This window comes from Moschus berezovskii, chromosome 21, assembly GCF_049115385.1.
Source record: "Moschus berezovskii isolate FMDL1 chromosome 21, NW_MosBer_1.0, whole genome shotgun sequence".
NCBI lineage: Eukaryota > Metazoa > Chordata > Mammalia > Artiodactyla > Moschidae > Moschus > Moschus berezovskii.
In genome coordinates, this window is record NC_142480.1 from 1,635,052 (window position 1) to 1,704,050 (window position 68,999).

The following is a 68,999-nucleotide window of genomic DNA, read 5'->3' on the forward strand; positions in this document are numbered from 1 at the left end:
GCTGAGGTCACAGATCAGAGCCGGCGCGGAGACTGAAGGGTCAGCGTCCTCATGCCATCACAGAGGTGACAGACGGGGGGTCAGGGCGCTTTCCGAGGTCACACAGCTGTGTTTGATGATGCACCTGGGACCGGGGCCCACCCTCTAGACACCGCACAGTCTGCTGGGTCAGCCTCTGGGCCTGGCTCAGGGGCAGGGGATGGGGCAGGAGAGGAGGGACCAGGGTTCAGGCAGGGAGCAGCTGGGGCCTCCCTCCCCCAGGACCAGGAGTGGAGAATTCCAAGGTGGCCGCAGCTGAGCGTTAGCACATCGGGCCGAGCTGCCCCAGTCCTGCCCCAGCCCCTCCCGCCAGCTCCACCCGTTCCAGCCTAGAAGCTTCCCTGCCCTCCCCTGAGCCTTCACACAGGCCCACTGGCACCGCCTTTCGGGGGCTCTGGGCCAGGCTGCCCAGGACTCTAGCCTGGGAGGCCAGGGGCCCTGGAGGCCACCACCCTTGCACGGCCAGCTGGGTGCCAGCCCACAGTCAGTGGTGGCCAGTAGAAGCTTCTAAGAGAAAATCCTTGTATGAAACTCAAGGTACAAGGGAAACCAAAGAGCCCGAGGCCCTGAGCCACACCCTCGGATCCCAGACTGCCCTAAATCTGCCCCCCTCAGTTCACAGACCCTGAGACACCTAGAACCTCATGACCCCAACCCCCAGACCCCTGTAACCCCTGATCCCCCTTCATCCAGGCCGTCAGGCCCCACACCCTGAGCCCCAGGCCTCCAGACCATCACAGGCACAGGTTCCCACGCCCAGAGGCAGAAGTTCTCATTCCTACAGGTCAGAGCTCAGGCTCCACTGGGGAGCAGCTGGGATAGAGTTGGCAGTTTGAACAGAGCTCAGGCTGAAGGCCTGGAGTAGATGAAAAGCTTCTAGAAGCTTCCATCACCCACCTGAAGGAATGACCCCCTCATCTACACCTCCCTCCCTGCGAGGCAGCCTGTCCTGACCCCAGCACTGGGTCTGGGGACACGGGGGTCTGCCAGTCAGGGGTGCGAGACCCTCCCCTGCTGCCTGAGGCCCTGTTCCAGGAGGGGTTCTGCTGGGGGTTGAGAGGGAGGCAGGGAGGCCAGAGAGCAGGGCGAGAGGAGGCTGGCTCCACGGGAGGCCGGGAGGGAAGCGGCCCAAGCCAGAGCCATCCCCCACCCCACCCATGGCCCCCTCCTCCCCAGCCCCATTCCCAGAGCCCAAGGACAGATGGGGGGCCTCCCGGGGAGCAGAAGCACCACCCTGTGCTCAAATGCCAGGACCCATCCTCACTCACGGCACCCACGGAGGGCCGGCCCGGGGCTGGGCAGGTGACCACTCCTTGGGGCAGGTGACCACCCTCAGTCAGGGCCAGAGAAGGGGGTCGAGCAGCAGCCAGAGAGGGCTGGGGGCCAGGCAGGACGGATAAGGGAGGGGACAGAGACCCGGGGCCCGGGGGCCAGTCCTGACCCCTCTAACTGCCTGGGCAACCCCGGCCCCCCATGCCCCCACTCCCTGGCCTCAGTTGCCCTCCCCTTGCTGGAGGAGGTGACCAGACTCTGCCGTTCTGAGCTGACCCCCAGCCCCCCAGCCGCCACCAGCCCCTGGGGAAGGAGCAGGAACTGCAGAAACCTGGGGAGGGTGGGTAATGGGGAGTCCTCCCTGGAGGCGGGCCCCTCTGTGCCCATGGAGCCACAGCCGTTCCGGAGACAAACTCTTCTGGAGAAACCAGCCTGGATAGAGGATGGAGGCATGTTCGTGTTTTAAAAGGTGCACGCCTCCCAGACAGCACCGACTCAGCCGGCCGGGCACGGAGGCCAGAACACCGTCTCCTGCAGCCTCCCTGACCCCTGCTCCTCCCAGCCATGGGCCCCCAGCCCCCGGGGCTCCAGAGAGGAAGGGTGCAGGGCTGGCCTGGCGATCCAGTGGTCCCCCGGGAGAGGCAGGGGTGGGAACTAGGGGGACGGAAGTTTCCCCTGCAGAGCTTCCTCACCTCAGCTTTGGCTGCCAGGAGCCTGGACCCCCGCCCACCCCCCCGGGAGAGGGAAACAGGGCTTCTCATCCAAGCCGGCCCAGGATGGCTTGGCTGCAGTCAGCCGGCAAGGCTCACCGGGGAGACCCTTACTGTGTACTACGTCTCTGAGTCGTGTTCGACTCTGAGCAGCCCCATGGATTTTGGCCTGCCAGGCTCCTCTGTCCGTGGGATTCTTCAGGCAAGAATACTGGAGTGGGTTGCCGTGCCCTCCTCCAGGGGATCTTCCCGACCCAGGAATGGAACCCGTGTCTCATGTCTCCTGCATTGGCAGGCGGGTTCTTTACAACTAGTGCCATCTACACTTAAAGACCCCTGTGAGATCCAGTGGGGAGGCTGGTGAGGGGGAAACCCAAGGTGCCCACCGGGCCCTGCTTCCCCACCCACCCCCCTGCAGCATGGAACCCCACCCCAGCCCCCTTCTCCACCAGCAGCTCAGGGGTCCTCCTGTTACCCAGTTGCCCCAGACCCTGGATGGACCCTTCATCCTACAGCCCCAGCCATCCAGCCACGCCAAGTTTGGGACCCTCAGTCCACCCACCCTCTGCCCCAGGGCCGCATGTTCACTGATCGGAGGTCATCGCGGAGCCCCTGAGCAGCCGGCCAGCTGACCCCCCAGGACCAGGGCAGGAGAGGAAAGAGGCCAGAGCTCCTGGTGGGGATTCCAAGAGCCCTGAGCACAGAGCTCAGGGGCGGAAACTCCACACGCGTGTGCATGCGTGTGTGTGCCGCGCATACCAAGTAATGCATCTGTCCTTCCGGGGGAGGCGTGCTTCCCACCAGCTATTCCCTTTCCAGCTTATTAACAAATTGCATGGCCTGACACGCATTTCCCCCGGGACTAAATCTCCCCATCAGAACAGCATAATGGGAACTAAGTAAACACTGGGATGCTCCGGCTATGCTCGGCCAGCGGCCACCTCCCTGCCCAGCCACCCCCCGACCCCCATCCCGGGTCCCTGGCCCCCCCACCCCAGGGCCCTGCCACAGGACTGGCTGAGTCTGGGCCCTCCCCCCAGGGCTCAGAACCTTCCTCATTCCCAGCCCACACTGCCTGCCGAGGCCCATGGGGGGAGCCTGGGACCCCTGGAACTGTCCCCCAGATACCCTAGTTCTTGGGAACCTGTGCCCACCCATCCCCCTGCATGAAGCTAACTGAGGGTCTTCAGAGCAGGCCCTTGGAGTCACTGTGGCATCTGCGGGGAGGCAATGAAGTGCGTGTGGAAGGGCCCAGCCTCAGCTCTCACAAGGGTCCCTGGGCTGGAGCGTGAGGCCGGCCTTGCCCTCCCAGGCCTGGCAGGGGCACCAGCCCACCCACACCACGGCCACTGCCTCCCGGACCCCCGATTCCCTTCCGGATGGTGGAGGAGGAGGGGTGGGAGGAGCCCCAAGGCATTGGGAACTCGCAGTGCTCCCAAGGACCTGGGACTCGGAGGAGGGGCACCTGCAGGACACGCAGTTCACAGCCGTCTGCTCTGCTGCTCCGAAGCCCCAGGATCCAGGGACCAGGAGGCATGATTTCAGGGTCTCCCTCAGGCTGGGGTCTCCAGGGCCAAAGGGCCTGAGGACAGGAGCCCCCAGCTGATGCTCAAGAGGCCCGGAGGGTACCTCAGCACCCCCCGCCCAGCCCATGACACAGCCCAGAACAGTCCAGATCCCAGGCCTCCCGCTGCCCAGTGCCCCACTCCGAGGGGATCTGTTCAGGGTTCGGACGTTTTCAAGATACAGGAACATCTAGGCATACGTTCCTGAAAGGGACAGTCCTGCCTGGCTTCCAGAAAGCCCAGAAACCCCCATAAGGCCCCAGAAACTCCAACCTAGAAGCAGGTGGTGGGGGGGTGGGGCATGGCTGCCTGAGCTCCGCCCTGAAGCCTTGGCAGGGCCCAGAGGTGTCGGCCGGGAAGGTCAGACCCTGGGGGGCCAAGTGCTCCCTGGGGTCCCTCGCTGCCATCCTGAGGGCCAGCCTGCGTATCCTCTTCACTTCCCCAGTGAGCAGGCTGAGGCTCAGACAGGTGAAGTCGCCCCGCGCAGCGCCACATGGCAGGAAGGGCAGGGACCAGGCCAGCCTGGCTCCGTCATGCTCCAGAGTCGGGGGTAGCACTGTGCTCCCTGGCGTGGGAGCGATCCCCGCCAGCGCACGCACAGACCAGCCTTCTGTGACGGGCTCGGGAGGTGAGCGTGCTGGCTGAGCCTGGCTCCCTCCCAAGCAAAGTCTCAGCCTCAGCCAGAAGGAGACCTCCCAGACCACCTCTCGCAGAGGCAAGTGCAGGGTTCCCGCCCCCCATCTGCAGGATCCCAGATATGGGCCACACTGCAGGCAGAGGGTGGTCTCACAGTCAGGGGTGGCCAGCAGGCCTGGGGATAGGGTGGGCGCGGGGCAGGGACCTTCCCTGCAGCCGGTCCAGGCAGATGGCTGGCCAGGTCCCCCGCAGGGCTGAGGTTGTTGTCCAGGGTGAGTGCTAGGGGCTCGGTGGGAGCCCCGGGTGGGGCAGGTGGTATGGAGGCTCAGAGGATTCCAAATGTGTCCTGCTGGAATGTCACTGACGGGCAGTGACCGCAGGGGCCAGTAGGTGACGTCACAGCTGGGAACTAGGGTGTCCTGGGGACAGGCCCCCCAGCAGTTCCCCGTCCCAGGCCTGCCACTCCTCGCCCGCCTGTCAAAGGCAGACACGCGGGACCCACCTCCCTGCCTCTAGCCCCTCCCACAGGCGCCAGGCCCCGCCCACAGGTGCCAGGCCCCGCCCACAGGCGCCAGGCGCCCCGCCCCCACGACTACCCTGCCCCTGCACATCCATGTAGGACTGGCTTCCGGAGCTCAGCGCCTCGTAGAACTGTGTCCACTTCTGGGCAAATCAAATCACCCAAAGGTGAGCCTCCAGAGACGAGCGGGCCCTTTGCTCTGGGAAGGAGGCAGAAGGTTCTCGGGGGAGGGAGCGACATCCGAGTGACACCCCCGGGGGGCAGGGGGGACCCAGCTTTCCAGGAGGCTGCACTCCCTGGGTGGGAGGGTGGGGGGCAGGACCGTGAGTCCAGGACCCCCCCGGGCGCTGGTGCTTGCTGACACACGTGAAGAATTGTGCACATGGAGGCCCCGTGCCTTTGCCGTGGCCACATCTCCCTGTTTTGGAGACAGTGAGACCCCAGGTGCAGAGCTGGGCTTCACACCCAGGCGCTGTGCCAGAGCCCACCTGTGGCGCCGGCGTCCCTGGGAAGCACCGCTCAAGACGCTCTTCTCAGGTCCCCAGGCTCCAGGCCACCCCCACACACAGACCTCTGCTGCCCCAGCACCCAGGAAGCCCGGTTCCCTGCTGCGAGATCTGGGTCTTCAAAATCTGCTCCCCTAGGTTCAGCCGCGGACACACAGCTGGACGCACGGAGCTGGACACACAGGGCTCGGGAAGTCCCCACCAAAGACTGTGTCCCGTGAGAACTCCTTCCTGAAGCCAAATTTCAAGGTCCCTGAAGCAAGCACCAGCCTCTTCTCACCCTCAGTCTGGGGCCCGGATGGCAGCTGATCCGGGCCCGGCTCAGAGGACACAGTGGGGACGGTGAGCTGACGGGCAGGGCCGGCTCAGGCTGTAGATCACCCCTGTCCTGTCCCGAGTTCTCAGCTGAGGCTCATCCCACCTCGTAAAGATGCCAGCAAGCCCCGGGCCAGCACGGGCAGGCCCACAAATCAGCAGCGGGCGCTGGATTTAGAGCATCACCCCTGTGCCGGGCAGATCAGCCTCGGTGGACGGCCACCGAGGCCGCAAGAAATATGGCTGCACGTCTCGGCTGCTGGAGAAACGGGAGAGATTTATTCCAAACCAAGGAGGCTGTGTGTGCTGTCGGGGCAGCTCAGACAAAGCCCGCAGTGGCTCCTCCTTCCACGGGAGGGGAAACCAAGGCAGAGGAGGAGGAGCTGCCGGGACCCACATGCCACGGGGGTCCAGTTCCGGGGGTGCCCTGGTGACTGGCAGCCCCCACGTCGGGAGTTTTCTGTCAGTGGAGTGCCTGGGCCGTCTTCTGAGGACCGCTGAACCAGTCACTCATTTGGACCACGCTTTCCCAAATGACAGAAAAGCGGGAGTCAGCACAGATGGAGGAGGCGGGGCCCGTGGGGCTGCCCTCCTCTCGGCTGCCCTCGAGGTGACTGGGCAGGAACGGCAGTGGAGGACGTGCAGACCGGGTGGCTGATGGCTGCCCGGGGGTGGGTGGCTGACCTCACATTCCCCAAGTGGCGACAGCATGCAGGCAGGTACAGGGTGACCTCACCCCAGAGCCGCCCTGTGAGTGCTCAGGGACGTCACTGTGCCTCCGCCAGCCCCAGGGCCGGGCCGGGCGGCCAGGTCACAGCAGCAATTAGACAGGCATCATCACGGGCGCTGAGGATGCAGCCCCAAGCCCTCCAGCCAGCAGACATCCTCCTGGGTGCCCTACCCGACGGCCAGCCACTGAGTTCCCTGGGAGACCCAGAGCCTGGCATGGGCTATGGCCATATAGGGGATGGGCCCAGCCTCAGACAGGCCCCAGGGACCCCATCACCACTCCCAAGTCTCCTTGGCTGCGCGGGGGTGGGAGGTGGGGGTGGCTGCCTCCCCAGCACAGCCCCTGACCCTGGAAGCTCCCCGGAGAGGGCCTACGTCGACCGCTTCCCCCACCTGGACACTCAGAGATCACAGCCCCCCTTCCCCAGAGCCTCAGAGGCTCCCAGTACCCCAGACCGGGCCCACCGATGGGATGTCAAGTGGGAGGCTGGCGAGGACAGTGTGGCCACCAACATAGTCAGCAGAAAGCCCAGGCTGCATGGAGGGGGTCCAGATTTGCCCCTAGATGGCTGGTGGGCCCCCTGGATCCAGACCGGACCACCCAGGGAGGCCACAGGGGCCTCCAGGCAACCGTCGAGGACCTTAAACATGACTCCAGCCAAACGCAAGGGCTCCCAGGGGCCAAAGATGGGAGGATTTTAGTCACAAAATTAAGTAGTATTGGGGTGCAGCCCAGCGTATAAAACAAATACCCTCAAGTCCATTCCTACAGACGGGAGTGACGGCATAAACCAGCGGGGGAGAAGAGCCCGCCGCCTTGTGCAGGAGAGTCATCTATGGAGGCGCTCTCGTCCTTCCACCCTGTGTCCTGGGCGGGACCCTGGACCAGAAACAGGACGTGAGGGGAAGGAATGATTGTGGTGCACCCCTCTAGCAGAAGATGGCGACGTGGGAGGAAGAGTGTCGGGTGTATGGGAAGCTCTGCTCTAGCTTCCAAATCTGCTATAAACCCAAGACTACGTTTATTTTCTAAGACGATTGTGAAACAAATACAGGGCTGAGGGAGGCTAAGGCTGGGCGCGGCTGGGTGCTAGGCACATAAGAAAGTTCTGCGCTTGCCTCTCTGGGGCTGTTTCTGGTGGTACAGAGAGGGGGCAGGGAAGTGTCCAGGGCCAGCTGCCAGGCCCCCTTTGTTTGGAAGGCTGAGCAGAGCACTGAAGGTGTTCCACCCCTGGGTCAGGACGATCCCCTGGAGGAGGGCATGGCAACCCACTCCTTTATTCTTGCCTGGACAACCCCATGGACAGAGGAGCCTAGCAGGCTACGGTCCCCGGGGTCACAGAGTTGGACACGACGAAGTGACTGAGCACGCACACTCCTGGCCGCCCCAGGTGGAGAGGAGTGCGGAGGGGGTGGCCCTCAGGCAGGGCGGTGGGCCTGGAGGGAGGCCCCGTCCGGGCCCCACCTCACCCAGAGGGCCCTGCCCTGAGACCTCCTGAAGTCCCTGTGAGCCCACCTGCCCCTGGGCCAGGCTGCGCTGGACTCGGGATGGGGAGATGCAATGCCCCTGGGCCCTTTCCCCACCTGATGGGGAAATATTAATAGTCCCTGGGCCTCAGCATCCAGAAACACAAGGTGGGCTGGGACACACGGCCTCCTGGGCACCCGCCCCCGGGGAGGGCCCTCTCTCAACTCGTGGCTGACCCTCCCCCAGCCTGCCCTCTGCAGACCCACAGGAAGCCCAGCTTCTTGGCCAACCCAGGGAATTCCTTCCCGGCCCCCTCCCAGCCTCCCAGGTTTCCTGTGTGGAAACGGGTCTGGATCCTGCCTTGGTAAACACAATGTCAGCAGGGAGAGATCACCCTTTGAGCTTCCTGTTTGCTGGGAGCAGACTCCAGCCCCTGGGGGCTTCCGGGCAGCCCCCTAAGCCGCCGAGACAAACCCTCCCCCACGCAGGGCTGCAGGACCCCCTGGGACCACATGGCCAGGGACCCCACATGAGTGCTATGCACCCCAAGGCTGGCCTGCACCCCTGGGTGGCCCTGCGCAGCGGGAGGCCGGCCAGGTGCTGGTGCTGGGAGGGGGGAACCAGGAGAGAACTGACACCCAGTCATGAACACACAAAGCGTACCAACAGAGGCCCCTGCCCTCCCACCCCAGACCTCAAGAGAGCGCAAGGTGGGGGCAGGCCAGGGGGCACTGGGCCAGGGTCACTGGGCAGGGGGCAGGCTAGGGGGCACTGGGTGGGCACCTCCTGCTGTCTATCTAGGGCCCCAGGTCCCCCAGACCACTGCTGTCAGGCCCAGTGGGAGCCCCACGGAGGCTGCTGCTATGACTTCACCCCCGTTTCCTGGGGGGCCAGGGGCCAGGAGGGGACAAGGCCTCACAGCTGGCCTCACTGGGGCCGGAGCCCAGGAGACAGACGGCCCCACGGGCAGAGGAGACCCCTGCAATCTGGGCTCCAGGAGGTCATCTGCAAGCACGCCACCTCTGACTCTGCCCCACCACCATCCCCAATACTGCACCCCGACCCAGGGCCCCTGTGGGTGAGCACGGCGAGGGGCGTGCTCAGAGGCTCTCTCTCGAAGCTCCGGACTCTTCTCCCAGCCCCTGACCCTGAGCAGGGTCGCCGGGTCCCCTGGTCCAGATAAGACCCAGGAAGGAGGCAGGATGGTCCTGGGGGCTCAGGCCCAGTGCTCAGTTCCTGCCCACCCACCCACCCTCCCTGGCTCTGGCCTGTTCCCAGCCACACACTGGTCCCAGTGAGCCCCGTGCCCCTGTCACCCGGCCCAGCATGACCCCCGCCTGGCTCCTCCTCCCCTTGCAGGTAGGGCGGGCAGAGCAGGCCTGGACTCGCAGGGTGAGTCAGGCGGGCACCTTGCCCGGGGAGCAGGCCTCAGAAGCCGTGAGAGACGCCTCCCTGGGGGGCCCTGGCTCCCAGGCCTGGCTGATCCCTGTCTCCACTGGGAGCGGCCCTCTTCCCAGCCCTGCCTCCCTTCCCAGAAGTGGGGACACCTGGGAAGCCCCGCCCACCCTGGGTCTCGGCTTCCCCAGGTGTTGAATGAGCGGGGTGCCCACAGCCTTCCGGGGGCAGCTGGGTCCAGGCGGCCCCGCCTTCCCATCCATAAAATGGGCGTCTTATCCTCAGCTGCTCCCTGCCTGTAATGACAGGGCTGACGGCTTTGATGACCAGATAAAAGGCTGCCCAGGCTCCCAGGCTGGCCCCAGGATGGGGGGCTCCCCCACTCCAGGAAAGGCAGGCACTGCCTCACAAGCCTCTCCCAGACTGTGGGAAGTGGGCTCCACCAGCCCCGAAGGTAACCTGCCCCAGCCTCGGCCGGCTCCACCCAAGACCCCACCCAGGACGGGTGCTGGGGTAGGGAACTGGGGGGGGGTCTTGGTGGAAAGCAGGCTCTGGGCCCCTCAGTGACTGAGGGTGGGGTGGGGGGAGGAGGGGTTTGTGCAGAAGGAAGGGGCCTAACCAGCAAGGCCCCCACACCACCCTGAGTCCCCCCACGACCCCCAAATTCAGTGATGGAGAAGCAGCTTGGGAGGTGCCTGCCTGGGTCCCTCTGGGAACCAGACCTGACCCCAGAACAGACACCTACAGGGCGTGGAGCGGGGTGGGCGTCCAGAGTCCCCCAACCTCCTGGCCGACGTGTGACCCCGATCCCAGGGGTCCCAGTGCCATCGACAGCAGAGAGTGAGGAGGCAGCCTGGGGCAGGGGCTTGGTACAGGCGCCCCTGCGTTGGATCAGGGCCCACAGGAAGCACCAGTCCCGCTTAATGATGGGGAGGGGCCTGCAGAGTCTGGAGAGCTCGGGGCCGCTGGACCCTCCTCGGGGAGAGGCCGCGATCAACCACCGGCTCCTGCGTCTGTTCAGCTTGTGCCCCGAGGCCCACGGGGCACAGCCCTGCACCTGATGAGGGGAGCAACAGTGAGTCACCCACCACGCCCCCGGGGGCCCCCACGACGCTGGGAGACAGGCGGAGAGCGCACACAGGACGCCCCGGGTGGGGGCTGCACCGGGACAGCAAGGCCGCGGAGCAGTGGGCCCCACACTGGCTGTTTGCGGGGGCTGGATCCCGGGCATAGTGTCTGCGAGGGGCCCGGCGGGCTGGGAGGGGCCTCCAGGTGCCCGCGTGGGTGCGTGGGGTGGGGGCACCCAGACGGGATGGGCGCAGCCGCCAGGGAGCACCCAGGGCGGCGGGGCACAGGAGAGGCATGGAGAGCAGGGAGCGAGGGGCTCCTGCCGGTCGGGGGTCCTGGACCCTGACCCCATGCAGTGTCCGGGTGTCTGTATTCTGGAAAGGCAGGTGGGGTGCGGAGGCAGGGGGCAAAGGAAGGAGCTTGGGTGTCCCCGAGGGGCTCCTCCTCGCCACTGCCAGGGTTCCCAGTTAACACAGCCTCTGGGAAGAGGCCAGGGACCCCCTAGAAAGTGCTGTTTCTTGTCGGCCCAGGCTCCACCCCCGGCTCCCTGAGAGACAAAGGGGCTGGGAGCAGGGACAGTGCAGGTAGGGGCTGGAGCCCCGGGCTTGCAGCAGGACCTCCTCCCCATCAGCGCCCTCTTGCCTATGGCTGGCCCCTCACTGTGGGGTTTGCGGATGAGAGGGGCCCCCCACAGCCTCCTCGCCCCACCTCGCCCCGGGACCCTTGGAGGACGGCGCACCAGATGGACTCAGGAGCCTCATGAACAAGGGACGCATCTTTTATTCACAAATAAGAGCTGCAGTGAGCTGTTATCTACACATTTGTACAAAGATTCGGACGACCCTAGAAAACCCACAACGGTCAGAAAAAAGAACCCGTTGTGATGGGAACATCCTGCTCCTGTTAGCAGGCTCAACCCGGTGTGCAAGGGCCTCCCAAGGACGCTTGCCCCCCGGAAAGAGCCTGGCCACGGTGCCACCTTCCATAGAAAACCATAAAAACATAGGTGATTTGTCTTCAAGTCCCCACTGCAAATCCCGCACTTGCAGGCAAAATGATACAAAAATACGAACCTAACGAAACCTTCACAAACCCTCATCCCCCAATTTCTGTGTGTGTGTTGGTCCGTTTTGTTTTTTTGCTTGTGGTTTTGGTAAGAATTCCTGCCGTGGAAGAAGGCGCCAGGTGCCTTCAGTTCAGCCCTTGGACGCTGCCCTCCTGGCAACATCAGGACAGGGCAGGTCCCGGGGAGTGAGAGTCAGCCACCCCCGCCCGGAAGACCTACCCGCTCCAGGCTCGACCCGAGATCAGCAGAGAGAACACACAGGGGTCTGCAGACCCATAAGGCCGGCTCTGTCGAGAGCAAACAGCTATGAAGGACAAGTAACCCTGAAGCTAAAGCAGAGCCTGGCGAGGCCAGGGCAGCTCTGCAGCACAGAATCGCTCAGCTGTACACAAGGCGTGGTCCGAGCCGACAGCCGGCCCAGCGGCCCCGGACGGCCACAGGCACCGCCCAGGGGCGCGCTGTATGCTGGTGTCTCGAGTCCTTAGCACCAAACGCAGAAAAGAGAGAAACCCAGTCCAAGAGTAAAAGGCACTTGCGTCACAGTCCTCCCGTGTCCTACACACTTGCTCCTCCGCCCGCGGGCTCGGCCGGCCCCTCCCGTCCCTCACTCTCCCTGGCCTCCAAGACCCCCCTGCCCAGCTCCGTCCCCCAAGGGACCCTTCACATCCTCATCCCTCCGACCACCAGCACATCCTGGCTCCATCCCATGTCCGGTCCTCGAGCCCCTGAGGCCCCGTCCCCTCCCCCGGGGGCCGTGGCCCAGCCTCAGACGTCCACCTCCTGGGGCCCCGGGGCGGCAGCGGGGGCGGCCGCGCTGATGTCAAAGCAGGTGACCATCATGACGTGGGCCTTGCACAGGTTCACGCACTGCTCCAGGGCGGCCGTGGCGCGCTCCAGGGCCACCAGGTACTCGGCCGACTCAGGCTCCAGCCCCGGGTCCACCTCGACTGCGGGGGGTGGGGGGGTGGCGACAGCGGACAGCCAGTCAGGCCGGGGTCCCCACAGGGCCGAGGAGACGCCCCTCCCCCTCCCAGCCTCCAGGTCTGCCCCCTGCCCCCCGGGCCCAGGGTGAAGTGGCCAGACCGGGTGCTGGGCGGGGCTGGGGGACTCACACTGCTCCAGCCAGCGGCCTGGCTCCAGCATCAGCCGGCCCTGGGTCTCGGCCAGCTCCCCACGCAACAGCTCCCGCTTGGCCTGCACCTCCTGTAGCCGCTGCAGCCTGCGCTCGGCCAGCCGCAGCCTGGCACTGACACACACTGGACCCTGGGCACGGGGGTGGGGGCGTGGGGGGCTCAGGCACGGATGACGGCCTGCTCCCCAGGGCTCTGGCACCCCAGCCTCGACCCGAGCCCCGCTCCATCCTCCAGGCCTGGACAGGCGCACGGTGGGGCCTCCAAGGTGGGCAGGGGTTAGGCCCTGCCCCTCTCTCACTGCCCCACTCCCCACCTCCGTGGAGCTCAGATCACGGGCCCCCAAGGCCGCCTGTGCCCGCCTGGGACCCAGGCCCAAGATGAGCGCTGTGGCTAGGGGAGGCCCCTCACCCAGCGCAACTCCAGGGCACAAGGGAGGTGGCCACAGGACCCCTCCACTGCCAGGGGCTCAGGCCCAGAGGGGCCGTTCCTACCTTCTCCAAGCTGTGGGAAGGCTGTGGACGAGAGGGGAAGGTGAGGTCGGCGGGCTGCAGGTCGCACTGAGAAGCCCCCTTGCCCTCCCAGCCACACCCCCGCTGCCCCACCTCTGCTGAGCCTTCCCCGGGGGGCAGACGGCGCCGCTGTAGGCGCTCCACGTCGTCAATCTCGTACACCTTGATCTCGAAGGGCTCCTTCAGCGTGCCAGCCAGGGGCGGGGGCAGGTCCACCCACTGCCCCGGGAGGTTGGGCTTGCGGCCCAGGGCGGCGGCATCGGGCAGGGGGGCCGGGATCAGCCGACGCCGCTGCAGACCTGGAACAGACAGCCAGGCGCTGGGCGTGCAGAGGCCAGACCCCCAGCCCCCCAGCCTGGCCGTGGCTCTGACGGGCAGAGCCCCCAGGGGCCCAATCCCGAAATGCTCAGCCTAGTGCTGGCCAGAAACCCTGACCAGCCCTGCCCCATGGAACAGACGGGACTCCAGACGCCCCCCAGCACCTCCCGCCTGGACAGCCACACCAGCCTCCCTGCACGGCATAGCCTCAAGGCCACAACCCTTGACCTCTGGCGGTCACCCTTGAACACCCTAACGGGCCGCACAGCCTCCTAATTCCCAGGCGTCTCTACTCCCACTGCCCCCGGACAGACCCGGAAGCCAGGCCCACACTGGCGCCTCCACGTCTCCCGGGACACCCCTCTCTACCACCCCTGCCAGCCTCTGGCTTTCCCACGCACCTTCGTTCAGAGCCTGCATGCCTCACTCACAACGCCCCAGAAAGCGTCCACCCCAAATCCCCCAGCCACCCTCAGCCTGCAAAACAGCCCACCCTAGCCAGGTCCACAGAGACGGGGGTCCAGGGGATGGATACAGGGCTTTCAGGCTACCAAATCCCCCATCCTCTCCCAGCCCCGCACACCTCAGCAGGGCGACCTCGGGGGGCCCATCCTCGCCAGCTCCAACAGGACGGGGAGCAGCATGGGGGCAGTACGGAGGGGCAGAGAAGGGCACACGTGGGCTGCGCTTACAAACCGCAGAGGGCGGGGCACGCCTATCCCCTCGGCCTGCGTCTGAACCCATCAAGGGTGTGGTGGCCCACGGACGGAAGGGCAGATAAAACCCAGGAGGGTCTGGGAACGCAGGAACCAAAATAGCAGACCCTCATCACCCTTCCCTCCCCAAAGGTGTCACTGTTAATGGAGCAGTATAGCCTGTCTCCTTCCTAGGCCGTAGGGAGAAGGTATCTGCCCTACCCTTCCCCACCCGGTATACACACCTCATCCAATCAGCAATCGACCCGCAAGACCCCCATCCCACTCCCTGTACCCTGGGTATAAAAGCAAACTAAGGACCCCTGTTCAACGTCGGTTCTCCCTTGAGCCCGCCCGCTGTTCTAACAGTGTCTCCCACTCTAATACTTTATTTCCCTCTTTTTCTGACATCTGAAAATTCTTCTCCAACCCATGCCCGGACCATGACAAGGGGGTGCCCGGTGGTAAAAGGGAGCCCGCGGCCGAGACGGACACCCACCTGTGGCCCTCTTCTTGGGGGACTTGAGGGTCCGGGAGCGGGCACCCGGGGAGGCAGCCCCGCTGTCGCTCATGGAGTCTGGGGCTGAGGAGGCGCTGCCCGTGGCCTCGCTGTCCCGCAGGACACTCTCGTAGCCGCTGCTGCCACCGCTGTGGTAGAAGAGCGCCGTGCGGCCCATGGCGGGCGGCAGCTCCCCGCTCAGCACGCTGCTGTTGTCACTGCCGTGGCCGCTGCTGTAGCGCTGCGGCCGCCGGGGCGCTGTCACCTTGCTGTACGGCGAGGGCAGCGCCGGGCCGGCGGGCAGCCGCTCCTCCGACACGTTCACACCACTGTCATTGCCGCTGTCTGAGTCGGCTGAGCCCCAGGAGGGGCCTCCGCGGCTGTGGGCACCCCCGGCCGCCAGCTCGTGCACGCGGCTGTGGGTGGCCCGGAGCGCCTGCTTGGTGCCCATGATGGTGCCCCGGCTGGCCTTGGCCCCGACGCCCGGCGCTGCCCGCGGGGCTGGCCTAGGGCCCATCATGGGGCCACAAGGGGCCCTCCCTGCCGTGGGGGCCAGTGGCTTCGCCGAAGAGCCCAGGGCCCGGGGCCCGCCGGCAGCTAAGCTACGGCCCTTGTTCCCGCTGCTGGGGGCCTTGGGGGCCCCCGCACCCTTTGCGGGGCTACTCCTACAGGCAGGTGCGGGCCCGGGCATGGGGCTGGTGGGTGGCACACCCAGCCGGGGCACAGTGCGGGCCAGCCGGCCAGGGGCTTCCCTGGCCTTGCTGTTGCCATGTGCCAGGCCCTCGCAGCGCTCCAGAGACCCGTGGGTGGCAGGTCGGCACGCTGCCTCTGCCTTGCCAGGCCGGGACTTCAGGCTGGATGTGGCCCTTGGGATGGAGTGGTCAGCCCGGCCACCAGGCCTGGCCTCCCCGTCCCCTCGGAGGAAGGCAGCAGCTCCGGGCCAAGCCGGGCTCCCGGCCTGCGGAGAGGACGGCCCCGGGCCATTCTTGTGCTCCAGGCTGGACTTGCGCACGGGGGGCGCTGGGGGCGCCACACCTCCAGGCCTCGCACAGAAACCCCCCTTGGGAGCCGCACTCTTCTTGCTGGCAGGGGTGGCCTTGGGGCTGCCCAGGCAGGCCGCTGCCTCCGCCTGGGCATCCCCAAAGGAGGCGGAGGGAGTGCTCACCCCCAGCGTGGTGGCCCCCCTCCGCAGGGGTGGGATCGGGGCCACGACTTCCGGCCTGTGGGCCGCCTGGCCCACCTCACAGCCATCCACCACCCTGCGAGCACAAGCCAGCGTCGGGGCTGGGCTGGGGGCCCTGCCGGCTGAAGCCAGGGGTGGCGGGCCACAGTCGTCGGCCCGGAGCAGCCAAGGGTCCTCAAAGAGGCCTCCTGGGCCAGGCGGGCCCGCAGCCAAGTGGGGGCAGCCCACGCGACCGGTCGCAGAGGTAGTCCTCGGTGTGCGGGGCAGGCTGGAGTGGAGGGTCTGGGGGGGAGCCAGCCCCCGGGGAGACACAGCAGACGGCTCCCGGCCATATCGACTGGGGGCTGCCACAACCTCCTCCGCGGGACGAGGACCCCGGGCGGGCCCGGGACTGTCCAGTCTGCCACGCTCTGAGCGCTGAAGGCCACTGTCCTCCGGGGACCCGCCATCTAGGACGGAGGAACCCAACGAGGGGGGCCCTGCCAGCACCTCAGAGCCAACGGGGTCCGGGGGGCCCGCTGGCGTGGGGCCGAGACCATCAGCCGTGCACACGCTGACCGCGCTGAGCCAGGAGCTGCCGGAAGAGCTCTGGCTGCCGCCCGCCCAGGCCGCCCCGGCCAGGGACCCGCCGGGGGGCGCTGAGGTGCAGGACGAGCTCTGGCTGCCGCCCGCCCAGGCCGCCCCGGCCAGGGACCCGCCGGGGGGCGCTGAGGTGCAGGACGAGCTCTGGCTGCCGCCCGCCCAGGCCGCCCCGGCCAGGGACCCGCCGGGGGGCGCTGAGGTGCAGGACGAGCTCTGGCTGCCGCCCGCCCAGGCCGCCCCGGCCAGGGACCCGCCGGGGGGCGCTGAGGTGCAGGACGAGCTCTGGCTGCCGCCCGGCAGGGACCCGCCGGGGGGCGCTGAGGTGTAGGCGTCAAACTCGTCATTGATGCTGCTGATGATGCTCACCGGCCTCGAGCCGGAGGCCAGCGCCTGCAGGGAGCAGTCACTGCCGAAGCTGGCCAGGCTGGAGGGGCGCCCGGGGCCGGCGAGCCCCCCCAGGGACAGCTCCTCCACCAGCGTGAACACCAGCTCGTCCTCCCCATTCAGCTCCACAGGCTGCTGCAGGGTCACTGTGGTGGTCAGTAGGCCCTGCTCCAGCCGGCGGCCGCGTGCGGGCGGGCAGGGGCGCTCAGCCTGCCCGCTCCTACCCACGGGGGGCGTCCGTAATACACTTACACTGTCGCCCCCACCAGGCTCCTCGGAGGCCCTGCCAGCTTCCGGCCGCCAAGGCGGGGGTGGGGCCGGGTTGGGCAGCAGCCTCCCGCCTCCGCCCGCCGTGGCCTTATCTGGCAGCATGGGCAGCTCAGGCCTGGTACTGCCCTCCTCTCTCTGGTCAGCGCTGGCCTTGGGGGGCTCCAGGACACCTCGCTGGGTGTCTGGGCTGGGGCTGCCGTGAGGTGTGCTGGCGGCCAGCGGAGCGCCCACGGGCGTCCTGGAGGCCGCAGCCTCAGGCGGTGAGGGTTTCCTGCCCGCGCGGGCCAGGACGGCCTGGGCCCCAGGGGGGCCCTCCGTGCCGGGAATGCAGCCCAGCCGCTCCTGCAGCTCCGCGAAGGTGCTGCAGCGGAAGTGGTCGGCCTCCCGCGGGCCTGGGGCAGGGCGGGCGCGGCTCAGGGCGGGGATAATGGGCACGAAGTCGGGCGGGCCCTCGCTGTCCGTGAGCTCGCGGTCCGACAGCGCCGTGCCGCCGGGGCCCACATAAATGACCGTGTCGCAGGACTGCTCGCTGCTGGAGGAGTAGTCGGGGTCGCCAGGCGAGCTGGCGGCCAGGCGGTCGGGGTCCGGGGCCACGGCACGTGGATGGAAGGGTCGCAGGTGCGGGGGGCGGCGGGCACGGCCTTCCTCACACGAGCTGTCCCCACCAGAGGAGCTGGACGCATACTGGGGACAAAGCAGGGCCCCCCTGAGCGGCATCCCACCTGCCCCTCTCCCCCAGCCACACGCGCCACACTCGAGGGACGGAAGTGACGGCGCGGCCACCAGACTCGTCCCTGCCCCCAGCAAGGTCTCAGGTCCCCAACACAACCGGACCTTCTCAGCAACATCCCAGAAAGCAGTAAACCAAGTAACAGGGAGGTGAGGATACGGCCTCGGCACACAGAGCATCAACTGCAAACCCAGGATTCAGAGCCAGGGCCCGGGCCCCAGGGCACCCCAACCCCATCCTCCGGACCCAGGGAGGGCCCCAGGGCATGCCCTGCAGGACCAGGCCGGGGAGGGTACAGGCCACGGGGGTCCAGCAGGCTGCCCCGGCCACTCGCCTCCCCGAGGCTGGGTGGACAGAGCCCAGGCCACCGCAGCCCCCAACGCGAGCCACTGTGGTTCTCCTGGGGCGATCGTGGGCTTGGACCCGGCCTCCTCCAGGGCAGGAGGGGCACGAGCACCACCGCCATGCAGGCAGGGGCCCAGGAGGCAAAACCAACCTTGACCTTCTTCCTGCGCAGGCGGTGGACACGGGCAGCCAGCTGCACGGTGCTGAGCGTCTCGGCGTGGCGGGCCGGTGCATCGGACACGTGGGCAATCATGGTGGTGCGGCAGTTTGCGGTGGCCAGGGTCTCCTGCAGCAGTGCGGTGAGCCTGTGCTCCCTGGGGCCCAGGGGGACAAGGCTCAGAGGCTGAGGGCCTGGGAGGGGTGCTCGGGGACCACTGGGCGTGGGGGCTGCTATAGGGCTGGAGGGAGGGAGGAGGGCCTCTAGCTGGACCAGGGCCGTGCCTAGGGCCCCCGGGTCGAGTCTGACACCCACCTCTGTCCCCCGGGCAGCAGGACTCCCTGCTAGCCCTTGGGTAGCAAAGCCAGTCACACAATGAGGAAGAAAGCACAGAGGGGTCAGGGACCACGGACACACTGGACATGGCTGATGTGGGCTGGGCCAGTTCCCCAGGCCCACCCAGGAGCCCACTCTTACCTGTAGGGCACGTGCTTGGCTCCGCTGACCAGCGCCAAGATGACGCTGCCCAAGGCCGACAAGGACAGGGATGGGGGGCCCCCAGGGGCCTCTTCACAGCTGCCCAGGTCAATGAGGTGCAGGCGGCTGCGGCCTCCAGACACTGAAACCACAGGGCGGGCAGTGAAGGCTCAGCCCCAGGGCCCCCAGACCCAGGTCGCCCAGGACTGTCCGGGCCGGAGGGCGCCCGACCCCACGACGCAGGCGCGCGACCACCTACTTCCGCCTCGGCCGCACTTCTCCACGCGGTACTGGTACAGGTGCAGCGTGAAAAGCACGTGGGCGCCTCCCCCGGCGGCCTCGCGGGCGGCCAGCGCCGCGTCCAGGTAGAAGGCCGCCTTCTCGGCCGTGGGTGCCCGCAGCTCATTCTGGTTCTGGAGCTGAGGACGGACAGATGGACCGACAGGGGGATTGGCACCCTAGTGATTCGGGGCGGAGCCGTCCCCTCGGCGCCCCCATAACCAGCCCGCAGCCCCGCCTCCGCCCCCAGCCCGCGGCCCCGCCCCCAGCCCGCGGCCCCGCCTCCGCCCCAGCCCGCGGCCCCGCCTCCCAGCCCGCGGCCCCGCCTCTGCCCCAGTCTGCGGCCCCGCCCCCAGCCCGCGGCCCCGCCTCCGCCCCAGCCCGCGGCCCCGCCTCCCAGCCCACGGCCCCGCCTCCGCCCCAGCCCGCGGCCCCGCCTCCGCCCCAGCCCGCGGCCCCGCCTCCGCCCCAGCCCGCGGCCCCGCCCCCAGCTGGCGGCCCCGCCTCCGCCCCAGCCCGCGGCCCCGCCCCCCGCCCGCGGCCCCGCCTCCGCCCCAGCCCGCGGCCCCGCCCCCCGGGGCGGTCAGCGTACCTGCGCCCCGCACGCCAGGTCCTCCCGCAGGTACACACCCGGGGACTGGGTGTCCTGCAGGCTGCCAGAGGCCACCCCGGCCAGCAGGTCCCGCAGGCTCTGGCCCCGGCCACACACCTCCACGGCCGAGACGCGGACGGAGAAGCGGGCGCCTGTCCTCTCCCTGCGCTCGTCCATGAGCCTGAAGAGCCAAGAGATGGCGCAGGGCACGACGCCCAGGCTCTGCGGCGAGCTGTCCCTCCCTATCATGGTGTAGGACTTGCCTGCGGGCCGGCGGATGGGCCCTCAGAGCCAGCCGGGCCGACAGCTGCATCCCCGCTGCCCGTTCTCATCCCCTCCACGGGCGCCTGATGTCCAGGCCTGTCATCTGGGCTTCCTCTCCCACTGTCCGTAGGGGACAGGCCCAGCCCCGGCCCCCCCAGAAATGGCCTCCAGAGACTGCAGAGAGAGTGGTCAGGGGCACTTACCAAGGCTTGCGTGGCCGAAGGAGAAAATGCAGCCGTCAGCCCCACCCACCACCGACTGGAGCACTTCGGCCACGGTCCCCGAGCAGACCTCGGCCTGCGGGAGGGGCAGAGTCAGGCCACCACCCCGCCTCCTGCCTCTCCCGTCTCATCACACTCGGACAGTGAGTCCACCAGGTGGCCAGGAGGACACCACGACCAAGGACACAGAGATCTGCACGTGGACACACAGCACACACGGACCAGACCCAGACACACGCACACTCGCAGCACGAGTTGACAGGCACACAACACACACGGACCAGACACAGAAGTCACACTGCCACTGTGGCCACACTGGGCACACACCACACCACACCACACACGTGATCACAGAGGACACACAACACACCACACGTGTGATCACAGAGGACACACAACACACCACACGTGTGATCATGATGGGCTCACACCACACCGCATGCGTGATCACGGCAGCCACACACCACAGCACACATGTGATCACAGCGGGCACACACCACACTGCACATGTGACCACGGCATGCACAGGACACACAGAGGAGCATCCCGGGGAAAACAAGTTCTGCATGGAAAGCTCGGAGGGCAGGCTCTGGAAACTGGGCCTGAGAAGCAGCCCAGGAGCTGATGAACACACACGAGGGCGGGGAGGCCAGCGGGGAAGGTCTGCCCAGCCGCACCCAGCCCCCTGCACCTGGGCCTCCTCTCATCATCTCCTGCCCACCCTGCACGAGAAGGGGTGCAGGTCTGACCATCTCCCATCGTCCTGCACTGCCAACCCACCCCGCCGGAGGCCGCCCAGCCACCTCACCTGCTCCGAGTCCTGGGGGAAGACCGCGTCAAAGGCGAACATCTTGGGGACGGCAGCTGTGGGGGCACGTCGGGGGCCCGTGCTGCCTGGGGGCCCAGCGGCCGGGTCATAGAGGGTCACCTGCTTCTTGCGAGGATCCACCTTGAGGAAGCTCGTGGACTCGGCCGAGCGCTGAGCCCCCTGCGCAGGCCAGATCCGCAGCATGACCTTCACCTGGGGAGGCGGGCGGAGTGGGCCTCTGAGCAGCGCTAATTACAGGGCAGGGGCAGCCTCGCGCGAGTCGGGACAGCAGACCCAGCCAGCATGGGGTCCCCACCGCAGGAATGCGGCATCCGCGCCCCAGCCCCAGGCGGGAGCACGTCCCACATGAGGTCAGCGAGGCAGGGAGGCAGGGAGGCCTGGCAGGAGGAGCACACCAGCACAGATGGGGGAGCCTGCAAAGGGGGGCACAAGGCAGACAGAGGAAGCAGACCCCACCTGCCCCAGTGGGCAGAGAGAGAAGATGAGAACCGGACCCAGAGGGCACCCCCGCAACTCGGGGGTCCTCACACCCTCTCGCTGGCCCCGATGCAAAGCCAGGACCTGTAAGCCCCAAGACCTGGGCCTTTGAGAGCACAGTCGCCTGCATGGGCTCCCCACCAGCTCTGCCAGTTCCCCGGCCTCAGCAGCCATTACAGCGACCCCCGCTCCAGGCCCGCGCAGGCTTGAGAAGGGAGGAGGCCCACAGAGAGGTCAACCATCCTGCCTGCATCACACAGCCTGTGAGCGGGTCCCCTGAAACCCCGAACCCCAAAGTCAAGGCTGGAGAGAGAAGGGGAGAGGGGGGAGTGGAAGCAGGACCCGGGCCCTCCCACAGGCCCCCCCCCCCGTCAGAGCCCCAGGAGTGCTCCCGAGGGCATGTCCTCCCCAACCGCCTGCCCCTGTGCCACAGGTGGACAGGGGCTGCCCCTGAGCAAGGCCCTCCCCACACCCCCGACTCCCGAGCTCGGGCAGGCTCTGCACACAGCCCGGCACAGCCCCCAAGGAGAGCCAGCGGAGCACTGAGGCGGGGCAGACAGGACGGCCCCTCCCCAGCCCCAGTCTGGTCCAGCCTCACCTCCTCCAGGGGGCCCTTCCAGCCAGCTCCCAGCCCCAGGCCAGAGGCCTTCAGGGCCCCAAGCACACCCTCCCCGGCCCACGGCCCAGGGCGGGCAGCGAGAGTAGGGAATGAAGGAGGGACAAGCTCTGCAGCGGGACAGGCCGAGGCCCACACCGCCCGCGGGAGAACGGGCTCCGGTACTTCTGACCCCAGAGCCGCCGGAGGCAAGACTCGCACCCAGGACCAGGCAGGACCCAGAGGCAAGCCTGTCAGCGCGAGGAGCAGGGAGGAAGAGGGCAGGTGGATCCAGGAGGAGACGGGGATTCTGAGCTCGGAGATCAGGGGAGATGGTGGGGAGACCGAGGCCGGGGTGACAGGCTGGGACGGTGGACAGAGCGGGACAGGCTCGGCTGAGCTCAGGGGCCAGCAGGCCGCCCGGCAGCCTCCGCCACTGTGTGTCCCCCAAACCCAAAAACAGATGCAAAGCTCGCCCATGGTGCCCGTCTGCCTTCACGCCCAGCCCCCGGAGCTGGACCCCCAGCCCCAAGGCCCCCAAGCGAACAGAAGCCTGGGGGTGGGGGGGCAGAAACTTAAGATGCAAGAGCCCAGAGTAAGCTGCACTGCAGACACCCCCAAACCTGCACGGAGAACACAGACCCCGGGTCGAGAGGGGCTCAGAGCTGCCGGGCAAGCCACCCCAGGTGAGCCCCCCCACCCCCCAGGAGAGAGCACTAGACCCCGGCTTCCGCAGGAGGACACAGGCCTCCGCTGAAACCTCCGATTTCTCCACCACAGTGCAAATCAAATTACCAGGCTCATCTCAGAGCCAGTATTTTTCACGGATTTAATTGTAAGTGACAGATACATAACGCCGGCAAAATTGGTTTACCGTGGGTAGTTCACGCGAGGCGCCACAGACGCCCCTTCGGCATGTGGCAAATTGACATGCAAACCGCTCCGCTAAGGAGAGGCAGTCCTGGGGGAGACGCGGGGAGAAATACTCCTCTACTGAGCTCCTCCAACCCAGGCTCCATTAGGCGAGAATCGATTCTTTTATTCCCCGACGACATGAACAAAACTATTTCATTTCCAAACACCTCTGCCAAGCAGATGAAAATGTGCATGTCCCAGTAATTTTTGGCAATTTTTTTTTCAGTGTGAACTCCAGGCCACTTCAGGAGCCAAATGGGTTTTGCAGATTGGAGCGTATTCCTGGCGGGGAAAAGCCCGACTGGGCTGCCCTGCTGCGGTCCCCACCCCCATGCCAGCTCCACGGCCAGGTCCTCGTCTGTGAGGGCCTTTCATTACCAGGGGAAATGACAGGGTCTCCCCGCCAGACAAGCACATCTCCCCCTAAATGTTCAGCTATTGCAAAGCGCCCGCTGAGTAGCTGCCAGGTAGGGAAAAAATGCATTTTGCATAAAAAAGGGCTTCCACTCCTAAGAGGGGGCCCCGGGCGTGGGGGGAGGGAGCGTCTTCTGTAATTCCACACGATGATGAATTATCTTAAGTGGCCCGTTCATGTCAAGAATCGAGCGTAATCTACCTGCTTTTCTCTGACAATATTAAATGCCTTTCAGGAGGCATTTCTGACTATGTGATATTCGTGCAAATAACATCATCCAGGGAGGCAGGGAGGGGGCCCCGGTGGGGGAGGGGAGTGGGGAGAGGGCTAGGACTGTGGCCACGGACTTCCTGCCTCCGGTCGTGGGGGTCTGCTAGAGAGCAGGGGGGTGCCACTGCCCTGGAATACTTGGGGTGGGGGGGCGCCTGGTCACCCTGGGGGAGGGGGAGGCCTGTGCATCCCAAGTAACATAGGGCAGCAGCAAGAAAGCCAGGTCTGTGCCATGAGGTTCCTCAACCCTCTAGCTGCCCGGCCCCACCAGGATGGGCCCAGGGCCCAGGGTCCAGCAACAGGCCCAGGTCAGAGCCAGGTCCAGAGTGTTTAGAGCCCCTCCCCTACAGCCAGTTCCCTCTCCAGACCCAGAGCAGAAGCCCCTTGGGGCGCGACTGATGCAGCAGGATGGACTGAGCCCAGGGGTGTGCGTCCAGGGGGTGTGGCCTCTGGGTGCTGCAGAGGCCGGGCCCAGGGTCTGGGTGGGAGGCGCAGAGGGGGCCAAAGGTGTCCATCCTCAGGGTCGGGGTCCTGCCCCCCCCCTGCGGCCCTCTGCAGCCCAGGCTCCCGCCCACGATGGCACAGAGCCCCCCGCGCCAAGGTGCTCACTCAGCCTGACCCGGGCCTGGGGGCAGTCACAAGCAGCCCAGGCGGGGCCCGGACAGAAACCGTCTCAGCAGAAGGGACAGGAGCTGAGAGCTGGCCGGCTCTGACTGGCAGGGCCCTTCATGCTGCAGGCCTGGCCCCCCGAACCCAGGAGCGTTCCCACTCAGCTGAGCACCCCGCCCTCCCCGTTACCTTGTCAGGATGCTGCGGGGCTTTGCCCGGACTCTGCTGAGCCGAGAGGCCCCAGCCGTGCCCCCGCCCTGCCTGAGAGACGCAGAGAGGGGCGCTGGGGTTCCTGGAATCAGACCCCAGCCCTGAGTCCCAGGAAGCCCTGGTCGCCCAACTCTACTCTGGGAGTGGCTGGTTGGGACCCCCACCCATTTCCCATATCGCGCCCCGCCCCCAGTCCCCCAGGCTCCCTGCCGCCGTCTGGAGCGTCCAGGCGGCCTGGGCCTCGGTCAGCCCATCTGGACACGGACCCCCCTGGTCCAGCCCCGGAGAAGGCAGCAGGGTCTCTCACCGCCTGCTCCCCAACCCCGCACGTGCCCAGACACACCAGACTCGTCCCACCCCAGGGTCGCCGCCGACTTGGGGTGGGGCCTACCTTTCCAACACTGCTGGGGTTGTCCTTGGCCTTGGAGGTGGCCCTGAGCAGGCAAGGGGGTGCGGGTGGCGGCCACAGCTGCAGGACCCCGCTGAAGTCCGTGGGGTAGGTGGAGGCCTGGCGCGGGGCGGGCGGCGGCGGTGGGGGAGGTTTCTTGCGCTTGGAGGCCAGGCTGAGCTTCTGGGCGGCCCTGGGGGAACAAGGGGGCAGGGCACTCGGCGGCGCTGTCCTGATGCCCCGCCCTGCAAGCAGCTGCTTGGCCCGCACTTCATTTCCCACCAGCCACACAGAGGCCCCCTGGGCTGCAGGCAGCCTCGTCCAGCCCCTGGCGGCTCGGCCGGTTCAGGCCAGGCGACCGGGCCCGGGAAGACACGGGACCCCGGCCCCTCCCCGCACCCTGCACTGAGGACATCCTTTCTTTTCCACCGTCCTCCCCCAACTCAGCCGCTGGGCTCCGTCTCTCACAGGTCGTGTGACCCGCGCGTGGTGACTGAGCGACTCCGTGCCTCAGTTTCCCCACCTCTAACGTGGGAGGACGTGACCCCCCAGGGGCCCTCGCAAGCGGCCCTGATGCTCTAATCATTCAAGGTGACACCAGGTGACAGAGGAAGCACATATGCTGGGCCTGAGTCCAGAGGGCCCCGGCCTCCATCAGCCACCCCCCACCTCCCGTTGAAAGGGACGGGAGGCCAGGGCACGTCCAGGTTCACGGCTAAAGAACCCGCCCAGCCCGGCTCGCCGGCCTGCTCCTGCCGCACGCACCCTCCTCGTCCCAAAGCCCGGGCCCTGGTCCCCCGCCCCCCCCACCCCCCGTCCGCCTCCAAAGCTCCCGACAGGAGGCCCTGCACCGCGGGCAGCGCGGCCCCTCAGCCTGCCTCCCACTCGGCGGAGTTACCAGCGTTTTGCTTAACTCCTCTCATCTTTAATAGGAGTTGTCTTTTAAGAGACCCCAGGGATGGCTTTCCTCCTAGCGCTGTGTCATCCAGGAAAATAAAAGTAATCTACGGTGCGTGGCGGCTCCTTAATAGCGCAGTGGGGCGGCCGGTGCGTGCGAGGCGGGGAGGGCCCAGGGCGTGTGAGTGGGCCAGCATCCTCAGGCAGGGAGGGCCGCGGCTTCTCCAGCCACGAGCAGACGTAGCCCCCCGGTTTCCACCTGAGCCCGTGTGTCCTAAACCTCAAGCCTCCTGGACAGAGGGGTCCCGCATCCCCTTCCCGCCGCCCTCACCCCACACACACATCACTCCCGGGGCAGGATGGAGGCTGAGAGTGTCTGTAGGTGCAGGGTGAGAGGCCGAGGACTCAGAAGGCAGCACGGGGCTGCACGGAGCCGCAGCACGACCGTCCGGGGAGGCGGCTGAACTGGGCCAGGGTGGGGCCAGGCAGGGGGCCTATCCAGCTCAGCTCTCGGGGCTCCTCCCTCCCCGCCCCCTCGCCAGTCCAGCGTGCTGCCCTGGACCCCAGCCACCCTGAGTGAGGCCACAGCTCCCCACCCGCCGCCCCGACGGGAAGATGTGACCGCCCGACCCAGAGGCTTGCAGTGCAGCAGGCAGCCCTGCCCCAGGCCCTGCCTGGGGACACCCAGGGCAGGTGGGCTGGCCCCCAGCCTGCCTGGGCAGGGGAGCGGGACACAGATGTGCACCCCTGGGATCGGCTCACCTCCACGTGGGCACCAGGGCCCTGCGGCCTGGACATCAGGGAAGGGCATCACAAGGACTTCCCAGAACCAGCCTGCCCGGGGGCTCCGGCCAGGCCCTCAGGGTGACCAGATAGGTTGGCAGACAGCCACGGCTAAGGCGAGTCCCCCACTCCACCACAGCTAGTTCCCTGCTCCTCCTGGAACTAGCCGGGCACCCCCCCCGCAAGCCGGGGGGGACATCCAGAACCCACACCCCAAGGTTCGAGGGCTTGTAGAGACCAGGAGGACGGGTGAGGCGCTGGGGGAGGCCGGACACCATCCGGCTGTGGAGCCCACGAGTAGAGGGCAGGGCTCGGCCTGCCGGGGCACCTGCCCCCTCCATAACCCTCTCGGGAGCCTGGGTTCCGGCACGGGCCTCATTCAGCCCCACCCTGACACCTCTAGGGCTCCGGCAGCGCCCCGGGAGGTGTCCTTCCCCACCAGAAATGCCCAGGTCTCGCCACTGGACAGACCCTGGGCCCTTGGCTGTCTGCGGCCCCGCCAGTCCCGGGAGGCTGGAACGTCGCTGGCCGGCGTCTCTGCCCCGTGGTCCGACCGAACTCGGGTGCTCCTTCCTCCCTGCCTGCCCTGGGTCAGCCCCCGTGGGGCGGGGAGCCAGGAGGCTGTGTCCCAGCCTGCCGGCCCTCCAGGTCTCTGCTCCTACAGGCTCAGCTCACCAGGGGTGACTCAGAGCGCCCCGGGACAGCATGCTCCCCTTTGATGAAATCCAGGCCCCTTCACACCCGGGACAAGCCCGTCAGCAGCTGGGGACTGCGTCTCAGCTCACACGGCCTGGGGTGGGTGGGGGGCGTTTCTGCAGGGGTCGGCCCGCTGGGGTCGCAGACCTGGTTTCTGAGCAGTGGGGATGGGGGAGGAGACCCCACACTCAGGACTACAAACACCCACTGCTCTGCTGGGGAGCGGTGGGCAGCAGGGGTTCAAGGTGGGACCCACGGGGGCTGTGTGGGTAGCTCCACGTGGCCCGGTTGTGAAGGAAAGACTTCCTGTACCCACAGTTCTCACCCTCAGAGGACACCTCCCCCAGGAAGCCTGCCCTGATGCCCCCACACTTGGCTTCCCTGAACCCTGCGCCTCCTGCTACACAGGAACCCCTCTCAGCCCTGAGCTTACATGGCTGTGCCCCACCCCAAGGGGGCTCTGCAGGGCAGGTGTTGGCCCAGGCCTAGGAGCCAGGGGAAGCTGAGGATGGGGCCATGTGGGCAGGAGTGAGAGAATGGCTGAGGCAGGCAGGGAGGGACCCAGCCCTCCAAGCATCGCCCTGAGCCTCCAGCCCTCTCACCAAATCCCAGAGCCCTTTCCGAGGTTTGCAGGCTCTGCTACCTGATTCACATATACAGAAAGGAAAATATCTGCCTTTTTACAGAGAAAAATTGCCTCTTCCAAACAAGAAGGTAATTTCACAGGCAGCTGGCCTTGACAGTGAGGCCTTCACTCACCCTGAGGAGACACAGGGTCTGTTTGGATGTGAGTGGAGGCCAGTTACCAGCTTCCAACCTGGGCCGCCAGGAAGCTGGAGGACCGGGCCATGCCCCACATGCCTGGCCTGCTTCCACCCCCGGGAGGGGCCCATCAGGGTCCAACGGTGCAGGGCAGCTAAGGGGGCACTGGACCCCCGAGGCCGAGGCCCACGGCCCCAGCAGTCCTGACCCTTGCTGTGCCTGCCTGCATTTTCCTGTCACCTAGGGCCTTCATCCCGAGGCTCCCAGGCTCCTCACCAGCCCTGCGGTTGAGGGACACCTCTCCACGGAGCCCCGCTGGCCAGGGGCCTCCGGGCAGCACCCATCCCACCCTGGGCCCCTGCCGGCTGCCAACCTGATGCCCCATGGCCTGGCCATCTGGGCAGACACAGAGGAGGGGTGCCCCTGAGGCTGCAGTGGAGTGGGTAGGGGGTGCCTGGGAGCGCCGCCCAGAGGGAGCCCACCACTGTCCCTGCCGAGGGGGCTCACAGCCATCCTTCCCACGCCATTGAGCTTCAGGGGTCCAGGGGGTGACCCCACCATATCCCACCTCTAGCTTCAGGGGTCTGTCAGGGGACCCCCCGCATCCCACCCCAGAAAAGCCCAGAGGAGGGTGTGGGGGAGGGGACACTGCAGAGACAGGAAGGATGTTACACAGCATTAAAGGAACTCTGAAGGGGAGTCAAGGTCACCAGAGCCCCCAGAGAAACGTAATTATGGAGGCGGTCTGTGCAGGGCCCTGGGGGTGTGGGGGCTGGCACGCGGAGCCCTTGGTCACCACTGCAGCTGCCGTGCCCAAGCCGTGACCTAACTGCCCACTGGGCCCAGCAGGGCATGCAGGGTGCCAGGACTCATCCGCGCCCTGTGTCCCACAGGCCTCGTCCCCAAGCCGCCCCCAGAATCACCCTCCTCTGTGGCTCACCACGGCAGGTAAGGGGCTCTCAGGAAGACCCAGGAAAGCCCGAGGCTAGTGTGCTGGCCCCTGGGGGTGCTCAGGGACCCCTGAGCCCACCCTATTCTGCCTCCACTGGGCAGACACCAGCCTCCTACTCAACTCTCAAAGCCCACCTCTGTGCCCTCAACACCGTGGGCGACACTGCTTGGCCCCTTCAAAGACTGCACGCTGCCACTCTGCCCCCAACTAACTGGAAACTTCCAAGGGGCAGGGTACGGGTTGGGGGTCAGCTTTGTCCCCTGGGGGCCCAGCGACGGGGCACAGAATGTGCCCTCAACTTGTTCCTGAGGCCCCTCCTGCCTGGGGGTCCAGGAGTTCCTCAACTCTGGGGGGCTCCGGACAAGTGCCTCCTTGACACAGAACAAAGAAGGGCACGTAACGCTGAGACCACCCCTCTCAGGCCAACGGTGAAGAATCCACAGTCCCAAGGAGCAGAGGGTCTCGGGACCAAATCAGGCGAAGCCCAGGGCAGTGTTCCCCACTGCGACACCCACCCCTGGATGGGCCCACGACCCTCAGGAAGCCGCTGTGAGCAGGGGTGTCCCACAGGGTGGCAGTAAGGACAGCCGGCAGTGCCCCCAACCCCAGCCCCATGCTTGTTTCCATGGTAACTTCCCAAGGTCAGCGGAGGCAGCCTCGCTCGCTGGAGACAAAAGGAGAGTCCCATCCCACAGGCCCTGGGTCACTAAGGAGCCAGGGCAGCCCCAGACCCCCAGGACGGGCCTTCCTCCCCAGGGGCCCTCAGGCTGGCAATCCTCCAGCAAGCACAGCCTGGCAGGGTGTGGCTGCTGCCCCAAAGGCCGGGGCAGAGACCACCGGGGCCGGGGCCCCCCAGGCGTCCAGATCGGCCCTCTGTCCCCTCCACTGGGCTCCTGGGCCCGCGAGGCAGGCCCTACCCACCCCACAGCAGAAGGCCCAGCCCGGCACCTGGTACCCACCTGGGGCTATGGGCCCGCACGTGTGCCCACCGGCCCAACGCCCCTGCCGCACCCCGGGCACCCGCCCCTCACTTCCCAATCAGGCCCACAGCCCCAGGCTGCGCTGATAAGACGCTGGCTCCTGCAAGACAGGGACGAGCTTATTATCACACCCGCAGGGGCTGCTGACGGGACAGTGACCTGCAGGGCCAGCCATCACGACTCATCTCCACCATCAGACCCGGGAACCCCAACCGCAGGGGGCGCTGGGCACCCAAGGGCACCAGCAGGGAGGCGACATGCCAGGGGCCCTCGGGTGACAGGAGCCCCCAGGACACCTTCCCCAGCTCACGCCAACCGCCCCGGTGGCCCAGGGACACTCCCTCGGGCCCATTTCGCCCTGTGCCCCCAGCTGCAGGGCCAGCTGCCCTGAGGCCTGCCTGCCCCTGCCTCCCGTCCACGCCACCCGCCCCCTGCTGCCGGCACCGGCCCAGGACCGCCTGGGGATGTCCGCCGGCCACAGCTGAGGCCCTCCTGCTGTCAGCTCACGACGCCTCCCAGGAAGCTCCACCTGATAAACGAGGAAACCAAGGCACAGGGCGCCAGAGACCAGACACGACCTGCCCGAGGCCACCCAGCTGGGAGGGGCAGGGACTGCGTGGAGCCCGCCCTTGGCTACACCCCACGCCGGGTGAGAGGCCTCCGGACGTGTGGTCAACACAGTGCCCGGGAGGCCCCGAGAAGCCCCCTCTGCTCGGCTGGATGGCAGGCAGGCCACAGCCCTCCCCGGAGAGGCCCGCAGGCTGCCAGGCCCAGAGCCCGAGGGCCCCTGACAGGCCACCCCCGGGCCAGGCCCAGGCGCCCGTACCTGAGGAAGAAGGAGGCTGCAGCTGACGGGCCCGCGGAGCCCCCCGAGGCAGGCGTGACCAGGCCCCACGTCTTCGACGAGCCATCGGAGCGCACGGGAGGGGGCCCGTCCCGGACGGTGTCCGCCACTGCCACGGCGGCCACCGCTGCTTCAGCCTGGAGGGAAGGAGGAGCCGGCGTGAGGCTCAGGCGCCCGCCCCTCGCCGAGGAGCCAGGAGAGCAGACCCCCGGCCCCCAGAGACCAGCATGCTCCTTGGAACCCACGCACACGGGACCGTCAGCTCAGGGCCCCATGGAGGAGAAGTGGGCACAGCTGCCCCCCGCCCGGAGGCCTGACTCCCCCCCACTTCAAGCTCCAGAATCGCAGGGACTACGTGGTCAGGCAGATGGACAGGGACCCTCCATCACCCCCAGGTCGGCCGGCTGGGGGCACCCAGAGGCACGCTTAGAAAAGAAACCACAATAAATATTTGTCAGGGGCACTAATTGCCCCGTGTATGATAATGTATGATCTTCCATCATCTGAAATACTACTCTGGCATTTCCAACTAATTAGCTAAAATAAATTCCAGAAAGGGAGACAGCCTCGTAACACAGCACAAATGTAATTAACCACTCCCCAGGACGGCACTGGCCAACTGGAGATCTGGCCACCAGGCCTCGGAGGGTGGGTGGACATGGCCCCCTGCCAGAGGAGGGAAGCGGCCTGCCTCAGCCCGGCTACTCCAGGCCCAGCCCTTCCCCAAGGGCCCCAGCCTCTAGGGCTCCCCAGGCACCAAGGTCAGGTCCCTGGGGCTCCTGGCTACACTTGGCCTGGAGCGCGGTCACAACCATCGTCTGAAGCGTCCTCTCTTCTCAGCCTGGCAGAGGACAGGGGTCTGTCCGGTGACTCCACGGGTAAGGAGGCCAGGTAGCAGCCACTCTACCTGTCCAGCGTCCTCAGGGTCTCCCAAGTGACACAGCCACAGGTCAAGGTGACACTTCAGCAGAATAATCCCCCACGGGCCTCAGGAGGAATGTCCCAGCAGGAAGTCTGGCTACCTCCCCACAGGACACCCCTCACCATGGTGGAGAGTCTCACCACCACCTCCAGCCCACGGTCCTCACCAGCTCCCAGCACCTCCCCTGCTGCTGCTGCTGCTGCTAAGTCACTTCAGTCGTGTCCGACTCTGTATGACGCCATAGATGGAAGCCCACCAGGCTCCCCCGTCCCTGGGATTCTCCAGGCAAGAACACTGGAGTGGGCTGCCATTTCCTTCTCCAATGTGTGAAAGTGAAAAGTGAAAGTGAAGTCACTCAGTCGTGTCCGACCCTTAGTGACCCCACGGACTGCAGCCTACCAGGCTCCTCCATCCATTGGATTTTCTAGGCAAGAGTACTGGAGTGGCTTGCCGTTGCCTTCTCTGAACACCTCCCCTAGGACACAGCAAAACCACGTCTGCAAAGGAAGTTCAAAGGGAGCCCCAGAGCTTGGGCTAGAAGGAAGCCCAATACCCCACCCTCACCCCCACAGCACCAGCAGCTCCCCCAAGGCTGCGAGGACAAGTCCCAATCCGGAATGGCGTGGGCCGCCACCAGGCCCTGTGTTGGCGCACCACGCCCTGCCACCTGCCCTGCATCTGCCTAGAGGGCAGGAACTCCTATGCATCCCTCAGAACCCAACACAGCCAGCACTCTCCTTCTCGAGGCCACTCCCTGTGCCTGCCCTGGACTCCCACAGCCCTGAGACCTCCCCCTGCTTCTCCTGGTCTACCCAGGGCTGCCCACTCACAGAGAAACCGGGCCACGCTTAGCTGCTCAGCACTGCGTTCCCCTAGCACCCCCAGCTGGTACAAGCACCTGGTGCCTGCCGGGAATCAGAAGGCCCAGAGGGAGCCTCTGCGTCTGCCTGGCCTCCTCCATGTTCCTGGTGCCCTGCCCAGCACACAGCAGCTGTTCCATAAACCTGCCCTCCAGGAGGCCCAGAGGGAGCCTCTGCGTCTGCCTGGCCTCCTCCATGTTCCTGGTGCCCTGCCCAGCACACAGCAGCTGTTCCATACACCTGCCCTCCAGGAGCGCACAGCCTGGCACGAGACACACAGGGCCCACAGCCAGGAGGTGAGCCCCGTGCCCCAGGGGGAGGAGGCTGCAGGCACAGAGGGGCACCCGCTCCTGGGGAACATTCCTGAGGAGGGGTCAGCCGGGCCCAGGCCTGGGCCACTGGGCACTGTTTCTCCTCCTGCAAGCGGTGCTGGGGCTCAAGGCAAATGAGTGACACGGGGCAACCGAGGCGCCAGCGGCCCAGGCATAGCCTGGCTCCCCTGCAGCCCCCCAGGGCTCCATGTAGTGCGTCCTGGCCTCAAATGTCAGTCCCTTCTGTCACCTAACAGACATGCTCCCTGTGACAGCTCTAAACTCCTCTGTCGAGCAGACCAGAGGAGAACCGGACTAATGTTAAAAGCTGCGGCATCCCCAGGGCCTGGGCCGAGTCTGGTCGGAGGCCCCCTGCAAGCAGCACAGAGTGGGGGCTCCCGAGGCTCACCCCCCACAGCACCCTGCTACCCGCTGCTCCAAGCAGCCCGAGGTGTGCGCTCCACCCAGCAGCCCAGGCCCGCCCAGCCACGCTGCCCCGCAGGACCACCTGGATGGCGGCCACAGCCCCCGAGGGCCCCCTCCACTCACCCCCGTGGGGCCCAAGCCAGCCCACCACCCACGCCTGCATCTGTGCCTCCAGCCGGAACGCCCGGCCCCACGGGCAACAGTGCAGGCCACGCGGCATGCCTGCGGCCGGCTGGGCCCCACACTGACCTGTCAGGGGTCCCGCACACGCCGCGGCTCAGCCGGCCGGTGAGCTGCCGACACCCGGCTCCGGCCACCGGGAAGCCGCTGCCAGTTCCTGCCGGAAGCAGAGCCCGGACGCGCCAAAAGAAGCCAGGGTGGGGGGGGGCAGGGGAGGGCAGCGGGAAGGGCGGAGGGGGAGACCACACACACACACACACACGGGGACAGATGACAGGGGGCCAGGGTGGGCGGGCGGCCGAAAAGAAAGCGTGATGGAAGCGCCAGGGCAGCAACGAAAGAAAAGCATGAAGAGAGGAACGCGTGAGGGGGCCCGCCGTCTCGGGAGGCCCCCACGGAGGCCCCCGTCTCTGCAGGGTGCCCGCCACCGGGCGCTGGGGTTCCACCGAGCACCGTTTGGGAAACACCAAGTTAACCCACTCCTCAGGAGCCCTCTGGGCCTGAACTCCACATCGGTGAGATCGGGGCCCAGGAAAGACAGCGTTCTCCAGCTCCCTCAGGGGCTATTTTGTGCCGAAAGGTGGAGAGGGCAGAGGAAGGGGCGGCCAAGGGGCACAGAGCTGCACCTGGCCCTACAGGGGGCACGGGGCCTGCGCCGGGCACTGGGGCCCCCCTCAGAGCCCTGCCTGGTCGCCCCGGGGCCCCAGGCTCGGACTGTCCCTCCCCCATGTCGCAGAAGCAGCCTCACGTGGAAGTGCAGGGGCATCTAGTCCAACCTCTACTCCTCGGGCGGGTAAACTGAGGCTCAGAGGGGGCACCCGTGACAGTCGGGCAGGTCAGAGGGACAGAGCTCCCCCTACCCCACACTGTCCCCACCACGTCTCCAAGGACGGGTGGGCACCCACAAGGGACCCGGCCAGGATTCATGGGAAGTGGAGGCGGCAAGCCGGCTGGCACAGGGGCAGTAGGTGCAAGGTCCCCAAGCCAGTGCCAGCCTGCCTCCACGGACAGAAGGAAATCCTCACCCACCAAAACGACCTCACCGCCCACTCAGAGCAGCAGCTCCTCCAGGAAGCCCTCCACCCTCCCTGTAGCGCCTGCACCGCTCTCGTCCCCGGGACCCTGGGTGGGGCCTGACCCACATCTCCGGGAAGACTCCCGGCCCAGACGGAAGTTACTCAGCCGCACCCTCAGCGGCCCCAGGCTACCTCCAGCCGACTTTGGGGTCAGGAGGCCGAAGCCACAGCCTCCAGGCTGCGAAGGGGCCGCAAGTGTCCTGTAAGCACCCGACAGGCCCCTGCGCTCCTCGGGGAGGCCCCATGGCTCACAGCTGTGTCCCCGTGCGGCCGGCCGGGGCAGAGCACTTGGGGGCACCCACAGGGACCTCCAGCCCCCAGGGCAGCAAAGCGGCTGGAAAGCGACAGCCCAACTGTCCCCCTGGGCGGCCCCCCCCACCGGGAATCATCACAGGACACTTTCCAGGAGGTGGATGACCCGGCAGGGCTGAGTTCTGCGCTGCAGACGGGGGCGTGGGCCGCAGTCTGGATCACAGCGTGGCTGGCCAACACGGGGCCCTCTAGACAGCCACATGCGCAGAAGGACCCCCAGCAGTCCACGGGGCAGGCACCCAGAACACGCCAGACCCTCACTGCCCACCAGGCCGGCCCAGACCCACATCCTCTTGGAGACAGTCACGCCCAGGATGGGGGGTGGGGGGTTGCGGCTGATGGGCCGTGGCCGGGATTCATAGCACGTCCCTCCAGAAGTATTTAACTCTACAGCCTAACACGTGGTGTTTTAACACTCCGGGGCCACCTCTAATGGTCAATGCCCGGGTTCAGGGGAAATTACCTCATCTCAGTCCTGAAGTTCTATTTATGGTTCTAATAATCTCTCTATTGATCACCAGGACTGTTGTCTAATTATAAATCCATTCCCACCCCCACCCCCCAAACGCAATCAATGTGCACATAAAACCCAGACTGAGCCTTAAACACTCACGTTTTGTGATGTGCAGGCCGCCAGGAGGGCTGCCCAGCAAGAGCCCAGTGACCCCCCCCCGCCCCCCCCAGGCACAGAGAGGCAAACAGACCACCAACGAGGCTGTGCCAGCTGGCCCTCTCCCACCGCCAGCTCACCCCCGCCTCTGCCTCCTGGGGGGTCTCTCTCTACCTACAAGATTGCGCTCAGCTCCCTCCCCAAGTAAGGAGGCCCCTGGCTGCTCTCACACACCTCTGGCAGGGCCCACCATCTCTGACACTTACCCCCACGCCCAGCCCAATACCACCTCCTCCAGGAAGCCACCCAGCTCTCTGGAGCTCTCACAGCACATTCCTCCCGGGCAGCCCAGCTCTCAGCCAGGAGGCACCACAGAACTGCACAGCAGAGGCTGCCTCCCTCTCCCTGGTCTCACCCCGGGACTCAGCGAATGGAGGAGTCAGACACAGCGGGGCCACATCCAGGGTGGAAGCCCCCTGTGCCCCCAGCTACCAAGGGCCAGGGAGGGCCCCAGGACAGGGCAGCCTCAGACAGACGCCCCAGCAGCGAGTGCCCGGGGGCCTGCTCCCTGCTTGGGCAGGATCTCGTCAAAGGCAACAGTGAAGGCGGCACCATCCAGCCAGCACAGCTCAGCGCCCTCAGAGGGGCCAGCCAGCCCAGAGGTGGGGCCGGCCGGGGTCTGCCCTGTAGTGGGGGTTGTGTGGGACTTGGTCCCAAGAGCTGGGGGCCCTTTCCGGGGCCTCCACCCCCTCACAGTCCCTCGTGGGACACAGGGACCCCAGGAGGTATCTGCCTGATGCTGTTTCAGAGACACCCACTGGTGAGACAGTACAGCCCGCTCTGGGGCGACTGGGAGGTTTCCACGGCCACTTCCGATCTGATCTCCTGTTCCCGGGGCTCCATGGGGCGGGGCAGAGACACAGCCGCAAACACCCGTGTGGGCCTGGCCAGACCACCTCAGCTCTGTCTCCGGATGAGGCCTCCAGGCCTCCACACGGACTCTGCCCTCCGCTGGGAGGGCTCCTCCTACTTTGCTTCACGAGGGTCGGCTGGGCCCTGGGTCTCAGCCCCCCGCTGAGCAGCTGGTGCAGCTGAGGTACCCCCAACCCCATCATGTACTGGGGGCCCCTCTGGGGAAAGACCCTCCTGGCCCTCAGCTGGCCCCGTGTACCACCAAATCCAAACCACCCCCCGCATCCCAGGACACTCCCGATCTACAACCCATCCTCTGCAGCCCCCCCGTCCCGGTACCCCTCCTCCTAGATGGGAAACCGGGGGTCACGGAGACACTGGGGAGAAACTCCCACCAGCACAGCCCTGTGACCCACGGGGGTCAGGACCCAGCTCCGCCCTCCAGAGCTGGGGTCTCCGCAGACCTTGGGGGCCCCCCCGAGCGCACGCGGTCCCCCTGGTGCCCAGAGCTGGTTCCACGAGGCCATTCCACGGCTGTGGGTGACAACCGGGCGGCCCCAGGAGGGAAGCCCTGGAGGGCGGGGGCCAGGGGAGCGTCCCAGAGTCAGAGGACGCCAGGGAGAAACAGGAGACCAGGCCCCGGGTTGGCCCCCCGACACCCCCAGTTCTGGCACCTGTCCACGGGGCAGGAGTGTCCCCAGGGCCGCCTGTGCTCCAAGCGGCAGAGGCATGGACAGGGCGGGGCTAGCCTGACCTCCTCCCAGGAGCCTGCAGGCCCTTCCGCCAACCCCCGGTGCCACAGGGGGTCTCAGAGTGACCAGACCACCTCAACCGTGTGCTGCATGGGGCAGGAGCAAGGCTCCAGGGGACGGGAGAGGGCCCTGCCCGCCGTGACCTCACCCGCACACCAGACAGGGCCGCGGGAAGGTCTGGGGCCTCCCCCAACATGCACAGTCACCCTGCCCTCGTAGAAACCACACCGGGGGGCCCCCATTCGCACCTGGGCACTCAGTCCGGTGGAGTCCAGCCCTGCCTGGTATCCCAGGGACCCCCAGCCCACCGCACGCAGGGCACTCACCAGGCACGCTGGCGGCAGGAAGCTGTTGACCCTGGAGACGCTCCACATGCCCTCCAGGCACTGCTGGGCCTGGATGGTGACCGTGCTCAGGGCCCCGCCCAGGCCGGCGGGCGCCACCGACACCTGGACGCTGGGCCCGGACGGCCAGGCCGGCCCCTTCCTCCTGTCGGGCCCCAACCGGCCCGACTGCCTCCCCGCAGGGCCCGCCGGTGCCGTTCCATCCCTCAGGCTGGGGGTGGTGTTGGGGGTGGTACTGGGGCCGGGGGGCATGAGGCTGGGGCCTCCATGGGGGGTGCCAGGGTCCTCGCGGCTGGCGGGTGCCTGCAGCAGCTGCAGGGCCTCCCGCGTGAGCTGGGTCAGGTGCGTGGCGCAGACATCACAGCGGCGCTCAGCCTCTGGGCGACATGCGGGCAGCTTGTCCAGAAGCAGAGCTGAGAGGCAGGGGTCCTGGGGGAACAAGAGACGGAGGCGGTCAGGGTCCGGGCACCAGGACCCACTGCCCAGTGCTCATGTCCACAGCAGCCGCCACGCCATCCACAACTGACTGATAAGCCCCGAGTAGTGCTGTCCACACAAACCCACCAGAAAGCAACCATCGGGGCTTGAGATGCCCTTGGTGCCCGTGACAGCTGCCCACCTCCTCCCCGGTCATGACTCTTCAGCTCTCGGCTAATGAGGCATCCACCAGATCCCAGACGCCCTGCCTCCAACAGCCAAGGCTGCGTGCCTAAGCAGCAGCCAGGGGGCCAGCAGAAGCGGGGTGGCCAAAGCGGGCTGGGGGCAGCCAGTGCCAGGGCCCCAGCTGGAAGCAAATCTATTCCAAAGCCCGTGGACGTGGGACTCGGGGGTTGGACACCTCTCCCTGCCTTTGCGCCTTCTCTGGCCCTGGTCTGCAGGACCGAGTGGGCAAGTCCAGGTCCACAGGAGGACCAAGGCTGGGCGTGGTTGTCAGGAGGCCGACGAGATGGCCACCACGCTTCACCACAGGTGTGGACTTGGCCCCTGCAGCCTGCCCCTGCCCTGCGCTGAAGGGGAAGCCTGGGTCTCCCCATAACTGCAAGCCTAGTATTAGGAGCCTAAGAAGGGGAGCCCAGCGGAGCCCCTCACTTAGCCTGGAGGGTCAGGGAGGGCTTCCTGCAGGAGGTGACATCTCTGGAAGAAAAAAGACGAGGAGGAGGGAGCCAGTTCTCAGAAGGAGCCTCACCGGAGGGAAGCTAGTAAGAGTCCCACTCCCAGGGCCCAGGCCCAGAGCCTCAAGAGCCCACCAGGCTCTGCCTCAGCCCCTCTCTGAGGGCAGGCCCACAGGGCTCAGCGTCTGCACCAGGGCTAGCCCCTCAGCATTCGTGCCCTTCCCCAGGGACGAGCCCCAACCACGTGCAGGGTCAAGACTCTCTCTCCGTAACCACCCGGGACGTTCCCACCACCAGCTGACACTGCCAACCCACATGAAGGCCGGGGTCTCCACTCTGGCAGCTGGTGGACCCAGCCCTCCCTATCACCCCCAGTCTGCAGAATGGGGGCCTCCCCGTCCCTGATCACAGCTCCCTGCAAAGGTTCTGGCTCCAGTCCAGCTGCCCGGTTGACCACAAAAGGGACTACGGCCTCCTCAAACCCTCAGATGCAAAGGCCGACGGCAAACAGGGGGCCTCAGTCACCCCAGCTGGGACCCCCCCCGAGCCTGACCTGCAGCCGGCCAAACCAGTGTCCACAGACCCCTGGAAGGACTTCATGGGGGTGACGGCTGAGGTCGGGTGGCCTCGCCACGAGGGGACAGTCTCTGGTCCAGCATTAGCTGGTGATCGCCCTCCTCTGTGTCCCCAGGACAGGCAGACTCAGAAATAGTTCCGGTTCGGGTCACATCACTGTGATAGAGTGATTGAAACAAATCGGATTTCAGGAGCTTTATGTTCACACTCCACTGCAGGTTCTTCTGCGTGCAATGGCATCAGGTCTAAGAAAACAATCCAAGACTGAAATCCGATGTGCATGAGAAAACAACGGTGTCAGGAAAACTGCGCTGACAGACGTCCTCAGTGCAGGGCGGCCCCGAGTGTGCACAAAAACGCACAGCCACAAAGTTCGATGAAATGAGGTGAGCCGGGGCCACCCATGCTCCCTGCAGGCCGGGCCGCAGAGCTGTCCCCTCACATGCCCCCCGGGGGACCAGGGCGCAGGGGGGCCGGCCTCACCAGCTGCCTGATCCACGGGCCGCTCTGGAAGGCCTGGCTTTGCTCTGGCCGGGGCTGGCGGGTCCCAGAGCCTCTGAAGTGCCCGGCGGGCCTGGTCCCAATTAGCAGACACCCCCGCCCCCTGGCTCCCCTGTGGGGCCCCGGAAATGCTTCGGGGACTTTACTCAGGTTGCCCATGGGCCACAGATGGAAGCCAGACGCCCATCCCCAAGCCACACAGGGCTCAGACAGGCCCCGGCTGTCACTGTCCCCCCACCACCCCGCTGCCCGTTTTTTCCAGACCCGACTCTGATGACTCTGGTTTTTCCACTCAGCGGGAGGCGGCTAATGGTGGGCTGGCGAGGAAAGGGAGGGCCTCCTGCTACAGCCATTAACCCGACTTGAAAGGCAGCCCCGCCCCGCCCCGCCCGCCCCAGGCCCAGTCACCCATTGTTCTAGGGCCTTTGCCTGCCGTGGGGAGCCCAGCCCCCAGAGAGCCCACCCTGGCGCTCCCTCCACGTTGGACTGGCTCGGCAAGCCAACTGCAGGGGCTTCCATGATCGTGGAACCCCCAGACCACGGATGGTCTCCCCAGAGTTCCCAGGAGGGCCGGCCCCAACTTACCCAGGCCCCATCCCATGGCCAAAGCCCCCGTCAGGGGCCAAGCACCTCTTCCAGCACCAGCAGCCAAGCCCACTCCCCTAGGAGACCATTGCCACCATCACTGCAGAAGTCCCACTGGACCCCCCACCAGTCCTCAGGAGGGCTTCCAGCATGGAGCAGGCCCACCTCTCCAAGCCCTGGAACACACACGACATCAGTGAGGAGTAGAGGCCCATCTGGGGTGACCACACAGACAGCAGGGAGCCCTGAGCCCTTCACCAAGGCCAGGCAGCGTGGGCTGGGCCAGCACGGGGGCCAGAGAGCAGCTTGGGCGGAAACTGGGCTGCTGAGCATCCCAGGACAGTCCCTGCCTTCCACTCACTCAGACCCACAGCCCACCCCTGGATACCACCCCTGGGGGACCAGCGAGCCTCAGGTGGGACCGACCCAGAGCAGGCCCCTTACCCCCAGCACCCTGGCCTGGGGCTCGGGAACTCCGCGAAGGGGCTTCTCCTGGGGGCTGGCACTGGCCACTCCCAAGATGGGCCTCCTGGACACAGGAAGGCGAGATGCTGACCCTGGGAGGCCCCCAGGGAGACAAAAGCCCTGCCCTGTCCTCAGCCAACCCAGAGCCCAGCACAGCGGGAGCTGGGGACAGGCTGGAGGGGCGGCCCACCCTCCCTGGGGCCTGGTTTCCTCCCCCAGCCCTGGGCAGCTCCAGGCAGCACCCCGGGCCCAGGCCCCGGCCCCTGAGGGGTCACAGCCTCAAGTTGCAGAATTTTAACACCCCCCAAAAGGCCCACCCGTCTCCTCAGGAGCCCCGCACCTTCAGAAAGACAGTAATTACCCCACCACAAAATATTACTGTTTATTTCCTCCTTACGGTCTAATTAAACAGATATTTTACACGCGTGTGGAAATGTTTTTCTTCATTTGGTTCAATTGAGCAAACTGTACCACCCACCCTTGCACACGCCTGGCTTTCAGGGAGATCCCCCCACTTAAAACTGACGTCTCTCCATTCTTCATCTTGTTTCCAGGGCCTCCAAGCGGCTTTAAGTAATCCTTCCATTTTCTCCTGTGAGGGAGCCTCGGGGGGGTGTCTGCCCCACCACAACGGCCAGGACGGGCTGCCCCGGCCCAGGCCAGCCAGGCCCACCCAGAAGGCAGATGGGAGTGACCAAAACTGCCCCCCACCCCCATGAGCGCCCCACAGGAGCGGGTGGGGGGCCAGGTCAGAAAAGCCCCCGAGCTCAGGGCTGTGAGACCACCCTGTTGAACCCCCACCACGCTGGGTTTTAAAAGGGCACCCGGCCCCTACTGGCGGAGTGGCCAGGAGGCCCAGGGCCCAGAGGCCAGGTCTGGATGAGCGCCTGAGGCCGCCACTCGGTCAGGCTCCACGAGCGGGTGCCGGGCACAGCCCGCCGGCCACAGCCCCCTCCTGCCCACCCCCTTCCCTCCACAAACTAAGCAGCTGGGCCGTGACCCTGTGCGGCCCCCATTTCCGGAGTTGACAACAGGTCCAGGAAGGGATCCCAGACCGCCGGGTACTGCTGTCGAGGACAGGCCCAGGTCCCGTGCAGCCAGCCGGGCGGGCAGGGGCTGCGGGTCGGGGACTCAGCTTTCCAGCCACCTGCCTCAGCCATCCCAGGTCCTCCCACTGTGGGGCGCCTCACCAGGGGCCCGCCCCCAGCCCCAGGCCCTGCCGCCCGCTGGGGCCGAGGGGAGACCTGAGCTTCCCTTTGCCACCGCAACCTACAGGCCTGCAGTTCCGAGGCCCCAAGCTGGCGCTGGAGGGGACAGGGGGACACAGCCTGGCCCACCCAGTGCTGCCCGGCACCCGTCCCCAAGGCCCTGTGCCAGGCGCCAGCCAGCTGGGCAGCTTGGGGTACACACTAGCTCATTGAGACCTCCTCCCCTCAATGGCCTCCCTGTCCTCCACCCGGCGGGTGCCCGGGGGGCAAGAGGCCAGACGGGCAGGAGGGTCCAGGCAGGCAAGGGTGATGGAGAAGCAGCTCCGTCAGGATCCCGGCTGCTGGGGGCGGGGGAGCAGTGGGCAGGGTGCCTGGAGCACAGCTGGACACAGCCTTCAGTTCAACCATCCACCCCGGGCTCGGGCACCGCAGTGGACGTCAGTCTCATCTGGACCGCCAGGCGATAGAGCACCTCCACAGGCTGCCCGGACCCACCCAGGGCAGGGTGTGCCGCCCCCGACAAGCCCAGCCACGGCCCAGGCCCCCCAACACCACTCGGGGGGTCTGAGAGCCACAGCTGGGCACCCGACCCTTCCCACCAGCCACCCCACAGGGAGGACAGGTACCCGGCAGGATGACTGGCATCACCTCGACGCCCAGCAGCCCAGGCCTCCCACGGGCCGCCTGCCCTGGCTGGAGTGTGCCCTCAGGGCTCCAGGGTGACTAGCCTCCCAGGTACCGCCTCCTGGGAACCACCCTACCAGCGGCTGCTTTACAGATGGGCTCAGAGACTGAGACACTGAGCCCAGGCCACACAGCCAGGGGGGCGGACGTGGGGCTTAGAGGGTGGTCCACATGGGAAGGGCGGGACCAAGGACAAGGGCCCCGGTGAGGAGACCGGCGGGGGGGTCTGTGTCTGGGTCAAGGGCAGCCACCAAGCGGGTCAAGCTGAGAGGGCTTCCAGACAGTCCCGAGGGTTTTGAAAAGGCCAGGCGTGTGGGGCTGGCAGGAGGGTTCCAGGAGGCAAAGTTGGGGGCGGCCTTGCACCGAGGCCGTGGAGGGGCGAATGGGGCCAGGGCGCCTAGGACGGGACCATTAGGAAGGAACAGGCCCAGGACAAGCCCAGAGCCCATCAGGCTCCACCCAGAAACAGCACCAGCCTGCACCCGTCATGTGGGGTCAGAGGGGAGTGGGCACGGCGGGGCCGGGACAACCCCCGAGGCGGGCACGGCGGGTGCTGGGCAGCGGGCACTGTGCCGTGGAGGTCTCTAAGTCCGCCAGCCCCATGCTAGTCCAGCCCCCACGGCTGAAGCCAGGGAAGCTGCCCGGGGCAGGGACCAGACCGGAGCCCCCCAGAGTGCCAGGAACCTGCAGTCCACTCAGGTCCCTCGGCCACAAGACGTGGCACCAGAAGCAAAAGTGCCCCCTCACCCAGAGGGAGCCAGAGGGCTACTCGGCCAAGGACGCTGTCCCCAGACAGGGAGGGCCTGCCCGGGAGCGGCCACGCCACAGACCAGGAGAGTGTCTCGTCAGCCCCACGTCCACCCAGCGGGAAGGGGAACCATGGAGGTCAGGGCTCAGGGGTGGGCGCCGGGAGGCAGCTCCCGGAGGCCAGGCCTCCCAGCCTGGCTGCTTCCAGACACCTGACAGGAGACCACCTGGCCCTGACCACCACTGCCCAGGGTCCCCGGCTCCAGGCAGCAGATGCATGGACGCCTGCTGGGCGTCCGCCGGACCAGCTTATGCCTGGGGGATGCCAGGCCCGCTTCCGCCTGGGGGACGCCGGGCCTGCTTCCATCCTGTTTATTTACTCACACCCTGCCTCTCCTTCCACACAAACTGCGGTGGCTTCCAGGAACTAGTCGGCATGAATTGGAAGCAAAACCACGTGGCTAACAACCATTCATGTTAGAACAAGCAGGAGCGACCAGTTCTGACAGACAAGAAAGGGCCCGTGTCATGGGCGGGACCTGAAGAGTACATTTGCTGTGAGCTTCCTGGCAGGCAAAGGAAAAAGAAAAGCAGATTTTGCTCACCATTTAAGACAAGAACCAGCTCTTCTGACTTCCAGACCCAAGACTCCTTCAGGACACCTGACGGGGCCTTGAAGAGGCCCCAGCGACAGTGTTGGTCCCCAGGTGCGTCCCACTCTTTGTGACCCCATGGACTGTAGCCCGCCTGGCTCCTCTGCCCATGGAATTCTGCAGGCAAAAATACACTCACCCCCTGACCCCCATCTCAGACCAACACGAGCCCCCAGCAAGGCTCTGAGCAGCTGAGAGCCCGGGCTGACCCCTGGCTCCCCGGCTCAGCAGAGGGGCAGTGAGTCACCACCACGCACTGCCCTGCTGGGCCCCACTGCTGACCACAGCTGGACTCCCCTCAGGAAGCTCCCTCCTGCAAGACGCAAAGTCCCCTCACCAGACCCTGGCCCCGAAGCCCCATCCCCACTTCAGACAGCAGGCGCTCATGACCCAAAGCTCAGTCCCGACCCCCACGGCCTGGCCTCACCCTCCAAACCCCAGGCCAGCAAGGACACAGGACAGACACATGGAGCCCGGCATTCCATCACGGGGCCCAAGGAAGCCCCCAGAGACAGCAGAAGACACCAGCCAGACTGCCATTCATCCAGGGAGTAGGGGCCGCCCAGGCTCGGACCCCGGAGTGGCCAGGAGCCTCCAGGTCCCACGGCCTGCGCCCTCCCCAGCTGAGTCACCATGCCCCTGCCAGCTGGGAGGGTGCTCGGCAGCCAGCCCCAGGGAGCACCACCCACTACACCGCCCCGCTGGTCTGGGGCCTGCCAACGCCTGGCTCAGCTGGAGAACGCTGCTGACGGCAGGCGCCTCGCCCCGGGGAGTCCCCGGAAGCAGGTGGGGCTCCAGCCAGGATTCAGACAGCGCGGGGGGGTCGGATTCAGGGATCTGACCACAGGCAGCAAACACACAGCACCAGCTCGGCCTAGCCCCCGCCCGCCCCGGAGCCCACCACTGCACGCCAGTGTGGTCACAGCTGGGGGCCACGGGGACAGGGCACACAGAGGCCCGCCACCCCCGAGCCAGCGTGGAACGCTGTCCAGGGTGGACAGGTCTTCCCAGACAGAGGTGGAAGGATCTCCTGGCCTCCAATCTTAGAAACCTGGCCACATCACCCCGGGCCGTGCACAGGACAAGCCCATAGCCTCCTTGGCAGCCTTCAGATTTGACGTCCAGCTCAGGGAAAACACGAAACAGTGCTGGGACCGCAGGGCTGGGTGGTGGTTCTGGAATTTGCGGGGCCGGGGAGGACAAGAACCCCATTCCCCGGGTAAGCGAGAGAGTCACGAATGTGAAAGGAGGATTGATCCCTTTTCCCCACCGGGGCGATAATCCATTCAGCGCCAATATTGACACACGGAAGTCACGGTTCCCGAGTCGCCCCCTCGGCATGGCGCATCTGGGTGGCAGCTGGAGTGGACCCCCAAGCAGGAGCCCTGCACCCCCCGGCAGCCGGAGCCCACTGTCCTCCCCGGGGCGCTCGTCGGGGCGGCACTGGGCCCAGGGTCCAGCTCAGCAGCCCTCCAGGCGAACCCAGCCGGCGTGGGAGGGACGGTCGGGGCCCGCCGTCATTCAAAAAACTTCTCTGGGGCACCCGGCCCCGTGCCCGCCTGGGAGCGGGGCAACGACCGCAGAGACCGCGCAGAGGCCACGGGGAGGAAAGCGGGGCAGTGGGAAGCAGGGACGGTGGAAGTGGTCTGCAGGAACCCGGGGACCAACCTGGCAGGGAGGACGGGGCCTCGGTTCTGACTCTGGACACGGAGCGGCCAGTGCTAAGCTGGAGGGCACTCGGCTGTGGCTGAGGAGGAAGGCCCAGTTTCGGGCCCTGGTTGCAGGGCGGGGGGCGCTGGGAGCCCCAGCAGAGGCCACTGAGAGGCAGGTGCAGGGAGAACAGAGCACCGCCGGGGGAGGTGGGGGCACTGGGGAGGAGCGGCCCAGGGAGACCATGGGACAGTCCAAACTGCACGGCTCCAGGCCCCACAGGGCCCCAGGGGTCACTCAGAAACAAGGCCCGGGACCCTGTGAGAGGAGAGGCGCTTCCATAGGGGTCCAGGGGCCCCAGCCTGGCCCCTTCCCGCCAGGCCCACCTCCCGTCTGGATTCAGGCAGGACAGCCTCCGGGTGGGCTCCAACCTGGGCGGGCAAAGCGTGTTCCCTCCCCCGTGTCCTCAGGGGCACCGGGGCTCAGCGTGGGCAGGGGACACGTCCTATCCGCCCTGGGGAGGAGGTCCCCGGACGGGAACCTCAGTTTCCCGCACTGCCCAGAAGGAGAAACTGAGGCACACACAGGAGAAGGGGGCACAGGCATGGGCTCTCCACCCAGGTCGCCCAATGGCTGGGCAGGCCTCAACCGCCACCCACTCCCGCGGGCACCAAAGACCCAGACACAGAATGACCCTGAGCCCACATCCCAGGAAGAGCACCAGGGCCAAGGCGCGCAGGCACACACGTGCCAGATACTGCCCCACACACCTGGGAAAGGCGTGTAAAGGTGGTCCTGGGTGCTGCTGTTCAGTTGCTCAGGCGTGTCCGACTCTTTGCAACTCCACGGACTGCAGCACGCCAGGCCTCCCTGTCCACCACCAACTCCCAGAGCTTGCTCAAACTCATGTCCACTGAGTCGGTGATGCCATCCAACCACCTCATCCTCTGCCGCCTCCTTCTCCTCCTGCCTTCAATCTTTCCCAGCATCACGGTCTTTTCCAATGAGTCAGGTCTTCGCATCAGGTGGCCAAAAGTACAGAGAGGGAAATTGAGGCCACGAGCTCTCAGCAAACCTGCCTGAGGTCCCACAGCAGGGAGCCGTCTGCTGGCAGGAGGGTGTACGAGAAGCCAGCAAGGGGTCAAACCCTGGCCGGGATTCCGAGGGCAGAGGACAGAGTGGCTGCGGGCTGGCACAAAGATCAGCCTCCGTCCCTCCGACCGTCTCCAGCCTGCCTTCACACCTGAGACCCAGCAGGGACCCCTGAGGCAAGGGCCTCTGGGCCAGGCGGGGGTTCCAGCTGCACCCTCACTCACCCCCTGCCCCGGGAGCCCAGCAAGCCACCTCCTGCCCTGGGCATCCCCAGATGCCCTGAGCATGAGACTGGGTGAGATGGCAGCCAACAAAGCTCTCTGTGAACTGCTGAGCGCTGTCCTCACAAAGCTCAGCTCCTCGGGACCAGAAGCAAGAAAGGGCCCCCCAGGAAAATTCTAGGAACCACCTCTGCAGTCCAGCGCCTCAGCCTCTGAGCAGAGCCCAGCACCCCTGGACCCTGGGGCCAGACTCCTGGGAGGACCCGCAGGTGCTCAGCCAGTCCCCCAGTGGCCCGCCATCACCCAGGGATGCCCCACCATCCCTCCCACGGCGAAAGCAGACACAGCCATCCGGGCACCACCTGCCCTGCTGCCCCGAGGAAAGCTCTGGGCAAGCCAGGAGAGGCCTGCTCACCCAGGACAAGGACACCCGCCAAGACCCGACCACCCGTCCCAGGGTCCAGGAGGCTCCGTTGGAGAGCCTGCAGCCCCCTTGGGCCCGCCTGCAAACCCTCCAGAGAAACAGTGAAAAACAGGGCCTTCCCTCCCTTGAGCACAGCACCCCCTAGATTGAAGCGCACCCCAGAAAGGCCACTGGAGGCTACCCCCATCTGACAAAGGAGGAAACAGGGGGGACAGGGCCATAGAGAGGAACCGAGCTTAGGACCTCGGTCTGCTGGGTGCCAGAGACAGCTGGGGAAGTGGGAGAGCCTCAGCTGGCACTGCGGGGTACCCGTCACCAAACTCAAACTTGGGGAGCCCAGCGGAGGTGGTGTCCGGGGCCTTTCCTGATGAGCTATCTGCAGGAAGAGACCGCTGAGACGTCCCAGGTGAGGGACCTTAAGTCCACCAGTGACTGGTGTGACCTGGAGCCCTCACCACCAGGATCAGCTGCCCACCTGCGACCCACCAGCCGCATGTCCAGCACCACCAGGCAAAGCCCGGCTCCGTCACTAAAGCTCCTCCTCTCTCTGGCCCTAATAGGAGAGCAAGATGGCCCTGTGACTCTGATAGGCCCCCAGCATATATCCACAAATACGCTCTTCTGGGGCCTGCGGGACTGGTGGTGCGTTTTTAAGCAAACTCAGGTCATCCAGGGCACAGAGCTTGGCTAAACTGCACCCCCCATTCAGAGCAGCAGATGTGGGAGGTTCCAGCCCCAACCTAGGCCGGGCCACAGGCCCCTCCCCTGGCCTCCGAGAGAGGGTGCCCTGGACACACACCAGACTCACGTTCCCCTCCTGCCCCCCGCCCACGCCCACACTACAGGGAACACGGTTGGACTTCAGGAGGCAAGGGTCTCGCCCAAGACTGCGGGGCCTCCTTGGAGAACTATATTTAGATTCAATGGGGATTATTCGGCCTTACTTCCCAGGACAGCTTTCAGAAAGGCTGCAGGTCAGGCGGGAAGGGCTTCCTCTGGAGACCCCCACCCCCCACCTTCCCAGGCTGTGCAAACTTCCAGGGCACATTGTTCCTGGAACAATGGTCCCCACTCCTTCCAAGACCAGGGAGAGTCCATTGGCTGCAGATCTCAGCAGGGCCCTGGCCCCTGGCAAACACCTTGGCAGCTGGACCAGAGGCTGTGGGAGCACACGGATGACCATGGCCTCCAGTGGCAGCGCCCCAGAGTGGGTCCCTCACACGACTCTCACCCGTGAAGCGGGAAGGGAGCAGCGAGGGCCCCCCTCACAGCGGGGGGCCCACCCCTGGCCCTCCAAGCCCTCCTGCCCCAGCTGTGCAGTTTCCAGACACTTGGCTGGGGGCCCAGGTGCCCCAAGGGCGACAACGCACCGGGTGACCTCTTCTGCAGGCAGGGCAGGAGCTGTCCCACCCAGGGTGGAGGCCTTGCCACCTCCCTCTCTCCCCTCCCCCTCCCACACACAGGCTGGGTTCCAGCTGCCGCCTGTCTGCAGCAGGAAGCCCGCCGAAGCCCCCTCCAATGAGACCGTGGGACCCTCTGAGGAGGAAGGCCCCCAGGGGTGTTACAGACTGAAACCGAGGAGGCGGGAGATTGGCCAAAAATCCACGGTGGAGCCTTGCGCCTGCCTCCAGCACCGAGTCTCCCAAGTTCCAGCATGAGCCCTGCCATGGGGACCAGCCCAAGGAAGAATCACTTACCCGGAGGGGTGTCCCAGGCCCACTGACCAGCTTCCAGGCCTGTCGCTTGAGCTCGGCGAGCTTCGTGTGGCAGTGACGGCACCATCCGCCTCCACCAGCCGAATGGCCTTGCTCTGCGCCCGGACCGGCGCCCTCGGGCGCAGGGCGGCTGCCGCATGGGTCCTGCTCCGGCCCGGCGGTCAGCCTCTTGCTGGGGGACACTTCCAGCAGCTGCAGCGGCTCGCGGGCCGGGCCGCCCTCGGCCACCTGCGTGGGAGAAGGGGACAGTGAGCCCGGGCCGCTGGGCGACGCCACCCCAAGGACCCAGGCCCGGTGACTGCAGACCTCAGAGCGCCCCAGCCCAGAGTGACGCGCTCGACCAAAGTTAGGCGCGCTGGGCGCCGACCTGCAGCCCACCGCGTCCTTCCATCCCAGGCGGTCCCGATGGGGCTCCCCCCGCCCCAGCAGGAGGCCCGGCGCCACCCGCGTGGTGCTCCAGGCCCCGCCCCCAGGGGACGCCGCGCGCCCCCCGCCCGCCCGCCGGCCAGCATCCTCGGGGTCCCGGGATCGGTCCCACACCGCCCGGCGGCCCGTAGTCGCCCGCCTCCCTGTCGGGCCCTCGGCGCGTACCGCGGGTTGCGCCGCGCACAGGGGGCCGCCGCGGCTGCCCATGGCCCGGACGCAGGAAGAGCTGGGCGGGCACTTCGGGGCCCCCCGGGCTCTCCAGGGCGCCGCGGCTACGTGACCCGGCCCAGGGACGCCCCCATGGCCCGTCCGGTCGCTCCGAAGTTCGCGGCGCGGGCGAGTGGAGAACAGAGCTCGGCGGCTGCGGCGGCGGCGGCGGCGGCGGCAGGCGCGCTCGGAGGCGAGGGCGGGGCCGGGGCGGGGCCGGGGCCTCCGGGGCGGGGCGGGGCGGGGCTCCGGGAGCGCGGCGCCCCACCCCCGCCGCCCAGGCCTTCGCTCCGCAGCGCGCGGGGGAAGGGGTCCCGCATCGCAGCGTGGCCCCACCCGCTCCGAGCCCCCCAACCTGTTAGGCGAGTCTCAGTCCCAGGGAGGGGCGCTGGGGGCCCGCGGTGAGATGCCCGGTACACGAACGCGCGCTCGCCTGGCCGCTCCGCTCCCGGGACACTGGGGTCTCCTGGGAGGCACCAACCCACTCGTCACTTTACAGGCGGGGAAACAGAGACCGCCGTGGGGAAGGTCTTGCCCAAGGTCACACATCGAAGTGGAAGGGGATGAGCCCCGGCTCCCGGACTCGCGATCGCTCTCCCCCGAAAATCCAGGGCACTCCTCGTGCCGCTGAGACCACCGCCTGGGTCTGTCGCGCGTGGGTGAGGGTCGCCGCGGTCTGCGCCCCGGAATGTGCGCCGCTCACGCCGGTGCATCTGTTGTGTCGGGGCGTGCCGGCAGACAGCGCGCGGGGCTTCGCAGCCGCGCGCGTGCAAGAGGGCTAGTGTGCGCGCCGTGCGCCGGGGAAGAGGGAGGAGGTGGCCCCGGGGGTGCGCGCGGGACCTGTTGTCAGCCGGCCTGGCAGATGGGAACTTAGCTGCGGAATTAATTGCCTGTTTGTCTCCGGCTGGGAGGTCGCCCCCCTGCTCCGGCGACCAGTTGCTCCCGCTCCGGCTCGGGCCTCGGGGTCGCCGCTCTCCGAGACGGCGGGCGGCGCGGCGTCCGGGCTCCGGACCCGCCCGAGGCCCCGGGCCCGGGTCGGCGGGCGCGGCCGCCCGGCTGCTCGTGACGCGGGCGCCCCCTGCTGGTCGCCGCGCCCCCGCCGCCGCCGGGCTCCGGGGGGACCGCGCGCCACGCGTCCGGGGCGGAGAGGCGCGCCCAGGAAAACCGTGGTCCTGCTGGAGACCCCAGCCGCTGCGCGCTCCCCGGCGCGCAGGGAGACCCTCACACAGATTCCACCCGCTCCCCGCCTCTCCGGAGCCGCTCAAAGCGACTCCTCCTTTATGTTTTGCCGCCACCCTTCCTGTCTCTTGAACGGGTCTCACTCCCCAAAACAGAGGAGCGCGCTGATCACGCCCCTCCAGCCTCTCCGAGTCTTCAATGTCCTGCAACGCGGCGGGGGGGCACAAAGTGGCAAAGGCTCCCCACTCTCACTCAACGGTCCCATGCCGTCCAGCCCGTTTCCACCCGGCCCGGCGGCAGAAGAGCCCCTCTTTCCCAGCTCCTCTAAGCCTCGTAAAGGACAAGGGGCGTCAGCGCCCCGTCCGCATCCCCCGCCCCGCAACTGCTCCGGGACACGGACACACACACACGCAGGCCCGGGAAGCGCGACTGTCCGTAGCACACCCACGGGCACACTCCCCACCTGCACCTCCAGAAGCACGTCGGCGCATGAGCCTCGGTTCCATGTCCGGGACCGGCCACGCCCGCAACTTTGTCCGCGCGACTGCGACGCTTCCAGAAGCACACGCTCGCGCCCTGCGCGCGGGTTCCCAGGAGCGATCAGACTCAGCCCCGCGGAACCTGGACCATCTCGGGACTCAGGATCAGCCACGAGACTCCCGGCCCTCTGCCTCGCCCTCCCCAGCAAGGCGCGCGGTGGGGCGCCGACGGTCCCGCTGAGCGGAGACCGAGCAGCACTGACGCGGGAAAGTGCTGCCCGGCCTGCTGGACGCTGCTCGGGACCTGCCACCTCTTTCTCGCACCGCGAGCTGCGGGAGCCGAGCCGCAAACTCTCGGGACGGCGCCGCTGGCGGCAGCGGAGGTCCGCCGCCTGGCCCTCACCTTGGTTCGGCGCCGCAGGAGGTGACTGGTGAACCCCAGGATGATCTCCGAGTCCAGGCAGAGCGCCCCCACCTCCAGCAGGCTGGGCACCTTGCGGGGCGCGCCGCGCGGCGGCTCGGGCGGCCCCGGCAGCGCCATGGAGGAGCCGAGCGCGGGGAGCGCAGCGCGGGGAGCGGCCCCGAGCTCCTCCCGCCGCTGCAGCCGCCGCCTCCTCCCCGCCCGCGCGCTCACTGGCCGCGCTCGCGCCGCCGCCGTGCACCGCACGGGACCGCCCGCCGGGTCCCCAGTCCTCGGCGGCCCGCGCCCGCCGCCCCTGCGCTCGCTCGGTGCCGCGCGCCCCCGTGCTCCGGCCCCTCCCGCCCGGGCCGACAGCGCCCCCTTCGCCCGCGCGGCGAGCTAGACTCCCGGACACGCAGACTCGAGGAGCCAGGCGGGGGGCGAAAACCCTGCAGGCCATGGGGCGGAGGATGGGGGCCTGGACCTGGCCTGGGTCAGGGGACCCCTCTTTTCCGCGCGCCTCCTGCCCGCTGCTCTGACTCCGAAGCACAGCGACCGGGAGGCAGCGCCAAGCGGGATTTTAATCCTCCTCCAATCCGCCCAGGGGACGACGCACCCTGGGTACCCAGTCCCTGGCCACGTGTAGGGAGCCCAGTGACCTTGCGATCCCCCCTCTGCCCACAGCTACCCTGTCCGGGGTCCCTCCTCGGAAGCCCTCCATCCCACACCCCAGTCTGGGCCTGCGGACTCGTAAGGCTCGCCCCACCAGGACCCCAGAGTGCTTCCACTCCAGGGACCCCGATTCCGCAGGCATCTGCAACCTTCTCTGCCCTTGACCTGGGCCCCTCCAGCCGATCCTGGGACTCACCACTGGCTGGAAGATCTCTGCTCTTCGCCGGGCGCGACCAAGGGTCAGAGTCAGTGGCAGGATCCTCTGGGAGCAGGGGGTGGATTCTACCAGGATACAACTCGGGCCTAATCCCACGCTCCTACTATGTGCAGCCCCCAGCCTCGCAGGCTGGCGGGGCAGCCCCTAGGGGCGCAGGCCTGGCGGTGGGACACCTGCCTGGGGAGAACGGCGCCCCAGGGTAGACCATTTAGGGTAGACTATCCTCCACTGGCAGGTCTTTGGGAGTTAAGGCAGGGGAGCAGGGTATTAGGGACCCCGCCAGGGGGAGATGAACCTGGACAGGACCTGGAAGGTGACAGGCGCAGAGAGAAGACGGAAGCACCGAGGGCCTGGAGGTCTCAGCGCCGGGACCTCGCAGAGGCGCAGGCGCGCTGTCGGCCTGACCTGCCGCCGGGCCAGCCTCGCAGCCCGCTCTGCGCCCTGGGAAGGACCGTGAATCTCTCACCCCCTACTCTTCCTCTGCCAGGAGACCCTCCTGCTTCCCGGAGTTCCACCCCTGACATTCCCAGTGGCAGACGGAAGACTTTATCTCCACCTGACTACACCGACGGGCTCGCCATGAACGCCTTATCTGCCCGGCACAGGACTGCATGACCACTGCTGTGCCCCACTGGGGCCTCGGGTCAGGCAAGACACCCCCGGGGGAGCTGCCTGCCTCCCTGTCCTCGAGCCCAACCCTGGCCTGGGGCAGAGACTGGGACAAGCCGTAAAGGGGGCCAGAGTCCCCCACTCTCCGCGGTCAGCCCCCTCCTCTCTGCTGCACAAGGCCACCCCGGGGGCCTCCCAGCCTCCTCCCTCCCGCTTGGACAGGCTCTGCAGAGGACTGTCCGTCCTCCCTTGTCCTCCAGCACCCTGAGCCTGGGGGGGCTTCCTCCAGTGAGCCCTGCTCTTCTGGGCGGTGGCCACCACCACCTCAGTGGATTGATTAAAGCCATCATGGGGATTTTTTTAACATTTAATTTACCAAGCACGCTGCGGCCAGTCAGAGCTGTCCCCAGGGAAATCTAGGCCAAGGGAGCAAAAGAGAAAAACCCCTGCAATTGAGCAGAGCTCTGACAGGATTAATTGCAGGACTCAGCTTCCAATCAGACCCCACGTGGCAATATTTCAAGAAGGCGGGAGGACACCAGGCTGCAGTGGTCAGATTCCTGAACTGGATAGGGGAAGCCCAAGCTCACCATACCACTGCCACCATGATCTGCTGGGGACATTGAAAACCACCCCCACCAACAGCGCCACATGTCACCCAAGTTCCTGCCAGGGGTTTCCAGCCCACCCCCAGCCAGCCTTTCAAAGAGGGGCCAAGCCCTTCCAGCCAGCAACCTGAGAGCCGGGCAGGCACCCTGCCAGGCATCCACACTGCACTTCGGAAGATGAACACCTGAAAGCCGTCTCTCCGTGATGGTGGGAAACTGGACCAGTGGGGAAGCAGGCAACAAATCCTAACGGCTGATCCTTGGTGAGAGCAGACACAGGTCGAAGACCGGGGCTCCTGGAAAGACGCCCAGTGTGCGCTGTGCAGTCAGGTGTGTGCTTCGGGAGAGCGCTTATGCCCATAAAAGCCCGGGCCTTTCCTGAAGGGGATGCTGCAGACAGGTGGGAGCTGCTGCTTCAGTGTAGAGGAGACGGTGGGCCAGGGAGGGGCCGTGTGGTCTTACTCTCATCTGGGTTTTAGCCATGAGTTTCGGTATTTGATCAAGAGTTCAGGAGGGGCTGGAGTGCCTAAGCTGCCAGACATAAAAGGCTCTGAGGTCCACAACCTAGGACCGCACTCAGCATGGAGCGGCCCCTCCCCCTTCCACGGACAGGGTAGGGGAGGAAAAGGGGGCTTGCACCCCTCCCAGCTTTCCCACATCTGGTCAGCTCCCCAGGCTCCCCGGCAGCGCCCCTCCAGAAGGCTGGGCTCATATCGCCAGTGGGGAAGTTTGCCTCCAGAGGGCAGCCCATGATGACAGCCCCATTGTGTCCGTGAGCGAAGCACGCCTCAGCTCAGGGCAGGGACCCCTGGCCAGGTTTGTCCCTCCTCATCAGCTCCTGGGTGGGGTGGGGCAGGCTTCGTGTTGGGAGCAGGTCAGCCTTTTTGCCAGTCCTCCTGAGGTGGCTGAGTGTGTGACGGGGTTCAGGGTGGGAGGGAGGCACTCATCTTATTCTCCCAACAGCGCTAGGAGCAGGCATTGTTTCGACCCCTACCACACAGAAGAGGAAACAGGCAGAGCATGAAGTTGCCAGAAGGCACCCAGTTAGTCTGGATTGAGAATGTGTGCAGGGAACCCCTTCCCCCTGGGGCCTGGCCTCAGCAGTGCTGCTGTGCGGGGCAGGACAGGACCTTGGCCTGGGGGCTCCCCTCCTGTGGTCAGAAGAGGAGGTGAGGATGGTCACCTCCCCCGCCCCACCCCACCCCGCCAGAGTGGACTGCAGGATAAGGTAGTCAAGCAGTAGGAGAGCGAGAACAGCAGGGTGGAGCTGGCTCCCTGAAGAACCAGGACCCGCACAGGAGCCAGCCCTCCCTGCCCTCTGCCTGCTCTCTGCCCTGCACCCCCGCCCAGCACCCCAGGCCAGGAGGAGCCCCAGGCCCAGAGCGAAGGAACCCCTCCGGCACGGTGATTTCAGCACCTCGGCCAGCGCCCACAGAGAGGCTCCGCCTGGGCCAGAGCCGCCCCTCCACCCTCTCTACAAGTCAGGTGGGGTGGGCTCAGGGAAGGGCAGTGGACAAGGTGGGCGGGGGGTGGGGGGTCCTGGGTGCTGGGTTTCCATCACCACCTGCTCATTCATCCACTCAGTTCAATCACCCGGGAGCCGTCCTTGACTCCTGCTGGCTCTCCCCACCCTCAGCATTTCCTCTTCCTGCTCCCTTGACAGAATGTCCAGAGTCAGACTGCTTTTCCCAGCCTGCGCTGCCCACGCCCCATCTCAGCCACTCTCATGTTTATTGCAGAGGCCTCTCTCTGGAGGTTCTGTGGCCACTGCTATCCCCTTGGGTCTGGTCTCAACTTAGCAGCCGGTGGGGGGGGGGGGGGCTTTGAGCAGGTGAGTGAGATGCTCAGAACCTTTGCTTTCTTCCCATGCCCTGGGAGCCCCAGCATCCCACAGACTCCTCACTATCACTGGGCACACCCCTTCTGGGGCTCACTCTGCTCTTCCCACCACAGGGGACGCTGGTCCCCAGACATCCACTCTGTTCTCTCTCTTTTCTGGGAGGTCATCTTCCCAGCAAAGCCCTCCTTACCCACTTTACCTAAAACCCCAACCCCTCCCAATATTCCTCAGCATGCCAGCGCTCTAGTTTTCCTCCTAGGAATGCTTACTGTGAATGTTTCTTATTTGTCTTGTTTATGGTCTATGATCCCCATTAGATTCATTGGAAGACTGACACTGAAGCGCCACTGCTTGGGCCACCTGATGAGAAGGGCTGACTCATGGGAAAGACCCCGATGCTGGGAAAGATTGAGGACAGGAGGAGAAGGGGGTGACAGAGGATGAGATGGTTGGATGGCATCACCGACTCGATGGACATGAGTTTGAGCAAGTCTGGGAGATGGTGAAGGACAGGGGAGCCTGGCGTGCTGCAGTCCATGGGGCCACAAAGAGTCAGACATGACTGAGCAACTGAACAACAATCCTCATTAGAATATCAGCTGTTCGTCCCACACCTGACACAGCGTGGACACCCACTGATAGTTGCTGAAGAAACAAAGGCCTGAGTGACTCCCAGGCTTTTTGTTGCCAATTCCCGTGTGATTTCCTATTGCAGAGGGCCCCTGCCCTCCACCCCCACCTAGCTGCAGTCCCTGCCAGCCGCCTGCCTGCATGCCTGCTCTGGCCTCCTCACTGGCCCCTCACTGGTTCCTCCCTCCCACCCCATCCGGAACAAGGCCACAGGGCCAGACACTGACCCTGGGATGATTTGACCAGACCCACCCAGGTAAGCCCTGAGTTGAGCAGCCTAAGGACACTTCTTGGCCCAGATGGAAGCCTTTCTGATCTGTCTGCACCTCTCCAGCCCCTGAGAGGGGATGTGCGTGACACTGAGTGGTCCCTAAACCCTGTAACCAGTGGCCTCACTGTGGCCCACCATCCCAGGCAGCCAGGGCTCCCAGCCCTGGTAGAAATCCTGAGCCCTTCCATGGTGCCCCCCTTAAAGTGGCAGCCCCTCAGCCAGTCAGCCTGCAAGGTGCCCAGCCAGGACCTCCTCCTCCTCTTCGGGGCTCAGCTCCTTTGCTTACTTTGTCCTCCTTGCTTAGATTTCCCCTTCACAGCTGGCCAACTCCAGCTTCAGGCCACAGTCAGATGCCACCTCTTCCAGGAAGGCCTCCAGCCCAGGCAGAACCAGTCCTGGCACCCCTGCCGCACCTGGCACAGGCGTCACTGACTCCCGGGTGTCAGTGAACATTTAAGGGAGACGGGGAATCAGCCCGGAAGGTCACCAGGTAGCAGAGCCCTGCTTCGCCGACTCTCCGTGTTGATGGGGTCAGACAGGAGAAATCAGGACTCTGGGAAACCGATCCCCTGTGAACACACCGCCACAGATGCAACAGGGACACTGCCACTTATGGCCAGCAGAGGGCGCCCCTTGGCCACAGTCTCTGATGAAAAAGATTGTATTTAAGAAACTGGTTTCCCTCTTATACAGGCGGGAAAACTGAGGCCCCAGGAGGGGCCGCAGCATCCCAGAGAGTGGCAGGTGCCAGTCCTGAGGCCTCCCCTCCGTGTGCCTTCTGGTGTCCCCTGCCCACCCCCAACTCTCTCCTCCCCCTCGCCCAGTTCTTGCTCCCTCTCCCCCTAAGCCTCAGAGACCCGGGCTCAGCCGCTAGCTCGAGGACAGGCAATGACCAAGCAGAGGGACCCGGGGGTCAGGGGTGAAAGCAGGTGCATCACCGCTGTGCCATCGTGAAAGAAAAGGCCTTGCTGCTTCCTGAGGAACCCATCTGGGTGACTGCCCCACAGAAAGAGCCCTGGGACATCACCTGGGCAGAGTCCAGCTCGGCACTGGATCTGAAGAAACCAGGGCTGGTCACAAAAGTGGTGGCCCTGTGAGTACAGGCTGTGTGTGTGTGTGTGTGTTCAGTGTGAAGGATCACATATATTGAGAATGAAACATCACAAGCTGGTGTGCTGAATGAACAGAGACGGGGACGCTGAAGGAGCCAAACCCCCAGACCCTGGGGTCCAGGCAGCACCACTGACCATGTCAAGTGCATGCCTCAGGACCCCCACCCCCGCAGCCCACCTGGGTATGGCGTGGGAGTTCCTCAGACAAAGCAGAAAAGACGCTGAGTTTCATGAAGTAAAGTACAGATGAAATTCAGATAACATAAAATGAAGCACTTGGAAAATAAAAATATGAGACAGAAATAAAATTCAAAAGAAAGACTGAAGGATAAAGTCAAGTAAATAGCCCAGAAAGTAGAGGAAAAAGAAATAGAAAAACAAGAGTGGGGGAAAAGAAAAAAATTTCAGGGTTGAGGTGAGAAGTTCAATGTCTGAACAATAGTAATTGCAGGGAAAAAAAGGACAGAAAAAGTATGGGTAAGGAAAAAATGAAAAACAGAACTAAAGACTGAGGATTTGATGGCTTCCACAATAGAAAGAAAGAAAGGTCAACATCTTTGTGAAATTTCAAAACAACACCAGGAAAAAATGCAAGACACTAAAGCTTATGGGAGGAACCCACACGGCAAACCAGTTGCTGATTGGCCTCCGACTTCTCAGCAGCAGCAGTGGAAACGAGGGGAGAGGGGGCAAAGCCTCCAAAGCTCTGGCAAAAGAATTCCCTGCATAGAGTTCTGTGCCCAGCCAGACTATCAACTGAGCAGAAAAGCAGAATAAAGACCCCAAAGAAGAATAAAAACAAAACAAACTTGATTTTCCCCTTTCTCCAAGTTCCCAGCAGATGGACTCCCCCACAAATAAGGAACTCAACTAAGGATAAAGGGGACATGGGATCAGGGAAGTGGGACCCCAACCCAGGAGAGAGATCAAAGGCATTTCCAGGATGGTGAAGAGAGGTTTACAGGTGTCAGTTGTCATGAGGATCCAGCCTGGAGCAGGCATTCAGAGCAATCCACAAGAAGGTCTGAAAGAAAAGGGAGGGCGGGAAGGAAACAAACTATGCAATGTATTTGGACACATTTAGGAAAGATTTAAACTTCCATCACAGAGGATGGAGTTAGTCACAACTGCATAGAAAAGTATGCAAATTTTAAAAATGAGGAAATAATAATAAAATGAGGCAATTATTTTTTAATTAAAAAGCTGTAGTGGAAAGGAATGGTGACATAGCATGCTAACTTGGGGACTTCCCAGGCGGTTTGGTGGTAAAGAACCTACCTGCCAAGTAGAAGACAAGGGTTTGATCCTTGGGTTGGGATGATCTCCTGGAGCAGGAAATGGTAACCCACTCCTGTATTCTTACCTGGGAAATCCCACGGACAGAGGAGCATGGCGGAGTACATGCCATGGGGTCACAACGAGTCAGACACGAATGAGTGACTAGGCAACAACATGATAACTTGGGGAGAGAATATACAGGGCAGGAGGCTCCTGTTGTTTCCTAACAGCTTCATATTGATAATTATTATTTGACTTTTTAAATTATATAAATGGTTAAGGTTCACTTTTAATTTAGAAATGTAAATGAAAGTGAAAACACACTTCTGAATAACTCTAGAGGAAAACCCCGATGGAAACTACACCAAAAGCAGTGGAGGGCTTTCTATCACCACCCATGGGCTGAGGCCAAAGGGACGTCAAAGAAACTTAAATCCTTATCTGAATGTGTCCAAAACAAGGAAGGTACTTCCCTGGCGGTCCAGCGATTAAGGCTCCATGTTCTCAATGCAGGCGGCACGGGTTTGGTCCCTGGTCAGTAACTTAGATTCTGCATGCTGCACTGCATGGCCAAATAAATAAATAAAAGTTTCTGCAAAATGGCCAAGTGTCACCTTGCCCATGGCATGTCACTTGGGCCTGTATGCTAGGGTGTCCTCCCAAGGCAGTCTTCAGGCATGGTGGAGATTTAGCCCAGAGCTAAAGAAACGCTGAGTCCTGGGGGGAGGGAGAGCAAGTACCTGCAGAGTCCCCTCCCCCAGGACTGAGCTGGCTCTGCCACTTAGACAGAAGCTGCTCATGGGGGTGGCCGTCTCACACTTCTGCTGTGGCCAGGCCCTCAGGGAAGTTGTGTGTATGTGTGATGACCTACATGTGGATTTAGGTTGGCTGTGATGGAGTCCTCCAGGCTCCAGCCAGAGTCAGCAGAATCCAGCGTCGGGGGTGGTCAGCAGGAGGAGCCCAGAAGAGATGGAGCTCCAGGTGAGGGCAGGCTGGAGACCGCTGGGGTGTGTCTGAAGTAACCTGTCGTCCCTCAGGGACAGCCAGAAGCATTTCTGGGAAAGGACCATGGCAGAGTGTCAGCAGTTGCAGGGGGAGATTTGAGCCGGCGTTCTTGGGGTAACCAGAGGAGGGGGTGACTTTGAGCCAAGATGAAGCATCAGGGACCGGATCCACCCCTCCACAAGAAACCTCCTAAAAGGGAGAAAATAGAGGAAAGAACAGCTCACGGGACATCTGGTCTCAGGCCCGCCAGGACAGGGATCCCTGGAGCTGCGCCGGCCCCGCCCACTGCCCAGCCAGGGCTGACTGGCATCCGCACGAGAAGACAGCACAGGAGGAGCTCCCGCGCGTCGCTGGACAGAGGGCTCCTGTCGGAAGTCTGCAGGGCAGAGTCTCGGAGAGGAGAGCTGCCAGAACCTCCACAGCCCTGGTGGACAACAGAGACGCCTGAGCCTCTGGCCAAGAGCCCGTCATTGTGTGAAGGAAAGGACGCCCCAAAGCCTGGGACGCAGCCCCCAGAAGGGAGGGGGAGGAAAGGCACCCTCGTTCCTAACCATAGTGGGGGCTGAAACAGACACGTGCAAACCGTGTCCGCAGCAGCAACGCTCACAGCGGCCAGGAGGAACGGAGCAGCAGGCTGTGGTCCAAACACACAGTGGAACCCTGTGTGTGTGTGTGTGTGTGTGTGTGCGCATGTGTGTGTCTCTGTGTGTCTGTGTGCGTGTGTGTTTGTGTGTGTCTGTGTGTCTGTGTGTTTGTGTCTGTGTGTCTCTGTGTGTCTCTGTGTGTGTGTGCGTGTGTGTGCACACGCGTGCGTGCCTGCCCAGTCGCTCAGTCATATTGGACTCTTTGCAACCCAGGGGCTGTAGCCCGCCAGTCCATGGCATTTTCCAGGCAAGAATATTGGAGTGGGTTGGCATGTCCTCCTCCAGGAGATCTTCTGGGCCCAGGGGTTGCACCCATGTCTCTTGTGTCTCCTGCATTGGCAGGCAGATTCTTTACCACTTCACCACACAGGAAACCCCCGAGGAACACTGTTCAGCCTTAAGAAATGAAGGACATTCTGGCACCTGCTACAATATGGATGAACCTTGAGGACTTTTGTTCAGTGAAATAAGCCAGTCACAGAAGATAGAAATGCTGTACAGTTCTGCTCATTTGGGGTAACTGTCTCAGTTCTTACAGACAGCAAGAAGAATGGCAGTGCTGAGGGCTGGGAGGGGAGACAGGACAGTGTTGTTTGATGGAGACAGAGTCTCAGCTTTACAAGATGAAAAAGTTCTGGAGATGGATGACACTGATGGTTCCACGGTCACGTGAGTGTAGTTAATGCCACAGAACTGTATGTTTAAAAAAATGGCTAAAAGAATAAACTTTACTTATTGTGTGTTTTCCCATAATTTAAAAAAAAAAAGTCTTTTGAGTATGTTGGGAATGGTGTGTGTTCCCACCAAGCAGAAGGACCAGCCTCAGTCACTTGCAAGGCGTGCAGTAGAGGACTCACAAGGGGGTTGCTTCACTGCTGGGGAGACAGAATAAACTTTTAACGGATCCTACCTACAAAACTAAAAGCAACACTCGGCAAAATCATAACTCTCTGCTAGTAGCTCAACCGCATCCCAGAACAAGGCTCACAATGTTTGTAAGTTATGACTCTGTCCAGCACCCAACCATGAAAGCCACAATGTTTGGTAGTCAATCAAAAATGACCAGGCATAAAAAGAAATAGAAAACTGCAAAATGAGAAGAAAAATCAGTCAGCAGAAACAGGCCCAGAGAACCCTGCTACACCGTCGGTGGGAGTGTAAACTGATGCAGCCGCTATGGAGTTTCTTTAAAAAACTAAAGCTATTGGGTTGGCCAAAAAGTTCATTTGGGTTTTTCTGTAACATCTTACAAATGAACTTTTGGTCAACCCAATATCATAGGATCCCGCAATCGCACTCCTGGGCATATATCCAGAAAAGGTGAAAACTCTAATTTGAAAAGATACACGCACCCCAATGTTCATAGAAGCCTATTCACAGTAGCCAAGACATGAAGGCAATGTGCCTATCGACAAATGACTGGATTGAGAAGATGTGTGTGTGTGCGTGTGTGTGTGTGTCTTTTGTGTGTGCATGTGTGTGTCTCTGTGTGTCTGTGTGCATTTTTTGTGTCTGTGTGTGTCTGTGTGTGTCTGTGTGTCTGAGTGTGTGCGTGTCTGTGTGTGTGCGTGTGTGTCTGTATGTGTGTCTGTGTGTGCGTGTGTGTGTCTGTGTGTGCGTGTCTTTTGTGTGCGTGTGTGTGTCTGTGTGTGTCTGTGTGTGCGTGTCTGTGTGTGTCTGTCTGTGCCTGTGTGTGTCTGTGTGTGCCTGTGTGTGTCTCTGTGTCTGTGTGTGTGTCTGTGTGTGTGCGTGTGTGTGTCTGTGTGTGCGTGTCTGTGTGTCTGTGTGTCTTTTGTGTGTCTGTGTGTGTCTGTGTGTGCCTGTGTGTGTCTGTGTGTCTGTGTGTGTGTCTATGTGTGTGTCTGTGTGTGCGTGTCTGTGTGTGCGTGTGTGTCTGTGTGTGTCTGTCTCTGTGTGTGTGTGCGTGTGTCTGTGTCTGTGTGCATGTGTGTGTCTGTGTGTGCATGCATATGTGTCTGTGTGTGTGTCTCTGAGTGTGTGTGTGTGTGTGTCTGTGTGTGTCTCTGTGTGTGCGTATGTCTGTGTGTGCGTGCGTATGTGTCTGTGTGTGTGTCTGTGTGTCTGTGTGTGTGTCTATGTGTGTGTCTGTGTGTGTGTCTGTGTGTGTCTCTGTGTGTGTGCATGTGTGTGTCTGTGTGTGCGTGCGTATGTGTCTGTGTGTGTGTCTGTGTGTGTGTGTCTCTGAGTGTGTGTGTGTGTGTGTGTCTGTGTGTATCTCTGTGTGTGTGTCTCTGTGTGTGTGTGTCTCTGTGTGTGTCTCTGTGTGTGTGCGTATGTGTCTGTGTGTGTCTCTGTGTGTGCGTGTCTCTGAGTGTCTGTGTGTGTGTCTGTGTGTCTGTGTGTGTGTGCATGTGTGTGTCTGTGTGTCTGTATGTGTCTGTGTGTGTGTCTGTGTGTCTGTGTGTGTCTGTGTGTGTCTCTGTGTGTCTCTGTGTGTGTGCATGTGTGTCTCTGTGTGTGTGCGTATGTGTCTGTGTGTGTCTCTGTGTGTGCGTGTCTCTGAGTGTGTGTGTGTGTGTCTGTGTGTCTCTGTGTGTGCATGTGTGTGTCTGTGTGTCTGTGTGTGTGCGTATGTGTGTGTCTGTGTGTCTGTGTGTGTGTGTCTGTATGTGTCTGTGTGTGTGCATGTGTGTGTCTGTGTGTGTGTGTCTGTATGTGTCTGTGAGTGTGTCTGTGTGTCTGTGTGTGTTATATAATATGTGTAAAGGGATGCTACTCAGCCATAAAGAAAAATGAAAGAGCGGTGTCGGCAGCTCCACACACTAGGTGGAGTACGTCAGAGAGAGGCAGATACTACATGGTATCACATAAGCTGGCATCTAAAATCTTAAATCTGAAAAAAAAATACAAATTGACTTATTTAGAAAGCAGAAACAGACTCACAGACATGGAAAACTAACTCATGGTTATCAAAGGAGAAAGTGGGGATAAACTAGAAGTTTGGGATTAACAGATGCATTCTGTACAGACTAGACAAACAAGGATTTACTGTGTGATGCAGGGAGCTATGTTTAATATCTCTTGTAGTAACCTATGTATAACGCAAAAGAATCTGGAAAAATATATATAGAGAGAGAGACTGAATCACTTTACTGCACACCGGAAACTAACACAATTCTGCAAATCAACTGCACTTCAATAAATGAATCTCCAGTGTCGCAGGCAGACTCTGTACCCTCTGAGCCACCAGGGAAGCCCAGTAAATGCCACACAGACACAAAAAGAAACAGACTCAGAAATGATGCAGATGATAAAATCAGTTGACAAGAACTTTGAAACTATATTTGTAACTTTATTGCAATATATTCAAGAAGATCTAGGAAAAAAAAAAAAGAAGATCTAGGAATGCTTGAATGCACTAAGCAGCAATGTGGACACTATTAAAAACAGATCCATCAAACCTCACAGATGGAAAATCTAATGTCCAGGATGACAAAGGTCTGTCTTATCAAAGCTATGGTTTTTCCAGTGGTCATGGATGGATGTGAGGTTGGACCGTAAACAAAGCTGAGTGCTGAAAAATTGATGCTTTTGAACTGTGGTGTTGGAGAAGACTCTTGAGAGTCCCTTGGACTGCAAGGATATCAAACCAGACCATCCTAAAGGAAATCAGTCCTGAATATTCATTGGAAGGACTGCTGCTGAAGCTGAAGTTCCAAAACTTTGACCACCTGATGCCAAGAACTGGCTCACTGGAAAAGACCCTGATGCTGGGAAAGATTGAGGGCAGGAGGAGAAGGGGACGACAGAGAATGAGATGGCTGGATGGCATCACTGACTCGATGGACATGGGTTTGAGTGAACTCCGGGAGTTGGTGACGGACAGGGGAGCCTGGCGTGCTGCAGTCCATAGGGTCGCAAAGAGTCGGACACGACTGAGCAACTGAACTGACTGACTAGGATGACAGTTACACTGATGGAGTTAATAGCCAGCTGGACGCTGCAGAAGAAACAATTATTTAGCTAGAAATAGAAACTATTCAAAATGAAACAGAGAAAATAAGACTGAACAATGAACAGAGCTTCAGGTAGCTTTGGATCATCCTAAAAATAGCTTAATGGATACCACCTTAAGAAGCTAGAAAAGCAGAACACACAAAACCCAAAGCAAATAGAAGACGGGACCAAATGGCTTCTTTGAGATGATCAATAAAAACAACAAACCTCTAGCAGACTGAGAGAACACAAATCATCAATATTAAGAAGCGAGGGGGGTGCTTCCCTGGTGTTCCAGTGGTGAAGACTTGGAACTTCCACTGCAGAGGGGGTTGGGTTCGATCCCTGGTCAGGGAACCAAGATCTCACATGCCACAAGCCACGGCCAAAAAATAAATAAAACAATAAAAATTGGAAAGAAGGGGAAATGGAACTTTGCTGCAGACTCTATAGATGCCAAAAGAATAATAATGGAGCATCACACCTAACTTGACACCGAGAAATCTGACAACTTAGATTAAATAAGCAGATTTCTTGAAAGATACAAACTGAGAAAACTCACTCCAGAAGAAACAGATAAACTGAACAGTCTTATGTCCATTAAAGATACTGCATTTGCATTTGAAAACCTTCCGAGAGAAAACTTCAGAGCAGGGCAGGGGTGAGGGAGGGGGCTTAGGGATGTTGGGGACGGGAGGAAGGAATTGCCAAGGGCCAGGCTAACCCCGTTGGGTGGTGGGTCTGCTCCTTATCTTGATAAGAGTGAGGGATTCCCAGATATAGGCATATGGCAGAAGTCATCAGATTGTTCACTTTAAACACCTGCTGTACGTTTTACTATACCTTAAGTATACCTTTAAAAACTGGAAAAGTGGAGGAGAGGGTGAGCCCCAACTGGAGGGCTCGAGGAAAGCTCACTGGGACACATGCCCCATCCGTGCCCCCACAGCCACTATGGACCCCAGCAGGCGCTCTGACAGCCCATCACAGTGGCCCTCGAGTCCTCTCAGAGTGGACATTCATAAAGTCAAGTCACCGAGCATGTGAAAAGAGTCCCTCCCCCTCCACGAATGTTCTCAACCTCAGAGGCACTTGGAGTTAGACTCTTGTAGCCTGGTGGGGGGCCCCCAGGAGGTTGCCAATGCAGTAGGGACGCTGGGAACAGAGGGGCTGACGGGCTGTGTCTGTTCTGGGCTCTTGCTGCCCTGGGGAAAGTAGAGGCTCCGGACATCGCCAAAAGCCACAGGTCCGCTTGCTTCTTTTCTCTTGCTGAGATCTACCATGTAAGCCGGTGATCCTCAGCCTCGAGCCGGGATCAGGATCGGCTGGGGGTTTGGCCAGGGTGAGGTGAGGTGCCCACCCCGCCCCTCTGAGCCTGGTCTGGGGTCTTTAACAGCCCTTCTGGTGACAGCCACATGGCAACCTGGAGAACCACTCACTCAAAGACCGGTTTAGCTACTTTAATAGAGACCAAAAGAACTGAAGCTTTACAAAAGACAGAAGGTTAATTCTCTTGTGGAAAAGAAAAGTTGATGGGTGGTCCAAGGACCCAGGGTGGCGGGCCCCCCTGAGCCGGTCCAGGGTAGGGTGATCAGGTCCCAGTTTGCCCCGGACAAAGAGGGTTCCCAGAACATGAGATTTCCAGTGTTAAAACTGGACACTCCAACACTTGACAGGTTGGCCAGCCTCGTCCAGGATGCTCTGCTCTGGCCCGGGGTGGTCCTGCCTGCAAGGCCAGGGTGGGCTCAGCACCATGGAGGGCTGGTTCCATGGGTAGTGGGAAAAAGTAAAGGCAGGCCAGAGCCCCCCACTAGCAGCTCAGGGGCCCCGTGTGCAGCCAGGGGTTTCCACTGCTAAAGAGAATGGGTCCTGGGGACCCTGAACACTGCCTGCCACAGTGGGCAGCCAGACAGAGAAGAGGCCTGACCCGGGCGCGGGGTGGGGGAACCGGCTGTCAGGAAGGACAGGCTTGTTACGGAGGAGGAGCTGCCTGTCCTCCAGGAAGCCCAGGGGCTGAGGGGGCCTGTGATGAGACCCACCCCACTGCCACCTGCATCCTCCCCCAGAGGCGCCACCCCCACCACCAGGTATTACCGGTCCTGGGATGAGGTCTAACTGGCCTGCATCAGCGCTCGGGATATGGCCCCTCCAGCGAGCCCCTGCAAGGGGAGCACTAGCACCCGCCCCCCCGCAAGAGGAAGCCATGGGCTCCCTGAGGGGAGGAGGGCACGCCGGGGCCCCTTGCTCACGGGCGACAGGGCTGAGGCTCGCTGTACAGGCACAGGCTGTACCATGGCCGACTCTCAGTCTGTTCTGGGGTGCAGGGGACAGCAGAGGAGGGGCCTCCAGCACTTCAGCCCCTAAGCCCCCCAAGCTTGCCCCTCCCCGGAGCGGGAGCCTGGCCAGGCTAGGCATGGCAGCCGCTGGCCAGGGGGCCAGGATGGGGTGAGCTGTAAGCACCCGAAACTGGGGACCCAAGACCAAGTCCTCTCCCCAGCCTGCTCCCTGGGGCGGCAGAAGGTGGGGCAGGGGGGCAGGGGAAGGTTTCAGGAGGTGTCCCTTCTCCCTGCCCCGCCAAGAGAGGGGCTGGATGGGAGGCCACAGTGTCTGAGGCAAAGGGGGGCTGGCAGCCAGGCCCAGGGGAACTGACCCCCTTCCTCCTCCTCTGGGGTCGGAAGGAAGACGGGAGGCTCCGACGAGTGAGCCGCGGGGGAGAGAGGACGGCCGGCAGCAGGACACGGGCCACTTTAAGACAAAAGTTTATTGTCGTCAATCCTCGATGCATACATGCTCACATTGTACAGAATGATGCCAAGCCACAGGCTGGGGAAGCCCCGGGACCCCTCACCTGAGCCCTAGCGTGGGGGTGGGGACCGTCCCTGGGCTGCTGGGGGGCGGCGGGGACCGCCCAAGAACGCGGTGGAAGGAAACCGCTGCAGGGCGGCGCTGGCGGCCCAAACCCTCTGGGCCCCTGGGAGCCTGGGGCACCCGGCCCGGCCCTGCGGCGGCTGCAACGGGGTCTGCTGGGCCAAAGGGGGAAGGTGCCGTCTGGCAGGTGGACACGCCTCCGAGGAACACGGCCCCTCCCCCGGCCGCCGAGGCGTCCACCGGCCGGGCTGGGGCCGCATCCTTCGCAGCCCACTGTGTCCCTCCGCACCGCCTCTCCGAGGGTCGACCGCCCCCCGCCACCACCAGACTCATGAGCCGTGACTGGCCCGCAAGCTACCTGGCAGCTCGGTGCGCCGCTGGCGTCGAACCCGGGCCCGTGGGACCCAGCAGCCAGGCCGCCCTGCGGCGTCTCCCCTCCAAGGGGGCCGGGCGGCAGGGACCTTTCCTCCCCAGGGGGTGTGGCCAGACCCGGGCCAGGCAGGCTCGGAAGCAGGTCAGTCATCCTGGGGAGAAGCAGCGTCGCCCTTGGCCCGAGGTGGGAGTGGACGGCACTTCGCTGAGCCCCTCCCAGCGCCCCCGACCCCGGGGATCACGGGCGGCGCCCCCGGGCCCCACTGCTGAGCAGAGCCTGAGGCCGCGGGGGTGACGCTCTGGCCCTGGCGGGCCGGCCCACAGAGTCCGCGGGCCTGACCCCTGCCTGGAGCGCGGGCTCCCGGCTTCCCCGCAACCCCAGCGCGTCCGAGTTCCTCGGGGGGTCCCTCATTCATCCACCACGCTCTCATCGGCCCACGCGCTCGACCCCCACGGCCCCCGCGAAGCGAAGGCTCCAGCTCTTCCCTTGCGAGCCCACGACCCTCTGCCCCCAACCCGAGGGCGCGGCCGCCGCATCGCCAGCTCCCGGGAGGCCCGAGGCGAGGAACGCGCCTCCATCCCGCGGGGCCACCGCCAGGGCCGCGCTGGGAAGCCGGCGGAGTTTCGAGAGGGTGGGAGCCCCCGGGGCACTGGCGGGCGCTGGTGGCGTCTCCGCGCCGGCAACGCGCCAGGAGCGTGGGCCCGGCGCGCCCCGCACCCGAGCCCATCGCGGCCGTCCCCTGCGCTCGGCGCCGCCTCCTGCGGCTGTCGGCCCGGGCGCGGCCTCGGGGTCTGCGGGGCGCGGCGCGCAGGGGAACGGCCGGCCCGACGCGCGCGGCGCCGGGTCCGCGGGCTCCCCCTCGGCCGTCCCGGCGCGGCCCCGCCCTGCCCGCGCTCCCGGGCCGCGCGTGGGGCGCGCCGTCCTTGTCGCGGCGCCAGGCCCGCCGGGTCTAGTGGTCCTAAACATTTCACAATTGCGCTACAGAACTGTTGAACTGTTAAGAACCACTGGACCCGGCGCGCGATGCTCGTCCGCCGCGCTCTGTGCAGAGCAGCCCGCCGCCCCGGAGCTCGCTCCCGCGCCCCGGCGCGCCGAGGAAGCCCCGCGAGCCCAGCCGTCCCTGCGGCGCGGCCCCTCCACGAAGCCCGGCGCTGCGTCGGTGTGGCGGCGGCCAGCGCCGCGGCGCCTTTTAAGCGGGGCGGCCGCCCTCCCCCGCCGTCGGAATGCGTTCGCGCCGCGCCGGCCCGACCGGTTTTTCCGGGCGGGGCGGCTCCCGGGCCCGCAGGTCGCGCTGCTGGCCGTCCGCGGCGCGGGGACCTGCTCGGCGCGCCCACGCG

At 64.3% G+C, this 68,999-nt stretch overlaps 1 protein-coding gene across 1 annotated transcript; it reads right to left on the minus strand.

Moving 5' to 3' along the window:
* Positions 1-10,993: 10,993 nt before the first annotated feature.
* Positions 10,994-49,677, minus strand: KIF26A (kinesin family member 26A). Its single transcript, XM_055418644.2, has 16 exons — positions 49,479-49,677; positions 48,870-49,115; positions 37,237-37,683; positions 30,532-30,686; positions 24,639-24,828; positions 20,736-20,948; positions 19,910-20,003; positions 19,443-19,705; positions 18,831-18,990; positions 18,572-18,713; positions 18,089-18,251; positions 14,444-17,546; positions 13,025-13,230; positions 12,914-12,934; positions 12,402-12,552; positions 10,994-12,236 (listed from the first exon to the last, which is right to left on the minus strand). The coding sequence occupies exons 1-16, from the start codon at positions 49,518-49,520 to the stop codon at positions 12,055-12,057; spliced, it is 5,778 nt and encodes a 1,925-aa protein (XP_055274619.2). The 5' UTR covers positions 49,521-49,677; the 3' UTR covers positions 10,994-12,054.
* Positions 49,678-68,999: the final 19,322 nt, after the last annotated feature.

Bases quoted from the DNA above. Each gene is read 5' to 3' on its own strand.
- KIF26A (XM_055418644.2), bottom strand. From the start codon at position 49,520: ATGGGCAGCCGCGGCGGCCCCCTGTGCGCGGCGCAACCCGCG. The intron at 37,684-48,869 runs GTAAGTGATTCT...TTGTTCCCCCAG, and splicing joins GGCCTGGGACACCCCTCCGG to GACCCCTGCCTCTCAGCTCT. The intron at 12,935-13,024 runs GTGGGGCAGCGG...TCTCGTCCACAG, and splicing joins CCGGGGAAGGCTCAGCAGAG to CCTTCCCACAGCTTGGAGAA.